This window comes from Amaranthus tricolor, chromosome 17 (genome assembly GCF_026212465.1).
Source record: "Amaranthus tricolor cultivar Red isolate AtriRed21 chromosome 17, ASM2621246v1, whole genome shotgun sequence".
Classification (NCBI taxonomy): Eukaryota; Viridiplantae; Streptophyta; class Magnoliopsida; order Caryophyllales; family Amaranthaceae; genus Amaranthus; species Amaranthus tricolor.
In genome coordinates, this window is record NC_080063.1 from 16,113,671 (window position 1) to 16,171,862 (window position 58,192).

At 33.0% G+C, this 58,192-nt stretch overlaps 5 protein-coding genes across 10 annotated transcripts; 2 read left to right on the forward strand and 3 right to left on the reverse strand.

Moving 5' to 3' along the window:
* Window positions 1–2,267: 2,267 nt before the first annotated feature.
* On the reverse strand, window positions 2,268–2,971 carry LOC130804051 (uncharacterized). Its single transcript, XM_057668355.1, has one exon. The coding sequence runs from the start codon at window positions 2,868–2,870 to the stop codon at window positions 2,484–2,486; it is 387 nt and encodes a 128-aa protein (XP_057524338.1). The 5' UTR covers window positions 2,871–2,971; the 3' UTR covers window positions 2,268–2,483.
* A 12,053-nt stretch (window positions 2,972–15,024) lies between these two features.
* LOC130804054 (hydroxyproline O-arabinosyltransferase 1-like) lies at window positions 15,025–19,128 on the forward strand. The gene is made up of 8 exons (XM_057668360.1): window positions 15,025–15,515; window positions 16,913–16,980; window positions 17,114–17,315; window positions 17,406–17,503; window positions 17,595–17,664; window positions 18,075–18,146; window positions 18,259–18,372; window positions 18,777–19,128. The coding sequence occupies exons 1-8, from the start codon at window positions 15,126–15,128 to the stop codon at window positions 18,834–18,836; spliced, it is 1,074 nt and encodes a 357-aa protein (XP_057524343.1). The 5' UTR covers window positions 15,025–15,125; the 3' UTR covers window positions 18,837–19,128.
* Window positions 19,129–19,431: 303 nt separating this feature from the next.
* LOC130804052 (uncharacterized) lies at window positions 19,432–36,477 on the reverse strand. Of its 5 annotated transcripts, none has more exons than XM_057668357.1 (21): window positions 36,270–36,477; window positions 35,786–36,048; window positions 34,289–34,967; window positions 34,113–34,201; window positions 33,867–33,965; window positions 32,393–33,014; window positions 31,239–32,300; window positions 31,009–31,114; window positions 28,515–30,415; window positions 28,137–28,260; window positions 27,882–28,005; window positions 27,708–27,791; window positions 24,894–25,035; window positions 24,564–24,793; window positions 24,200–24,295; window positions 23,164–23,334; window positions 22,907–23,086; window positions 21,498–21,611; window positions 21,107–21,289; window positions 20,163–20,207; window positions 19,432–19,922 (listed from the first exon to the last, which is right to left on the reverse strand). In XM_057668357.1, the coding sequence occupies exons 2-21, from the start codon at window positions 35,888–35,890 to the stop codon at window positions 19,788–19,790; spliced, it is 6,291 nt and encodes a 2,096-aa protein (XP_057524340.1). In that variant the 5' UTR covers window positions 35,891–36,048; window positions 36,270–36,477; the 3' UTR covers window positions 19,432–19,787. The 5 variants fall into 5 exon arrangements, 4 of the variants coding, with proteins under 4 accessions (XP_057524340.1, XP_057524339.1, XP_057524342.1 ...); XM_057668356.1 differs by having other exon boundaries at window positions 31,239–32,303; XM_057668359.1 differs by lacking the exons at window positions 34,113–34,201; window positions 34,289–34,967; window positions 35,786–36,048; window positions 36,270–36,477 and having other exon boundaries at window positions 31,239–32,303; window positions 32,393–32,875; window positions 33,867–33,964.
* Window positions 36,478–38,961: 2,484 nt separating this feature from the next.
* On the reverse strand, window positions 38,962–41,169 carry LOC130804055 (40S ribosomal protein S11). The gene is made up of 6 exons (XM_057668361.1): window positions 41,018–41,169; window positions 40,890–40,930; window positions 40,713–40,813; window positions 39,539–39,683; window positions 39,367–39,456; window positions 38,962–39,251 (listed from the first exon to the last, which is right to left on the reverse strand). The coding sequence occupies exons 1-6, from the start codon at window positions 41,027–41,029 to the stop codon at window positions 39,161–39,163; spliced, it is 480 nt and encodes a 159-aa protein (XP_057524344.1). The 5' UTR covers window positions 41,030–41,169; the 3' UTR covers window positions 38,962–39,160.
* A 9,324-nt stretch (window positions 41,170–50,493) lies between these two features.
* Window positions 50,494–55,248, forward strand: LOC130804056 (uncharacterized). 2 transcript variants are annotated; one of them, XM_057668364.1, is made up of 3 exons: window positions 50,494–51,541; window positions 51,925–52,037; window positions 52,124–55,248. In XM_057668364.1, exon 1 carries the CDS (start codon window positions 50,878–50,880, stop codon window positions 51,517–51,519), a length of 642 nt encoding a protein of 213 aa, XP_057524347.1. In that variant the 5' UTR covers window positions 50,494–50,877; the 3' UTR covers window positions 51,520–51,541; window positions 51,925–52,037; window positions 52,124–55,248. The 2 variants fall into 2 exon arrangements, with proteins under 2 accessions (XP_057524347.1, XP_057524346.1); XM_057668363.1 differs by having other exon boundaries at window positions 50,602–51,718; window positions 52,124–55,210.
* The last annotated feature ends 2,944 nt before the right edge of the window (window positions 55,249–58,192 follow it).

Consider the following 58,192-nt stretch of genomic DNA (forward strand, 5'->3'; position numbering starts at 1 on the left):
ATAATTCTAATCAATAATCGTGATTTGTAAATCATCATAAAAAGACAAAAAAAATAATAATAAAATAAATAAAATTAAAAATGATAAATTAAAATCACAAAACTCCCGTTCTATTAAATCCTACCACATAAAAATAATTTATTAATTTGTTAATGTTATAATAATTTGTTAATTTGTCTTGGCAATTTTTATAGAATAGATAAAAATATAAAATATTTGTAATTGAGTTATGATGGGTGTGAGTATAGTAGAGGGCTACTCTAATTAGTCATGTTTAAAGCGAGTCAAAGTCTTCTCGAGTTTATAAACAAATCCAATGGCAGTGCTTTTGCGATCTATTCCTACAACTACGTGACTGTGTGTCAGTGTTCATTTTTTATGGTTAAAATCAGTTATAAAATGGTTAACTTTTCCTTTCACATGTGAACATATGACTTTTATATGACTGTTGATTGCTTGCACTGCGGACGGTTATTCATAAAGTTAATAAATTATTATTATATGATAAGATTTAATAGAATGAAAGTTTTGTTATTTAAATTTATCTTTTTTAATTTTATTTATTTTATTATTATCTTTATTTTCACGGTAATTGATTAAAAATTTTTCATTTGTAACAATTTGGAAATTACTTACTACTACGTGCTCCTTTTTGGAACCGGTCCACACCATGAATTAATGGGACATTTTGTGGAGCAATTGTACTCTTTCTCTTTCATTTTAAATATGCTATTTATTTTTTGTATGTTTATCAATATATTAATTTAATACCTATTACTTATTAGTGACAAATCTGTATAATTAAAAATTATAAAAACTAGATATTAATAAATTTTATGTTGAAAAGAATCAAATAAGATTTGATATGACTATGTTTTAACGTATGGATTAAAAATAAAATATAAATTAAGAATGATTAATAAATAGTAACTCAAAAGCAAATGAGACCTTTGAAAAGAAACAAAGAGAATAGATGGGTGGGGTCATTAATTTTATATGAAGCAAATTAAGTAGAATATATAAAGTAGTTTATAGTGAGATATTACAGATGAGATCGAATTTACAATCTAAGTTGGACGAACTAAGATAGCAATCGCTCAAAAGGATGAATGGAGAATTATATTTGACATTCACATACTTCCTCTATTCTTAGTGGGTTACATTAGAGTTTTGTACAAAGAATTGAGAATGAAAATTTTTGTGAGGAAAAACTATTGCAACCTCATTCATGAAAAAAAATACATTAGAAATATGAATGTAAAATAGATATTTATGTAATTAATGTTTGTCAAAAATAATAATATAACTAGTCATTTAAAACAGTTAAATAAGCAAAGTGTAACAAATATATTGAAATGAAATAAATATAAGGCCAAATATTTAATAAATTAGCAAATAATGTATTTTCAATGATGCTTCTAAGCAAGATTTTAATCTTCATGATAAATATGAAAATATTCTTTATTATTGATTTATAATTAAATATAATATCAATTTGGTTTATTTGAAATAACTAATTGTAATAATTAAAAATTAAAATATTTCGTACATTTTCACAAAGAAGTTTATTTATATTGTACTTATACTTATATTGAGGATATAGACACTTGATAACAATTGGTTTATTGAGTAAACATCCAAATTAGTATAACCAATTTCTGTTGAATGCTGTCTTAATCGTTAGTAATTATTTCTGATTTCATTCTATAGATTGAGAAAATAAAATTTATCTTTTAATTTGCACTTCTTTTTATTTTAGTTTGTTCCATTTATTTTGCACTCTTTTTTTTTTTTTGGCAAAGACCTCACTTTCTTTAAATCTCGTCCACAAACTTATTTTTATTTCTCCAACTTAACCACTCATTTTTATAATCCACTTGCTTTTTATTTTATTCTCCAACTCAATTTCAATTTTGGAGTATTTACTTTATTAATGACATAAACTCCAACTACAAGATTTAAAATGGCTGGATGGGATTTTGAAGGGGCGTCAAAAGTACTACTATCAACCAAGTACCAAGTTCTAATCAAGATGACTCATACCTTATTGACAACTTGACAACCTTAAACATAATGTCAATTATTGGATTTTTGAAATAAATTATTTTAAGTATTCAATAGCATTAATGCAACGTTAGTACAACTTAATTAGCTTCTATTGTGATTCAAGTTTCCAATTGAAGGAATAATTTTACTCCTAAAAATCAACGCTACATAATGAGCAAGAATTATTGAGAAGGAAATGAATTGCAAAATAAGAGATCAAATTAAACTTAATTCAAATCCAAACTTGGCTTGGATATACGCACAATTGAAATTATATACACATTAGTAATAGTACTTCAAATATAATTTACAAATGTTCACCTTAATAGTTTCATTGCTTCTATATATTCCTAAAAATCTATTTCATATCAATCGAGATGAAAAACTCTCAAATGAAATCTACATTTTCGCAAAAAACAACGATTCAATTGAATTCGTCAACTCCGATCAGAAACGACGCCGTTTTTCGATTCTTTCACGGGCGAAGGAGGAAGCCTAGAGGAGAAATTCCGAATAGGATATTCATCAAGATGCGAGTCATCATCTTCAAAATTAAGAGCGTAACTCAGCGGGTCATACCTAAACTCAACCGAGTTAGATCGACGATTTCTTCCATGTTTTCCAGAAAAAATATTAGCGCAAAGATCCTTAACATCAGGAAGTTCAGATTTCAGCCAAGACAATAAACTCTGATTCTTTTCCGAATGTTCTAGTTTCATCTTATCATCATCTTCCTCAGAATCTGAGAAACTACAGCAAGAAGCACAAAGTAATTTCAACTTGTTCTTCAAAGACAGTGATGAATATTTCTTGTCGAACTTCATTGATGAGAGAAAAACAGAATAAGAAAAGCAATTTGCTTTGAATCAAGGAATGAGTAGACAGGAAAGTGTATGATTATGTGTCGGTGAAGAGTGAGTTTGGAGAGGAGATATATATAGAAATTAGGGTAAAGAGAAAAAGTATAGGGAAGATAAGGTTTTTAGCGTTATGTGCGGGGCCACACATTTTTTTTATGATTGCCAGTTGGATGTTATAGTGGAGTGTGTGTGAGGATGACGTGGAGTAGGAGAGAGAATAAAATATACCGTGGGAATTGCGCGGCGTTTGGTTCGATTCGCGTGACTTCACTTGCGCCCGTTGTTTGTGCCTACTAGTTGTTTTACCAACTCGTCACAACAAATATTTTTTTTGAAAGACGTATCTTAAGTCCAACTTATTTAAAATTAATATTTATATTGTATTTTAAATGTCTATTTATATTATCATAATACTTATTTATCGTATTTTTAATGCCTATTTTTAATATTTTTAATGTCATACTTACATAATTCTTAATAGGAGTACCTACTTATAATATTTTAAAAAATAAATAATAGGTCGGCCTAATTGGGGATGATCTCTCAAAAAGACGGTCTCTCACAAGAATTTGTGATTTATATTTAAGATGATGTTTAGTAAATGTTTGTTGCCTTTTTAATTTATTTGTTTGATCATTTGAAAATATTAATTATTTTGTTAGCTTTAACTAGTTAAATCAGTGGATTTAGCAAACTTAAATACTGATGCTGGTTATTTATTAAAGGAAAATAAGTCAATAAGTCAAAACCAAACTATTTTTTTTGAACTTTTGCTTACTAGTGTGGAAAATTATTGTCCTTCTCTTGTTGAGTAAAATTTTAAATATTTTTTATATTTTCTATATTAAAAAATAAGTGTAACTTTTGTTTTTTTATGTAGTCCAATATATTAATTCAATTCTTAATATTTCTAATTACTTATAATAAAAAATTATAAAAATTTGATATTAATAATTTTTGCAGTAAGACGAATAAAAAATAATCTCACTTGACTATATTTTAACTTAAAGATTAAAAATTAATTACAAATTATATATTATAATGTTGCTACTAATATGGAACAGATAAAGTTAAAAAAAATCATTTTATATGAACATCAAATGTATAAATATATAAATAGAATGTATAATCGCTCCAATACAAACTAACAACATACTTCCTCCGTTCCATAATTGTTGCTACATTTGCATGGGCATCGGGAATTAAGAAAAGTGATTGACCTACAATGTAGCTGATTGTTTACTTTATAGAGTATAGTATTTTATTATTGTTAATTGAAAAAGAATAAGGAAAAATAGGTTGTTAGGTTACTTTATAGAGTATAGTATATATTTTATTATAGAGTATAGAGTAGGATAAAAATAGGGGTAGATAGAACTTTAAATGATTGTTTTATTACTAAAAACGGAAATGTAGCAAGTAATATGAAATTGTCAAAAATAGAAAATGTAGCAAGTATTATGGAACGGAGGAAGTATATAACAAATAATAGAAACTCAAAATTGGATTACTAAGAACCAATCGAATACCAATATGATTACTCATAGACCTTTTTCAAACAACTTTATCAAAAAACATATATAATAATGTTATAATTAATTGGTAGCGTTTAAAGGCAATTAGAACATCCCTTTCATTAGGGTTTAGCTTCATGTCTTCTCTTAATAGCCGGCCAAATTCAATGCTTTAAAAAAATATTAAATTAGGCTTATTATTTTATTACCATTGTATCAAGGTCCACGAGAAATCATCTCTTCTATACTATATATACTATGATTAAATAATACTTATACTCTGAAATGCTTACTGCATTAAGATATTTGATACTTTTAATCATTTAATCTTATTTTATGTATTATGTGTTAGATTATTAAATATATCTTGTGGAGTCTTAACCACTAACTAAGGCTTTTGGTTGAATTACTTCCTTAACATGGTATCAGAGTCAACGTGCCAGAGGTTACAGATTCGACTGTTAACCACTCCTTACTTAAAAGTGGAATATACAAGAGGGCATGTTTTGCATTCACATTTCTAGCTCAAAGGGCGCTCGTGTGAGGGGACATGTTAAAGTATATAACATATTTTGAAACCTTAATCATCATCTTAAACTTTTTTGTTATTGGTTCCTTGAGATTACGATCAATGTTTAAGAAAAAATATAGTCAAATGCGATCTTGTATGAATTTTCTGATCGCATACTTTCATAATATTATCATAATTCTAGATATAATTAATCAAAATAATGTATTAAGTTGCATAAAAGTCATAAAATGTAATAAGTATAATAGAACGAAAAAAGCATCTAGCTACTTATACAACTACTCGATATCATTAAAACTAGTTTGAAAATTTAAATAAATGAAGCAGGTTATTTGGTTGATGACACTTTGAATAAGCTTAAAAATAGTATACTAATGAAGTTTAGAACATGCAAGAGTGTTCCTATGCACTTAGCAAGTACATGAATATGGTATCTTAGTGTTAAAGGGTAGTTAAAAAATAAGTATTGTACAAATCAATGTCATTATTAGTTTGATTATAGTTAAATATTTGAAGTTACCACTTGGTTCTTTGCATTAATTCAAATTTCTAAGGTGTACACAAAGCACACAACCATTTTCATTTGAGAAGATTGTGGCATCTCGGTTCATGAATTGTTGTTCTATTTGGTAACAATCTTCTTGGATGATATACATACATACACACACATATATATATATATATATATATATATATATATATATATATATATATATATATATATATATATATATATATATATATTATATAATATATATATATATATATATATATATATATATATATATATATATATATATATATATTACTATGAAAATATTTAATGCGATTTCAAATACTAAAACTTCCGGTTTTGGTTGAAATGGTCATTTAATATGTTATCTAGTGGCAGACTTCGGCTTCATCCGACCTGGTCTCCACCCCACTAAGATCATTCTTTTTTATTAAAATTTTGAAAAATTATCAAATGACACCCCTAAGTTTTTACATTTTATTAACAATACCCTTAAGTTATTTCGATTATCAATGGTAGCCTCGTGTTATTGAGCATTTTACAACTGTAACCTTTTCTAAATGTTTTCGTCTAAAATCATCCAAAACTTTTAACTTTTTTTTCTTTTATTTTTCAAGTTAAAAAATCAAAAAAATAAAAGAAAAAGAAAAAAAGTTAATAGTTTTGGACGATTTTGGACTGAAAAAATAGAAAAGGTTACGGTTGTAAGACGCTCAATTACACGAGGGTACCATTGATAATCGAAAAAACTTAGAAATACCATTAATAAAGGGTAAAAAATTAGGAGTACCATTGATAATTTTCCCAAAATTTTTAATTGTCCCTCAAAATTAAGTACTTCATGTTTAAATTATTTGATTTTAGATTAAGTAATTAACCTTCCTTATAATTAAAAATTTTCAAGGTCCGCCTTTAATAATATCAACCTACAATCGATCCTTCTCAGTATCATCATTTACGCTAACTGTTGTACTCCTACTCTTTGACCAACTTAAACAACTTATTCAAAAGTTTTATGTGATAGTAATAGAGATCAAAAGATCAATTTATACTTTATTCTTCGTAAATAGTTAAATTTAAAAAAATGTGCTCACTATTTATGTATGGTAACTAGCCTAACCATTTAATCCTCAATATAATGGTCTATTTTATTTTTTGTAAAACAAGCAAATTCTTAAAATAATCAAATGCTAAACTCTTAATTAATTAGGCAAATTAAAAGTCATTCAGAGAAAAGTCAAAAAATAAATAGTATAATACAAAAATCTTCAATTATTACAAAAAAATTAAATTTTGTTTCAATTAGAGTAAATATATTTTTTTTCAAATAAGATTCTAAAATTAATTCGCATCTAGTCTTTTATTTTTCTGAGTCTATTTAAAAATTACATTGTTAAAGGGTATGAATATGTATAGCAATTTTGTTGATCTCCAATATGTTACATCCAAAAGATTTAGGTAAGATGAGGATTATGAAATGAATAAAAGCCAAGTGCAGTTGTATTTTTAGCCGCTTTTAGTCGTTAGAATAGATATCTGTACAAGTATACCTACAATATTGTATTATTTTCTTTACTTAAAGTATATTAGTCATCCAACTTTTGAGGTCGGCTCCAAATCGAATCAGATAAACCCAAAGTGATGCAAATAACAACTCACCAAATTAAAGCAAATACAACAAAAGTCGACCAATTTTACTTTATAAAAGTGTGGAAAAATCGTCAAAAGCTTAGGCTTCCTTAAAATCCCAAAATATTTTATATCTATTCAGTATCAGTCTTATAAGGGATCAATTCAAAAAATTAATAAAAATATTTTTTAATATTTAATAATTAGGAGCCAATAATTATATATATTTAGTAATATTAGAGGCCCATGATTAATGTTTCATCTTAGACATCTCAAGTCTCAGGATCGACCTTATATATATTCTAATACGTCCCCTTAATATAAGAGTCATTTGGTTAAAATATGGATGCATTATGCACTTTCCTCATATCTGACGCTAAATATTCCACCGAAAATAAAAATTGTGAAATTCAAATTCTTAACATTTTGTCATGTTAGGTCTTTCATATATGTCAATGGAAAAGGAAATCAACCAATAGATTAAACTTTTAATTGATTCATTATCATTATCATACCCAATGTCCCGCTCGAAAATAGAGTTTGGGTGAGGAAAGGTGACGGACAATTCATACCCATACTCCGTTCTTTTGATTGATTGACCGGTTTAATTGATTTATTACAATACGAATACATTACAATTTACAAACCCTTTACAATAGAAGAGAAGGTCACCTTTGGCATTTTACAGAACATCCAATTTATACATCTTTTTGGACCATTGTTGAAAATGACTGATTTGAAATATACTACTTAGTGGGATTATCCATAACCATATCTATTATGTTGGGCGTGTAAAGTTATATGTGTGAGTGTATGACCTATAAATATTATATATACATGCATAATGACATCATCATCAAATGTGAAGCCAACATATTTTGCATACATGATGCATAAAGAAGATAACGAAAGCTGTGGCCTGTGGGTCGTCATACTTATTAGCTTGAGTTTGACTATGGTAGTGCTTTTTACATTTCTCACCATTAAAATGATCAATTCTATAGGATCTTAGATTAAAGGGCCTTAATTATTAGTTATTACACTTTCTTTGTTTAATTTAATTAATGGTTTAGGTTTCAAAATTATGAAAAAATATAAAATAAATAGACCTTTAACAATAGTATGTAATTTTTAGATACGGCAAAACCTACTACTTGACTTAAACCTAATCTGAAATTATTGGGTTTGTATTGTGATTTTTGATTCAATTAATTAAATCGACCAACCCGACGTAGTCTGTTTACTAAATAGGTTAGGTTAAGGTTAAAATTTTAAACATGAAAGCAACCTATATAACGTATTTAATTAAATGAGTTAATTCTGAGTTAATCAATAAGTATAACCCGAATTTAATTCCTTTAATATCTTCCTATTTTCCATAAAAAATACAAACAAACAACTTATAGACGAAGAATTTAAAACTGGGGTCTTAAAATTAAGATGTAGTCAATGTTAAAACCTACAGTAAAAAAAAAATTATAAACGGATTAAGTGGATCGAAATCAGGTCGACCTGATTTATTGCAGATCAGGTTAGGATTGAAATTTTCGACCCAATTAAACAAACAGTTAGATTTGAATTCAGGAGTTTCTAACGTGTTTATACATGACTCTAACTCGAACACAACCTAACCTAATCTGTTTGCAGGGTCGGAGGAGCTCCATGAAATGCTGTCTCAAGGCCCCGATTTATAGGGCTTTATTTTTTTTTTTCCAAAAAATATAAGAGGAATACCAAGTATTCAAGAGCATTGAGAATAGAAAAACTAACAGATATTTCCTGATATACCACTGAGTTTCTTCGAAATTCACCATATACCACATGAAATGTTATAATTCACCATATACCATTGAGTTTACGTCCGTTAGCACAGAATACCATTAATGACAACTGCCGTCAACACTTCCTTCCTCTAGGGTTCTCTCCATTGAATTCTCCATTTTCCTCTCTCTCTCTCCTCATCGAGAACTCTCCTCATTTGGATTCAGAACCTTCCTTCTTTCTTCTCCTTTTTCCTCTTTTTTGTCTCCCTCCCTTTCTTTAACATCCTAGCATCATCAGACTCCAAACAAGTATTCCCTGATTCCTTAAGGTAGAATTAATCAAATTCAACACTCTTTTATCCTTCACAACCTTCTCTAAACAATACATCACTGATCCTATATATAGGACTAATTTACATGATCAAAGCAAGGAAGAATCATATGTTTAGGCAACTAACATAACGGTCACATTGCCTCGTGGTTTACACGTGCCTATTAAAAATCAAAATAGAAATCAGAATACAGCAGCTCTTCTGTTAGTGTTCTTCTGTTGAATGCTCGACCTTCACCTCGATTTTTCGTGCAATTTCAGTTATTTTGAGGAGGGTTCTTGGGCCATGACAGCAAGGCCCATGTGGAGAGATTCCAATTCTACCCTCGATTTCCTCCCCTGACCTCCGGTCACTTCTGCACTGCTCCGTCAAGGTGGCCTGGTCATCGATATTGAACAAGTTCTTTTACATGGCTGATACAGAAGCTAGTATAAAGGCTGCTGACTACACGACCTTGCACACGGATTTCAGAGCGTTGTGTGAGTTATTAATAGGGTTCTTGGCCCTTAATGGCTAGGTCCATGTGCCAAGATTTCATTTCTACTATAGCTCAAGTTCTGGATGCACCGGTTTGGCCTCCACGTGTCGTGCAAGGTGGGCTATTCGCTGATTGTGCTGTTGTGTTGTTCTGATGTCAGAATTTGTTCTGTATGTTGGTTTCTGTGGGGATGCTCTTGCTTGTGATGTTTATTATTTATTACATGGTTTACATCTTCATAGATATCTTCAAGTGCTGAATTGTGCTTAGAAGGTGCACATGACTTGGAAGATGCATATGCACATGGTTCAATTACAATATGCTACACGTCCATTCTTCCACTTACGCAAAGCTACCAAGATCTGAACCAATATGGTTCAATCACTAAACCCTTATCAACATTCACCAATATCTCACTCAAATCACCTCTTATATACCAAAGATATCCGGCAAAATTACTTCTAATTTTCCTAATAACAGTATGAGCATCTCTACCAAGGCAAAAAGCATGAGACTTTGAAGAAAATCTAGACTTAAAAATGGGTTCAAGAATCAACAATAACACCTCTTGAACAACATGGTTTTGAAAAGGTGGCTTATTAGAATTCAAAATCTTCTTCAATCTATTCTTAGAGGTAAATTCATTGATGGGTTTTTCAGTAGGACTACGAATATACAAATCAGTTTTCATGTCCCATTTAAATTGACCTTTTACTACAGCATTACGAAGAGCAAGAAGATCATCCAATACCTGAGAGTGAATGGCGTTACGAGAAGGGAAGAGCCAGTAAAATTTAAAGCTTGAATTTAATTTTCTTGATGATAAATTCAGAAATTAAAAAGAAATTAGTACCTTCTCGATGAGGAGAGAGAGAGGGAAATGGAGGAATTCAATGGAGAGAACCCTAGAGGAAGGAAGTGTTGACGGCACACTGACGGCAATTGTCATTAATGGTATTCTTTGCTAACGGACGTAAACTCAATGGTATATGGTGAATTAAAACATTTCATGTGGTATATGGTGAATTTCGAAGAAACTCAGTGGTATATCATGAAATATCCGAAAAACTAATCATTACAGTTGATTTAACGGAATGATGACAATTATTATTTTTCATTAACTGATGGACATACTTAAAATGAAGCACTGAATATTAGAAAAATATTGGTTTCATGTAATTATAAAATTTAGAATTATTTTAATATATTAATAAAAAAATTTACAAATATTAAAATATAATAAAATATATTTTAAATTTTTAGGGACCTATAATTTATATTTTAGTTATAGCCTTTAAAATGTCTAGACTACTGTCTATTTGACAGACATAATATTTTTGTTCCAACTCATGCGGGGTGAGTCATGAGTGGATGAGATGGCATTAATGTCTTTGAAATTGTTTTGAAATATACTTCTTTCGTTTCATAATACCCGTTATATTTTTTATTTTTTGCAATTTTATATTACTTGCTACATTTTCGTTTTTAGTAATAAAACAATCATTTAAAGTTCTATCTACCCCTATTTTTATCCTACTTTATACTTTATAATAAAATACTAAACTATACTCTAAATAACCTAACAACCTATTTTTCCTTTTTCTTTTTCACTTAACAATAATAAAATACTATACTCTATAAAGTAAACAATCAGCTACAGTGTAGGTCAATCACTTTTAAACAATCAGCTACCGTATAGGTCAATCACTTTTCTTAATCCCCGTGCCCATGCAAATGTAGCAACAATATCAGAACGCATAATTACTACTATACTATTAGTGTATCGGCATAATTATGTTGAATTTATAATGAAGGGATAGAGTAGGGTTGCCACTATTAGTTGATGAAGTTGAATAAGGTAAGGAATATAGGACGGAATAAAAAGAAAGAGAATAATAATAAAAGTTTTTTATTTATTTAGAAAAATTTAGTTGGAAAAGAGGTAGAGAAATATTTTTTTTTATTTCAAATATTTTCTTGTAGTGAGATTTAATTATTAAATAAATAAGTTAAATCGTTTTAATCCCTTTTAAAACTAGTATCTAAGAAAAAGATGATAAACATCCCCTTTCAATATCTCATCGTTCTTTTAAATTTCTTCGATTAAATTCAAATACCATCTGATTGTCATGCACTATAATAGCCTTACATATCTAAAAAAATTTGTAAAAAAAAAAATTACGCCTTTTTTATAATCAATGTCAAAATCAAATCCGAAAAAATTTATTTTCCAAACTAAGCGTTCAAGGAAATCGCTGTCAAGGGCAATGATTGTGGGTCGTATTGGGTTGGAGATTGGGTTTAAAGGGAAGCTGAAAATCACTATTACGGATAGGCGGATAGCAGTTTTCAGCTTCCAAAAACTAATTCTTGCCTTAACCATCAAAAGAACTTTAAAATTGCTATCAAGGACAACGTTTTCAATTTAAGTAAAATCGACGTCCTTAGCCGCATTTTTTAGCTTTCCTTGAAACCCAACCTCCATTCCAATAGAACCCAAAATTGTTGTCTTGACAGGCTGACAGTAATTTTCCAAAACGCTTAATTTGAGAAATGATTTTTTCCAAAGCTTAGTTTGAATTTTTTTTTATAACACAAATTCTTATGAGAGATGATCTCTTTGAGAGACCCTCTCTAAATTGGCCGGCCCAATTTATATTTTTTGAAACATTGTAAGTAAGTATTAAGAATGTGTAAGTAGACATTTAAGTTATTAAAAGTAGGCATTAAGAATACGGTTAGTAAGCATTAAGGATGATGTAAATTGACATTAAAGATATGGTAAGTAGGTATTAATATTTAATGGTTTAGACTTGAGATACGTCTCTCAATAGACTAATTGTGACAACAAAATTACTTATTTCAAATTTTCACGTCTACTAAATCAAAGTGATATCAAAAACCCGAAACCTTATAGTAAACCTTTCCTACAAGCCCAAAAAGCTCAATAACTAATCCCTTATCAAAGCCCAAATACTAAAACGCCTAGTTGCTACATCCTAAAAACTAACTAGTCATTACAATTGTACCATTAATTTCTCTGTGTATGTTCTCTTCCTTTTCCTCCTAAATTCTTATTTAAACATGGCATTTATCGAGTAAAAGATGCTTATGCAATGGCTATGAGTTTGGAGGATAACCCGACATGTTCTTCGGACCCGGATCGTCCACCGAAGGTTTCTAATTGCCTGGCAAGGCTGGAAAGCACGAAACCAAGCCACTTTTGAGAATTATAAAATTTCCATTGAAGTATGTGAGAAGACAGCATTGGATTGGCTTATGGAATATAAGCAGGCCATCACTCTCTTCGACAATAATGGTGCAAAAGGAACCCAGCCCCAACAAAAATGGATGCCTCCCCCTCCTAAAATGATCAAGATTAATGTTGATAGAGTCACAAACCAAAGCCAAGACTGCCAGGGGCTTGGTTTTGTTGCCCGAGATGAGAAAGGCTCGGTGTTAGTGGCAGGTTCAAGGACTGAATGGAAAGACCATAATCCGGAGAACGTTGAAGCAAGAGCAATGTTTTGGGCTGCACAAACAGCAAAATACCACGGATGGAGACATGTCATGTTTGAGGGAGATGCAAAATTGGTTGTTGAGGCCTTAAATTCTGGTCAGAGGCACAAGTGATTATTGAAAGTATTTTGGCTTTATGTACTTCTCTTGAGACCTGTAGTTTTAATTTCTACTATCGTAAATGTAATGCCGTGGCCCATAGGCTTGCTAAATGGGCTTCGACAGTTGTGTGTGACGAGGTGTGGTGCAATGTCGGGCCGCAATGGATCGAAGAAGATGTTGTTTGTGCTGATTTAATATAATTATAACCCACCTTTCTTTTCAAAAAAAAAAAAATTAAAAATATAGTGTTGGACTAATTATCTATCCCGGGTAATGGAGAACAAATAATAATCCTTTTACTTATTCATTTGTTAAACTTTATTTGATGTAGAAAAGTGTGCAAAATACTTTCTTATCCTTGAGATTTACTTCTAACTTAAAGTTTGCCCCATTTAAAAACAACTATCACATAAAATGATTAAAGGGGTCTTTGTACATGCTCATTTCTCGGATGGTTCTTAAGAGAAAATGTGAAACAAATAAGCAAAGTTAATCAAACAAATAAAAAAATTGAGATTCGGGTAAATTTAATTTAAAATATAAGCGTCTTTATGTACGAGACTAAGGTTAGGTTAGTTCGCAGTTACTAATAGCGAACAAAAAAATTAGTCAAAATTGTTTAACTGCGAATAAAAGGGAGACAATGTCATCCTGTTAAAAGATTACAAAAAAATGAAAATTATGTTTGTTCACTGCGAACAAACATCTTTTTAATTTTTTTTGTTCCTTCTAATGTTATGACATTGTCTCTCTTTTGTTCGCAGTTATCAATTGCAAACAAATAATTTTGACTTTTTTTGACCAATTTTTTTGTTCGTTGTTAGTAACTGCGAACAAACCTAACCTTAGGCTCGGATATAAAGATATTTATTTTGGAATTAAGTTTACCCAAATCTCATTTTTTTTATTTTTTTTGTTAATTTTACTTATTTTTTTCACATTTTCGTTCTTAAGAGATCCCTGGCCTATATGTGCACCTCAAGCCTGTGCTTAATTTCCTCATAGTACTTTCTTTAGAATGCTTTAATACATGAATTCTATGTGGTGCTTACAGTGGTCAGCTATAAGGCCCAAACTATTTTAGCTACCTTGTCTAATCCCACAGGCCCACAATGAACCTATGCTTAGGATTTTGATGTTTTGTTTTATACTACTCCCTCCATCCCGACATTTGCAGCATTTTTTCATTCTATTCCGTTTCATTCAATTTACTTATCATTTTTATATTTTGATTATCATTTATCATTTTTTTTTAATCTTAATCATATATTTTAACTTTTTTTTAATTCCATTCACACAAATTCTTCTATCTCTTTATTCATTATCACTTTTTTAAACCCTATTTCTCTTTAATGTTAATCTAATGAGAAGTACTTTGTTTCCCTCATAAATCACAATCATCTACCAAGGATTCCCTCACAAAGTTATTTAAGAGGAGTCACTCATGTGCTAGCTGGGGTATATATTATCGGGGCAAATTGTATAGTAAATTGTATTTGCAGATCAAATATTATGTCGTGCCAATTTTACTAAATGTTGATGGTAGCATGACCCATTACCATATCACGCTTCGTAATAAATAGTATCATGCCAAGTCATGACCGTATTTATCCATGCTTGTGTTGTCCACATGTCGACCCGCCTATATCCATGTCTATTTTTTTATTTTATTTTTTTAAAAGATGTCATGTCTAATTAGGTTCAACTAGAAAAAAAAAAAAAAGGAAATAGTAATATTAGTCCTCTTAGAAAGCAATGCACATGTCTTCCTCTCTTAGTTTCCCCTCCCCTCAAAATCCACATACTCCAGAGTAAAAGGGGGAAGCAAAGAAGATAGGCATGGGATATGGACTCTTCTGTAAAACCCTATTAATTTCATTCTCAGCAGCTTTAATCACTTACAACATAATCATTTCCTCAAATGCTCCGTTTCCATCTTCCACTTCTTTCGATAGTTCAGTTGACCCAGTAATCAAACTTCCTAGTGATCGCAAATTTAAGTTGGGTTCTGCTCAAAAAAGACTTTTTCACACTGCTGTCACTGCTTCAGATAATGTGTATAGTACTTGGCAATGCAGAGTTATGTATTATTGGTTCAAGAAGTATCAAAATCAACCCAATTCTGAGATGGGTGGGTTTACCCGGATTTTGCATTCGGGCGTACCAGATAAACATATGGATGAGATCCCTACTTTCGTTGTTCAACCTCTTCCTGCTGGCAAAGATCAGGTGATTGGTTAATTGATGCTTGTTTTTGATGATCTTGTTCTTTTATAATCCTTTACTATGTCCAGATTTGATCTTGTTTAGGATAATGGTATTATATTTATGGATTTGCACAATTTTTACTCTATGTTTATGGTTGATTGTTGATGGGTTTTGTTTTGATTTAAGTTTTATTAGTCTAAGGGTTTAATCTATAATTATTGCATACTTATAATTGAAATGCTTATTGTAATGCCAATTACCCGATCACCAAATGTAGAGGGAGATTTTGATCACTTTGTAGCTCATACTATGGCATATACATAACACGTTAAAGGGAAGTAGAGGGAAATAATGTATGTGCAATGGGGTATGAGCAATTGAGTTTTTGGTCATTGGATGAAGCAAGAAGGATTGGGGGTGTCACGGCCAGCCAGGAGGAGCATCTAGTAGGCAGGATCAGACCGAGCTCGTTCAATCAAGCACCTGGCTCGTTTGAACAGGCTGTCCAGGAGCCTACTGTCGCGCTTTTGTTTTGTTGATTTCTTTGTAGACATGTAAGGCCATTTTGTTAGGGTTATCTATTGATTTGGTGGACTATATAAATGCCCTAAAAACGTATTAGATGTGTGTGGAGGCTATTACATAGAGAGAAAATAGGGTTAGTGAACCTCGAGTGTGTTTTTCATGTAATAGAGTGCGATTTCCGTTAAAGGTGAAAACTTTGAGCTTGAGTGTGTGATTTCAGACCTCAGAAAACATTAAGCAGAACATTTGTTATTCCTTTTGCTGAAGCTATTACTATATCCTATGTAACTAAAAATCTTAGATGTTGGGTACTATTATATTCTCCGTCTTAAATGTTCGGCACATTTCCATTATTTCACTTTATCAAGGGGATTATTGTTATGATGTAGCTAGTAAGGTGTAGGAGGAAGTTTGTTAAAGGCTAAGTAGGGTAAAATTTAGCAAATATAGAAACGAGGCAAACAGTTAGGCACATCCAAAAACTTGAAATGGGGCATACATATTGGGGCAAATATGCATGATTTGTTTATGTATGCCATAATGCCAATTAGTTGTGGTTACAAACTACATCACGAAAGCATATGTCCCCTGGGCAAGGATTGCCTGTAAGAAGTTAGTTTGAACAGAGGAACCCAAATTTTGTCATGCAACTATACTGATTGATGATAGGAATAAATAAGTTTTCCTTATTTCATGTTGTACCAAAGCTAAATTAGTTATATATATACATACATATATATATATATATATATATATATATATATATATATATATGAGATAAATATTTTGCTCAATTCATAAAGTAATTGTACTCTAGTTTTACTTCAACAACATAGTTTGGTGTCCCATCAATTCCTTCTGTTGTTATTCATATCCTCATTGTGAACTTGTAGGGTTACATAGTTCTCAACAGACCTTGGGCGTTTGAGCAATGGCTTCAACAAGCGGACATTAAAGAAGAGTATGACACCTAAAACTCATGAAATAAATAGATCTTTTACTATTTCTCCTCAAATTCTTTTCTTTTCTCCCCTCCAAACGTTTGGGTAAGAATGGATGTTAGCTTTCTTAAGAGAATTCTTACTGTAATGCAGTTACATACTAATGGCGGAGCCCGATCACATCATTGTGAAGCCTATACCTAATTTATCCCGTGATGGACACGGAGCTGCTTTTCCATTCTTTTATATTGAACCTAAGAAGTATGAATCCGTTCTTCGAAAGTTTTTCCCGGAGAGTAAGGGACCAATAACAGAAATTGACCCCATTGGTAATTCTCCTGTCATTGTTGCAAAGGTATCTTGTCCACTCTAGAGCTTCCTTTGTTTCTTTTGCATAGCATTATTCATCTTCATTTCTGTTACTGGCTCCTTCCACCTCTTATAGGAGTCCCTTCGGAAGATTGCTCCCACATGGAAGAATGTTTCATTGGAAATGAAGCAGGATCCTGAAACTGACAAGGCTTTTGGTTGGGTTCTTGAGATGTAAGCTTTCTCTCAGTAAGCTGCTTAATTGTTTAGTATATGACACATATGTTCGAGCCTTTAACCTTCGCTCCCTGTTATCCATCTGCAGGTATGCCTATGCTGTGGCGTCTGCGCTGCACGGTGTGAAAAACATCTTGTATAAGGATTTCATGATTCAGGTTTAGTCTATTGCTTTAACCACTTTTGTACCCAGATGCCGAACTGGGTTTCTTATGATAAAAGACTATGTTTTCCCCCACAACACCGACTGCTTTGAAAAATATTGTACCTGTTACTATATTGTTATATAAAAATAGCCTGATAAGATTGCATACATTTGGTCCCAGAGCTTACCTTCTATATAGTTATTAGTGCAATGTTTATGTTGCGATTGTTACATACGAAGCATTCATAACTTCAATAGTTTAACTGTAAGATTTTCTCTAATCAATTGTACAAGTGCTTGCCATTTTTTGTACTGTATTTGGTGAGACAAAATCTTGCAGCCGTCTTATTTATGAATGATGAAAATGAGAATGTATTCCGCTGAAATCTTTACAGTTATCTTTTCTGTTGTGATGTAAACCAGCCTCCATGGGACACGGAAGTGGGTGCAAAGTATATCATTCATTACACTTATGGATGTGACTATGATATGAAGGTATAGAATCCCCCTTCTAATCACCTAAATGATGCCCCTTGGACTATGTCCTGTCTTGTACCCATGCCTGTTTTCATCTGTTAAAGGCATTTTTGGGTTGTTTTTGATGCAGGGTAAACTAACATATGGAAAGATTGGAGAATGGCGATTTGACAAGAGATCCTATACCAAAATTCCTCCTCCAAAAAACTTGACTCTGCCACCACCTGGTGTTCCTGAAAGTGTGGTATGGCTTTCTCAACTTGCATTTATGTCTATTTTGAGTTGTCTCACTTTGCACCATTTTCTCTCGGTAATGTTCACCCACAAATTCATTCACTCGTTGGATCTCGTTCACATATTTCTTAACTCCACTTGATATACCTATTACAAATGAATATTTACCCCTCTTAGAAAGAGGTCCAAATTAAATGGGACAGAAGGAGTATGTATTATGTGAACAAGTCTACCAACTTCATCTCGACAAAGTAACGAGCCATGACAAGTAACCGATAGTCATTGGCTTGAGCATTCTCAATTTGTAGTGTCCTTTTTTCTATAAGATTTGTAATCCATTGGTAAACTTCAAAATACTAAACTATAGTTTAAGATGCTGGTAGTGTTCTTAAGGTATTGCTTTTACAATGTCAGGTGACGCTTGTAAAAATGGTGAATGAGGCAACAGCAACAATACCTCACTGGGACTCATAACGAGGCTTTGTGGAGTCCGATGCTCAGCAAGGAGGAATCATTTGATGCGATGCTACTCGACATACATTCCAGAATTACACAATCAGACATCCTTGATGCTATAGAATTGTTAGTCTTGTAGTTGTTTTCAATCGTTTCGATCCCCAACCCGTTCATTTATGTTGTTTTAGCTACACAATTTCGAATCACACGTGATAATCCATAGATTTGTAAAAAAAAAAAAAAAAAACTGGACATCCTCCGAAAGTTTGTCTAAATAGTGTTTGTATACCAAAAAAAAGATATTCGTGCAGGCCGGTTGTGTATCCTCCAGTTCCCCTAATTCCTCATGCAGGCTGGATTGTTCTTTGATTAACTTGAAATTAGATGATAGTACCAAGAGTGTAGAAGAGGTAAACTTGCTCCCCAATTTAATGAAAAACTAACGAATTTATCTGAATTTTTAAGTAGGATGTAAGTCTATCGGATTGAAACTCCATTCTTAAACATGTATTTTTCACATTTTTGTCGGAGATATTTCTAATTACCATCTTATACAACTATTTCGAGTAATAATGGACATAAATGTATTTTATAAAGGGAAAAAACATCTTAAAATTGAGGGCGGGCGCATGAACGTACTTTTGAATGCATTTTAATATTGTGTACCAAAAGGGTCGTTAAGGATTTCAGTGGTACTGGTATATGGGCGAGTTTGAGCTGCATCGAGGTTATGATGGAACAAATTCTAGTCGGTTCAACAAAATATGGAAAATTTACAATGTTAATAGGAGGATGCATCATCCTAGTATTCATATCATCATCACCATGAAATTGAGCTTGTACAACAGATGAGATGTTGATAACGAAGAATACATATCGTTCATATCATCATCACCATGAAATTGAGCTTGTACAACAGATGAGATGTTGATAACGAAGAATACATATCGCTACAATGCATTTGTTCGCCTAATTTAAATAGCGCCTGCAGTTTTTCGAATTGCAAAAACAGGGAATTTTCTTCCCTTCATCCTCGTGATTAAAATGATAATCATACGTTATCTCCTCCCCCGGGTTAATATCTCTTTGAGCAAAAAACACAACCTGCAAGTTCCAATGTTAAACGATTCAGAATATCTCCTGGTTACCATCAACTATCGTTAGCAAATTAGAGGCCGTGTAACTGTGATTCAATAGCCATTTTAGTTACATAGAAGTGAATGTCCTTTGATTTTGTCGACATGATTCGATTATAAGGAATGTTTTTCAAATTTTTACTCATTGTTACAAATTCGACAAGGTAAACGATACAAAGAAAATAGACGAGAAAGCCAAATTCATTACCTTCTTCTCACCCCGGACAGTTAACACCTTGGCAACGCAGTTTGGCTGCTCACAAAAAATGGTATGAACGGAGTTAGTCAGCATAAAAGTCTATAAACGTAAGATAACAAAGGATCAGTAAAGGCTCCAACTTGATCGCTAGACAGGAACGAGCAACGCCAAAAAAAAAACAAAAAAAAAGAGTAGGAAAAAGACGAGAGGGAAAAAATATAATAAAAACTCGAGTTGAACCAAATGCACTAGAATGTATGTCAAAGGTTCCCAACCTTGAAAATTTTGCAGCATCATACAGGTCCAATCCCAACAACTGCTTTTTAGCAATGGATGATTTGAACTATGAAAACCGATTGAGATTGAGAAGCTTTACGACGCTCATTTAAAAAGTGAACTACAACCACAACGCTAATGGTAAAGAAGGGATCGTAATATATTGTTTTGTTAATTTTTGAGCACGTGTATTGTTTTCTATACTCCGATGGGAAATGTATTAGGTTAGTAACGATTATACTTTATATGTCCCTGTCTAATACAAATCTATAACTGAGAAAATCAAATTCCAACGATCATCCACATATATATTTTCTTATCCCATTCATTCCTATCTACTATGTGCTCCTACGGATTTCAGTTCTTAACGGCATTCTTCAATTCTGTTATCCTGGCCATCTTCAGCCTACCTCTTTGTTTTATAAAATCCTCGTAGTTAGTCGAAAATTCCAAACTTTCACTTTTTTCTAGCTGAAGATTATGACCAAACCAACGCAATCAATTTTGTCTCATGTTATGGGATTAGATAATGTATTAATATGCTATCTCGTTACGTTTAGGTGATATTTATCACAAATTCCTCAAAGTTGTAGTCAAATAACAATCACAAAAAATGAGGAAAGAAACCTAAAATTCACATTGGAGGCAAGCAATTGAACCAGCAAACAAACGTTTACCTGGCATGAATGGTTGACGAACCGAGCTATCCCACCTTTGCAGGTTGCATCAATAATCTGCTCCTTATCTATCCTAAAAAAGTAGCATGCACTTTTATACTGAAGTTTTTTCCCAGACAGATACTCAGCCTCTCTTTTATCAGCAACACGGGGTCCCACTATCTCACCGATATACTCGACAACCTGAAGTTTACGTGTAACAGAATAGCATCATTAGAAGATATCAAACCCAACTACAACAGGATTTGTTGGTTAGACCGAGACATAGTTCAGCAGATAGAGGCCGAAAATCTAAAATTATATATCTTAAGCACTTGAACAGGAAATATGTGCAAGAGATTTGGCAAAAGAAAACGGAGACGTTTTAGTTAATTGACAATGAGGTTCCTACCATTGCACCGTGCTGAATAAACTGAGATGTGTATAGACCAAGAGCATGAATTCCAGATTTATAGACTACCAAATGTTTCCATCCCTTTGCTTGTTTGAATCGAGTATATTCTTTCTGCAACAATATTACGGATGTAGATAGTTAGTTATCATTTTAATAATGAAATGAAAAGTGCAGGAAATTATCTTCACTGACATGCACAACCCTTTAACCAAGAAAAACAATAGTCAACAATAAGCTGACATATTGTGGGTATTAGCTTTTAAGATAATGGCCAAAGCCTCAAAGTTGAGCATATATCCCCCACTAGAGGGTTCAAACACAAAGAGATCTTAACATGTTCAACAAATAAAGCTCAAATGTTAAATGCCGATTGACCGAACTTCATTTGATAGCTTGTACAAAGGGAAGGAAAAAAATGCTAAGCACATTGTCTCAGCACATGGTACACCACAGTCCATAGCTCCTTCACTGTCCTTGAATGTCAGCCTACCTCATCAGCAATCACCACCTAACGACCCCTAACAGATTCAGAAGCTGGCCAATTGAAAAGGAATCCTAGGACATCATGAAGGCTTACGATGAAATTGAGAAACTGACGAAGGACGGTACCTCTTAACAGCATGCTTATGCTATGGACTGGAAACTCAGAGTTGAGATTCAGGGGAAGAGGAAAAGAACAAGTAAAAAACGAAAAGAAGCTTCTCAATTTATGAGATATCTTGCTCTCTCCTTGATTCTTTTAATATTTAAAAAATATTTTCTTTTTACTTTCTTGACAAACTTCCACCAAACTAAATTCAAAATTCCAAAACTTCCTCACAACTGAATTATCTCTATTCCCCACTAATAGACTCCTCACTACCATCTGTAAAAATACTGCTACTAACAGCACTACAAGGCTACAACCCCTCTTATGTGGCGGATTCATTGCAGCTTGCTTGGAAAATTCAACCTGATATCTTTCGCTCTCGGTTTGGGAATATATGAGTTGAGGAAATTATTGCAGCATCAAAAGACACACATTAGCAGCCCACTTACCAAAAGCATTCTACATAGCACAGGTCAAATCAGTCCATTTGTTTCTTTGTACTTTAAAGGTAAGATTCATTGTATCATAATGCAGAAGCATTATGTCTTTGCACACAAATTTTTAAAGTGTGTTCGTGAATGCGCAGTTACAAACACGTCAAATTTTTTCATAGGTTTGATGGATTTCAAATTTTAATTCATCAAAACTGTAAAAGACAAAAGAAGTAGAATGCACCTACCTATCAGTATATGACCTCATGGTCATATAGAATGTTGATGTGCGCATGAAAATAAAACCATTGCCTAAGCCAACAAAAGAAAAATAGAAAAGAACAAGTCATCTAGCTACATGCATTTCATATCACTTATGTCCATACCCGGTAATCATGGTCTACATCTGTAACTGAAGATTTAGGCTGCCTAATCATCCTCAGCTTGTGTCGATTGATGTAAGACCAAGCATCTAATTGCACCTGAGTGACAAAGCATCCACTCTTACCACTACGTTGATACGAAGAATAATGCCCTCTTATTCCCCATTGCTTTACTTGATAATCCTAGTAGAGAGGAGATAATGTCATGAGATAATTTGGATGTTATCATTGCAATGGGCTTGAAGCATTAACTGTTTTACCTTTTCTCTAGCACAAGTTGGCTCGTCTTCCCTCTCAATATTGGAATTGGACTTGTTGGTATCAGCATCATTCTTAGAGTGACAAGCTATGGAATTAGCATGAAGCATACATCTTCCATAGAAACCAACCTTGTCACTCTCAACTCCTTCAACCTCGCTTTGCAGAAGACCCTGTAAGCAGCGATGAAATTTCAGATCTCAGAATATCATTAAAACAAGTTTATGATATTTTCATTCCAATAAAATCATGTGCACTTCTTATTTATGTGAAATTGCTAATGATGTTTGCTAGCAATGGTCAATAACAAATTGCTTTTGTTTTTTACAAGGGTGCATACATTCGATCCCCGTAAATGCCACCTTTGTGGGAGAGCCTCTTAATGACGTCAAAATACTTGAATGTTGTAGCAAGACAAAGTTAACCGGCAAAAAAAATAGCAGTCAATAATTCTACACATGAGACACAAGCCAAACACCTGACCGTCCTGTAAAAGAAAACTTGGAGACGATTCTCTCGTCTGTCTCTTTACGGTTCCCACATCTTTGTTCTATTCCAATTGCCCGCTTATTGTCACTGTGTATATCACTTAAAAACAGAAATACAATGCTTTAAAAACAGAAATACAATGTTGACAATCTTTCACATTAGAGAGAGCTTCTCAAGATAAATTCAACAAAGATTGATGCAGAGCTTAACAGTCACGATAAAATAAGGATATTTGGCAGATCATCAGGCAATTAGATCATGACTTGCAAGCATCTGTTAGCCTATCCCCAATTAAGTTAAGTGAGAAAATATTTGAACAACACTGAGGGATATATTAAAATGGGAATTGCTTCTCAAGTTTGATACAAGTAAAACGGATGTTCAAATTTGTGCTCCTAGGACAATTCAAAAAATTAAGAAAACACTATTTGGTTTTTTTTCATGTTAAGTTGTGAATTGTTAGAAAAAGGCGCAAGATCTCAACATGATAAAATGCAACAAAGCAAAGTGAATAATCGTTTTTTGCATTATTCATTGTACAGTTCTTACCTTCTGATGAGCGCACCAAGGATGAAAATGTGTATAACACGTCTCAACCCTACACTGTATGCATGAACCACCAGCTCGTTTGCATATATAGCAACCCTGGGAAGAAATAACTAGCATGTGAAACCCCGATGGGTGAAAACAATTTGCCACATACCATAAAAAGTACTATGTACCATCATACATATTGAAGCATGATAATTGACTAAAAAGATTCTGGACTAAAAGAAAAAAGGTAGGAAAAGATATAGAAAGCAAAGCTGAGGGACAGTTCACAATTCCGTCCAGTATCTACAGATTCTCTATTTGCTTTATATACTCAGATACTCCATATGAAATTCCATTTACAGAATGACAATGTTCATACCATGTGTTCTTTCAAGTGGGAAAGACCAGAAACATCAAAGGCACTCATAGTATCCACATTAGGACATCTTGTTCCTGGAGTCCATAAGCCACACACCATATGAACCCACTGCTTAACAGTTGGATCAAACAATCCTGATATTATGCTGTTATGCACCACTGGTTTTATCGAAGGACGGAGCTGATGTGTTGCACTTTCCAAATTGTTCTGAAGCTCCATCTTTGCTGGAACTGCCAAGGAACTGAAATTAATGCTCAACAAACTAAAAAGTTCAAGTCATTGGCTAGCATTGTTGCTTAAAACACTGACATAGTGGGGAAACACACATACCATACAAGGCTTCAGCAGAACCCATGTTCATAATATGAGGTTCTGTCCTAATATCCCATGCTTTCAATAGACCTTTCACCATGTGGCGGCTGCCAAATGCTCGAGTCATGGCCCCACCTCCATAACCACAGAGGACACAAGCCTATAGAAGACAATGTAGCACTATAAGTTGTTGAAAACTTAAGAGTAACAAGATAAAGCAACAGACAGAATAAGTAATACCCCCCCACACACAAAAAAAAGTATACTGCACACCCATTACCCTTATGTATTCTAAGTAAGAGTAGAAGTACAAGAAGAATGCCCGGTAAGTTAAGCTCAAATTAAAGCAAACCAAGAGAATGTCATGCTAATTAATTCAATCATTCAACATCCTTTGCCACCACCTTCCCTTCTTAAATGTACAATAGAGTCAAAGGGCGTTCGGTAAAAGGGTGGTTGGAGTGAACAAGCTAATTTAAGGCATTTTAGAGTTTTGGGTGGTCAAACATCTGAACAAGGTATTAGGGGTTTTTAGTGAAGTAGAGGCTTGACAAGCTAATTAAAGCTGCAAATCCAAAAAGCATCAAATAAATACTTCTTCAAAGAGTTGGTTTGGTTTAGTGAGCATCCTATGAACTAATCCCAAATCCCCATAAAACTACACGTCTTACCATTATTACATAAAACAATCCACGCCCTTACTCATCATTCAAAACAAGTACGCTTTCAGCTTTTTGTCAAATTTATTAGCCACTTTTATGTATATAGCTAACAAACTTATCTGGTCAAATCAGATGCCTTTTATTTACCTAACAAGGCCACAAATAAGATCCTTTTAGCAGATAGCACTAAGTAAGAGCTAGCTGTTCTTTTCAGTTAAGAATCCCTGAAGACCTCACCACAGAAAAACCAAGAAAAACATCCCATGTAATTCACTAATTTAATAATCATTGCTACAGGAATAAGAATTTCACTGCTTCTAAAACATAGTGCCAAATCTTGTCCGCATCACCATATTGCAACCGTATTGTAAGATTTTTGAGCTTATTGCAGCCGTAATATAGGCCAACACAACCGCAAAACCATTGGAATTGACCGCTAAAATCGTTTGCAACCATTACCAAGACAGTGCCCACCTTCAAGATTTTGCAATGTTTTGAGAAGGTTTGATAGACACCTCTAGATCACACAAATAAATTAATTAAAGGTATCTTTATGAAGACTAATTATTTAATTTTGGGACGTAAAAGTAAATGTCATGATATGTGAAAATAAAGGACAATTTCTCAAATACAATGCGGCAGCATCAAGTACCTGCTTTATGTCCTTTTTTCTTCGCGGTAGTTTAAGTTGAATTAAGAGATTCTACTAAGGATGAAGGAGCTACAGTTAAATGAGCAGGACAAACCACAATAACAAGTGATGCTAAATGAGTGGGACGGAGGGAGTAAGTTGGAACTTTGGAGACAAAGAATTGGAATCTTAAGGTTTTAAAATGAGTTCAAGTAGAATTGTGTAGTTGAATGCCAATTCAATACTCAAAGGAAGATAAAATGAGACTAGAGTGACATTAGATGTTAAGGATTAACCTAAAATGATTACAAGTACCCTGTGTCAATCTTTTAAAAGAATGGAGATACAGACCAGACGTGCAATTCAAGATGCCTTCGAAACTCAATGGAGAGTTCTATACAAGAATTAGACCACAGTTAGATAGTTACATGAGCCATTATATTAGGCATTAAGAATATCATAACAAGAAGATGAGAGCTGTAAATGTTTATTTTGAGATTTATGTCTGGCCATATACAACTAAAGGTTAATTTTGGAGTTGATGTATAGAAGTAACTTGGAATTCCAAACATTGTGGATAAGATCATCAATTACAGACCATGGAAACATATTTCGCTAGTTAGTTCGCTTTTTGAATTCACAATTTGCTCAAAATGGTTCAATAATAGCCTAAAACCCATCATAATTCGCTTTTTTTGATTCGCGATTTGTGAGGAGATTAATGAATCATGTGACACTGCTACAAACTGCCCTGGGTGGCGTTGACAAGAAGATAAATGTTCAGAAACAGGTAACTAATAATAAGTTATCCAATATAGCGAACGGGGCGACCCTGTAGCCTTGTACCAACCAAGCCGGTTATATGCTTCAAGAATCTCACCAAAAAATTGATTAAAAAAAAGGCATCCAGGTGCACAAAACATCCGAACAAGAGCCCCGAGATGGGTACTAACTCCTAGTTGTAATGGAGGAAAACCTCACCCTACATGAAAAGATTGATAGTTGATACACAAAATAAACCTCTCATAAAATGCCCATCACGACAAAGAAAAGGGGGATTGTTGAACATAACACTAAATAGATATGATTGGAAGAAGACATTGTTTTGGTTCATGTAGCCGAACCTGTATTTTGAGATTAAGGCCTTAGCATTTTTGTTGTGGCATCAAACTCATAGTTCCTGCACCCAATTCCATCTTTTAGAAGCTTGTAGTTCCTTTGACAGTCCCAAAACTATCCAAGTCTCACGTCCCACTAATTACATTTACTGAATATCATACTTATCTTTTTTCAAAGTATCATTTCTTAATAACTATCTCCTAGTCCTATCGAAGAATTAACTATCTCCTAGTAAAAATGCACCGCAATTGGCCCAAAGAGTGGCAACAAAAAAAAACAAATGAAGTAAATATTTCAAATAACAGAGCTATTTGATTAAACAGACGTGATCAATGCTAACTCGGCAATCATGATGCAAATCAGAATTAAGATTTACACTAAACATAATAATGGAAAAGGTATATTTAAGTAAAAACTTACAACATCCTTAGAATTCGTTCTGCATGGTCTGCAAAACCAATCCCCTTTTGGCACTCTAGAAATCCCATAGCAAGCCTGATGGATCTGTGAATGCATGTAATAGATAAAATTACTTAAATCCCCTCCAAAGGAAACAAAAACAGTAGTTGCAGTGATTCAAAAGCTGCTACATACTCGAATTGAACAATGTCCACACTCCAATAAACAATTGGCATCATCTCTATTTGAAACTCCACACACGCAGCATAATTCAGCTGCTTTTGACACAACAGAACTATAGTGAAGCTTTCTAGAAGACCTGAAATGAAGAAACAAAATGCGGATCTATCAGAAAAAAGGGCAGGACAGTATCTGCATTTAAACTGGAAAAGCATGCTTATCATTTAGCAAACTCCCAAATTCAAAACTCCATGAGATGCATCTCCTGACCTTCTGTTAGAAGCTTCAATTCCAGCATTATCATCTTGATGGACCATTTCCAATTCACATGCTGCTGATGGTGCAAACATTACATTCAGTGAACGACTGGTATCAGCAGATATGAATTTATTTCCTGCAGATATGAATTGATTTTAGTTAAATCAATGGCCATACCAACAAAAATAGCATAAGTAAACCCGAAAGATGAGTGCTTTTCATCTTAAGAAAACTCATATCATAAGCTATAGGTTCAACCAAGTGTAAGACAAGGGCTATCAAAAGTGATTTCACCACAACAAGTCCAAAGAAATTTAGATAAAAGCTAAGATTTAAGTCAAATTTAGTTTTAGTCTTTGAGAGAAGACACCCTAAATCTTAAAGATTTACCTCTCATTGATAACTCATAAAGGCTGCGCATACGAATTTCCTTGGTCTTTGATTGTGGACGACAGGCTGAACTACTAAGGTTTCTTTTGCTTTCATTGATTCCAATTTCTTCCGTCCCAAAAGTATCATCAATATGTGTACTATCCTGGTGCGTTTGGTGAGTCCCCTGACATGACAGAATGTTATAAGATTGGCTACCCTCAGCTTGATGTAAACTGTGCGACACATCAAGGCCTTTTCTACAATCACTAAAATGGTTTTTATTCTTCTTCCTGGTTGAACGCGTTCGAGACTTTTTATCAAACTTGGCAGATTTTTTGGAAGCTTTTAGAACCTGACTCAGAGGAACTATCTTAGGTGGCTTTAATTGGTCAATATCTAATTCCTGGTCACATATAATACCATACTTTCCGCAAGCTATAGGCTTTGCTTTTTGGAAGCCCTTCGAACTGCACTTCAAAATTCCATCATAAATTGAAGTGTGCATCCAATATCCCTTACCAGCAGTACCCTTCATCTGTTTCCCAGCCGCTTCAGCAAACTTCGCCTGTTTTAACTTTTTGACAGTAGAAATTTCTGGAATGTGAATGGCATCATCATATCCCTTCAACGAATCCCAACTTCTAGGTTCACCCTCCACGATGTCATATATGCCATTTAAATCTCTTTTACGAGAAAGCTTTTTGACCGAAAATTTGGATTTCTTCCTTTGTTTGAGACTGTAAGAATTCGAATTGACATTCAGCATTTTAGATAAATAAAAAGTAGGTTGAAGAGGAATTTGAAAGTCTTCAGAAGTAGCAGCATGGTGATCGGCGGCACTAGCAGCACAAACTCGAGATTCATAGGGTAACAGAGAAATATCTGAGACGGTACATGAGGCTCCCAGCATTTTCCATTTTGTTATACACTTTCTCTTTTTGAGCTTAGATCCATTCTCATTCTGAGTCATACTAAAGACTTCACCAGAACTACCTCCAGAAACAGTGAATTTTTGTAACTCCTTAGATTTTGACTGTGTTTGCTCAAGTTCTTCCATGGCAACATGACAAGCTACATTACCAAACATCGTCAAATTTTTTTCTTCAGAAGATCTAGTCTTACCATCACAAACATATTGTGAACTTCTAACACTATCGACTGCTTCAACAGATGAACAGCTTCTCAAGATAGCAGATCCTTGATCGGCTATTTGGCTGTTACCGTATAAAGTTTGACCCACATCAACAGTAGAAGAGTCAATTGTATTGATTTCATTAGATGCTTGAGTAACAGCTGGTGCAGAACATTTAGAGGAATTGTCCGATAATTCTTTTACTTTCAGCATCTCAGCTGCGCGGTTCGATTCGGGAGTGCCTTTAGCAGCAAAACCTATCACATTTGTTACAGATTTTCCCCTAGAATCAGAGGGAATGTCTGATAATTCTTTCCTTTTCAGCAACTCAGTTTCCTGGTTCACTTCAGAATTGCCTTTAACGGCAAGCCCAGTCATGTTAACTGCAGATTTTTCCCTAGCATCAAATAAATGAATCTGTGCATCTGAGCTTCTCATTTTGGAAACTGTATTAGCCTTGGAAGGAACATCTACCCACTGAGAACTTCTGCAGTCAGGTTTTAAAATCTGATTCTTCCCCTTTTGGTAGCTGTCTACAAAGGTCAAAACTTCACTAGAGACACAGCCATTAGCAAATCTAGAGCTACATTTAGGGGTTTCCACAACTTCAATGCTTGTTTGCTTCTTTAATCCATGCATAGTGCTATTATGATTGCAGTCCGGCTCTCTCTTCAAATATACTTTCGCGTCATTGCACATGAACTTGTCTGACATATGAGAACATGATCCTTTATAGCATCTTTCCACTGTTTTACAATCACATCTCATGTTTTCTTGTCTTTCAACACTGCCAAAGCAATAAAAGCCAAACCCAAAAAAACAAGGTCAAAGTGAATATAATAGACTAGTGATAAGTGAATGCTGGCATACATATAGCTAGACCATTCGTCATTAGTTCAAATGGCTGACAGAGACATAGCTACTAGCCTACTAGTAGGACCAATGTAACATAATATGCTAGCTAATTCGCTTTTTGAATTCGCAGCTCGCTCACCCAAGAATAGCCCAAAACTAACCATAATTCGTTTTTTTCGATTCGCAAGGAGATTAGCGAATCATGTGACAATGCGTAGGACAATGGCAATGCTCATATTTCCCCACCAAAGAAATTCAACTACTCACTCGGATGCAGCCATGCAGGTCAAAGGTTTTGCGCTCTTATAATTTTAGTTTGTTGCTTCGAGAAATAGCTTCAGCCTTCAAGGCTTTTAATTATTGCTTTATACATTTCAAACTTAAACTTAAGATACGACACAAGCCGTTTTGAAGTAAATAAATTTGCACTTGAAGAAGGTTTTCTTATTAAACTGCTATTTATAGAGCTTCCAAGTGGAGAAAAGCTAGTTCTAGCACACTGTAGCCCAAAAAATGAAAATTTACCTCGGTGAAGGCTGTTTCTGTGACCGTGAATTACATTGATCTTCATTTTTGCCAGCTAAATCGGAAAATAATTCAATCTCTTGAGTAACAGCATCCAAATGAGCACCTGCATAAATATAAAAGTACTTGAAAAACAACAAAATCCATGATAATTTACTATATGTCCAAATCAGATAAGATAAACGAGATGTCCTAGCCTTACGCAAAAATCCCGGTTTTGATATCCTCACCTTCTTTATGATCAGCATCAAGTAATGATGGTGAGACGATGTGCCCAACAGGAAATGGACGACCATGCCACTGTCCTTCAAAAGGCCCTTGATTGAGAAATATATCCTTTGCAGTCAAATCAGCTGTCTCGTACTTCTTGCTTAGTTGTTTTTTATTAGATGTTTGTGGACTAAATACAAGAGAAGAATCCATCGTCTTTCCCTTAACTGATCTGTCTATGTTCCTCAAAGCAAGAAGCCTCAAACTCTCGTCTGATATATGCTTTAAAGTTTCAACATCTTCTCTAAAAGAAGCAGAACCATGACCAAGAGCCTTGACTTCAGGCACTTGGGAGAATCCCGTGGAAGTTTCCTGCGCGGTAGGAGTTACTCTATAACTCGAGGATGAATTTTTCGTTTTATTGCATGAATGATCTCGTTCAACTTTGTTTGGCAAATCAAATGCATTTCTAATATGGTTTGAAGCACCAGAGACACCAGACAACCCGTTTGCCATCACAAGTGGATTAAATTTCACAGATGGCAATGCACTAGCACTAGGATTAAACGTTCCATTTCTGGTGTTACCATAAAGCCTATGGCCAGATTCACTTCCAATAATCGAATCCTGACAACCACTTGCAGCATCTGTGTTTCTGTTCTCATTATTTGGAAAAGCTGATTTATTGATGTCGAAAGGTCTGATTGAAGAATTTTCATTACAAGCGAAGTCTATTAATACAGACCTATCCACATGAGTTTGGCTATGAAGCACCCAGGGATGAATTGAATTGCTGTTCGGCATCCTAGAACCCACTTCCTTATTATATGAACTCCCTCCTGCTAAAGTATTAGAAGGGGGGAACTGCACTGAAATTGCAAATTTATTATCCAGCCCATTTTTCGAGTGTTTCCCAGGAGCCACACCATTTGTACACGTCATCATATTATTACGGGAATCTGCCTGAAATGAAGTTGATGCATGCAGAGGGCCTGTTTGGATTGGTTCTTTTGTTTTGCTGATAGCAGGTATAGAGTGACAAAAAATGTGCGGCTTACTTTGTTCAATGACCTTAGCATTTGCTGCTGCACGAAAAGACATCATCGTACGTAAATAAACAGCAATAGATTCAAAAATTAAATCGCATTGTAATCAAAAAGGTCTCTCCACTCACAGTTGTGAGTCAGCTTCTCCTGGACAGTAGTTTGAGGTTTGCCAGCTGATAGCACGGCAGATCCTGGACCCAAACTCCGCTGAGATGGCTGTCCAAGCTTCAACTCAATGCTAGAAGGAATCGTACTTCCATGCAGAATAGTGTCATCCTTCATGGTATTGTTCGCCCTGAAGTCAACACTCTGTAAGTTCTGAAAAGAAGTAAACGAATTCTCCTGTGCGAGATCTAAGTTGAAGGACTTTGCCTGAACATCATTCCCTGATCCTTCTTTGCCACTAGGCAATAAAGGCGGAACAATTCTAGAAGTAGGGCAAATGGGATTTACGGTCATACTGTTTAAGTTTGTTCTAGAGATTCCCATGCTGCAGTGGCCAAAACCACTTTTGGATTGAGCAACTTTTGACACCTGATTAGAACATTCCTGTCTTGGTCGAGGTGTTTTTGTGGACACATTGTTCCAAGGCTGTGTAGAATTTACTGATTCTGCAGATGAATTAAACAGACTAGACAAGTCAAAAACCTTCCTCCTGTCAGTAACAGTCATGCTGCTATTTGTGAACCCAGAAGTTGCTAACACTTCTTCCGGCCAGTCCCATCCTCTATGATCCCCTGGAGCCCTAATCTAAATCATCATAAAAAGTATCACCCCTCTCATCTCCAAATTCAAAATACATGCCAATTAATACACAGTTCAAAAGAGTCAATTCTATGAAATGCAAGCACTCAACTGACCCAAGTGTGCAAACAGTTATAACCACATAAAGCAGATGCTAGCATTGAAGGTGAATAGGAACATAATCTAGCATTGAAGCATTAAGCATGTATTAACGAACGACATCAATCTACAATATGAATCATTATGTAAACAAGGCCGCATCGCATCACATCAGCCGCATTGTAAGGGATTTTAAAAACAACGAACCGAGATTTCCCGCATTGTAAAGGTGTAAAAAAAACCATATTTTGTACCGTATCAAGGGATATCTTTTGGTTTTGACCGATATTAAAACGTTATGATAAATGAATCACTCCCGTCACCGCATCACAGTTTCGTTACAGTAATCGCAACTGTTACCTCATTTTTACTCTATGATCTGTATAGGGGGTTGGGGTGGGAATTAAAATGGAATTACGACATTAAAGATGTGCATTTCTATAACCATGTTAAATATATCCTCTCTACAAAAACAGAACGGGTCAAAAATGGACAAATAGGAAAAAACATCCTTGGGTGGCTGGACGAGAACGGTACCTAATAGGATAATCATATAATGCTTTGCGACTGAATTTATTAGCAATCCAAATAAGCATGAAAACCATAAAGCCATTCAATAATTGAGTGCAAAGACAACACAAATGAAACAAAACCACGTGGATGAAAGGTAGAGAGGAGAAATCATACACCTTGAAAGCTCCATAAGTTAATGCATCCCACTTAAGGAATAAAACTCAAAGAATTCAAAGAATATCTTACCCCGAACTTTTGGAGGTACACTTTACGCCATTGAGCAATACTCTCCCCACCATCCAGGCGTACCGTATATCCAGGATTAACATCAGATAACCCTGAATGCTGTTAAGTTCGATAGATTATAAAAGAAGTGTACATTCAGTCTGAGTCAGAGGTTTATAAAAGAAGAGACAAACAGGCAGGTAACAGTAGATGACATGAAAACTACAAAGTGATATTGGCATTTAACATTTAAGAGCTTAAGATTACCTCACAGAATTTAGCCACTGACATGTGCAAACCATGACATGAGCAGCGAATACCAAAAAGTCCTGTGCTGCTGAGGAGTAAATTTCCACCTTTTCAATCAATCATGCAAGCAAATTCAGAAAATCAATTAAAAATTGATAAATCAGGAGAATTAAAAAGTAATGAATCAAACCCACTTGCACCCAGGCAAAAGACACGAGGACATTCATTTACAGCTGAATTATGTTTCATATTGACAGACGGTATTTGCAAAGACGTATCCAGCGCAGTACTGCAGCTTGAAGGAGCACAAGCTACCACCTTTGGCAAATAAGTATTGCTCCCATTTTCAGTCCTGAGACCTGCAGGAGTAATGCTTGAAGCGCAAGCTACCCCCTTCGGCAAACAAGTGTTGATCCCATATTCAATCCTGGAACCAGCATGAGTGATGAGTCCCCTCAGAGCATCGAGTTCATCACTTGGACCAAGGCCACAATTACTACCATGCTTGGGGTTCAAACCAGGTCTAGATGGAAAATTAGGATACCCATCCACTCTAGTACCAGCATTAAAGCTTGCACTAGTGGGCACCAATGACCAATTTGGCATGGTGCCAGCATTGCACTGTGCAGAAGCATCTGGAATGCAAATGCCACCAGAAGAATGTGTGGGTAAATTTCTGTGGGAATCATGTTTTGATAAAGCAGGTGGAAGTGACAGTAGAGAGCGGAACAAACTTCCGGTTTCAGTTTGGTTTTGATTGCATGAACCAAAATTCAATGTATTGGAAGCAGGTGGTTGTTTCATTAGTGGAGACAGTGGTCCTTGTTCTCGTGCATCACGAGGAAGAATACTGTTACTTAGGTTCATATTCATCTACAGACAAAAGATAGCTCAAATCATTATAAATGTTCAATTTAGGCAGTTTTTATTGTATCAAAACCAGTACAGAAAACACTACATGAAAAGAACAAGAACATATATAGAACTCATTTGACAGCATAGTGCCATATAGCAAGTTAGCAACACAGTGAATGATTTTTATGCCATGATTCAAATAACTGGTTACGTAAAGGGAGTCCGCGCAACGGTAAGAAATCCATAGAGCAGCCATTATTTATTAAAACGGCCTCATTTTTATTCCATGCTGAATACAACTATATAGGCCTATGTTCCTAAATGGTATAGCCTCTTTGGGTTTAAATACATTTCATAACAAAGTACCCTCTTTGTTAAAATTCATAGTATATTTCTTATCTCCATCCCTCTCTTCCCATGTCCCCTCCTTCTCTTTCCCTATCTTGTCCCCACTATCTCCTCCTTACAACAAGGGAGAACAATTTGGATCAGGGTATACATTGAGATCATGACAATTAATCATCATGTTTCTCATTGAATGAGAACAACTCAATAGAGATACAAACCCTATATGCAAGACATCTCCCATACATTTTATGCCCAAAACACAGTCCATCAAATGCACTTTACATTGAACTAAACTAAGGTTAGTCAACCCCACATGAACAAACTCAAACATTGCACATTGTTCATAAAACTCAATACATAATAAACTCTCAACAAATAACAACCAATTAAAATTATGCCCATTTATAGCAACACTCCTATATAAGAACTATAAGTATCATTTATGAGTAAATTCCAATACACATAAAACATGCAATAAATAAATATACCTGATTCCTACCCTCTTGAAGCTGAATCTGCTCCAAAGTGGAAGTGACCCTTGAAGTTGAACATGGAAATTTCATATCACATTTCCTTTGCCACCCATTCTCCATACCTCCACACCCAACCCAGATACCCCCCACCCCACCCCAACCCACCCACACAAATAAGCAATTACTTATTACCCCAGATTTCTGATTACATGCACTAAACCCACCAACAATTTCTTCATCCAAGCTTCAAAATCAGCATCAATCCCAAATAACATACCCTGGAATTATAGATAATAGCACAAAAATAAATTTTCATCACTTTGTTCTAACAACCAAAGCAAAAAAATAACAGAACATAGATAATAAAAAAGAGGGAATAATTTCCAAAAAGAAAATGTTAGACTATTGCAATGCAACAAATGAAATTACCATTTAAAAAATAAAAGAAAAGGGAAAAGCAGAGAAAAGATAGTGAACCCAAACAGAGGGAAAAGATTACCTTATTTTTTTCTTAATTTTCGGAAAATTGTCATCAGCTAACAAGTCACAAGCTTGAATATACTTCAGAGTAGAGTACTGCAGGATGAGAGTGAGGAGAGAGAGAAAATGGGAAAACGGAGAAGAAAAGGTAAAAATGGGGGTCTTTTCTGGTGAATTTGATTCCTGACAAGCTGCTCCATTTCTGGAGAACACATTATTAGTCCAACGCACCATGTATCATTATTTTTTTAATCTAAATTTATTTATAAAATATAAATACACTTTAAACTTATTAGTGTCGTTTTGAAATATTTGCAATTGATTGCAATATGTTGTGATGAAAAATATTATTATCAATTATAAATATAATAGAACGGAGAAAGTAGACTATAGAAGGGTAAACTAAAGAGAGAGAGTTTTTTATTTTATTAATAAGGAAAGAAATATTAGTAGTATTATACAATTAAAATTACACTACAATTACAAAGTTATAGCAAAGACTCCTTTGTGTACGGCAATGAAAGACTTCTTGCTTATTAGATACACCAACGGTAGAGCACTGTGAAGATTTGGTTTGCGACACTTAAGCCTCTCACAAAACTTATAATGGATTGAAGGTGATCACAAACTTTGCTTTTGTGGTATCCCCTTCTCCAAGATATTTGGGTTTGATATTGAAAATTCGCAATGAGATATGATCATAATCAATCTCAATAATCACTTAATACAAATAGATTAAACTAAATGTATTTAATGAAGATAATTAAAATCAGAAACTTTATGAAGTGTTTATAAAGTTCTTCACAAGTTTAGTATTGGAGAAAGACAATTAGGATTTCTCTAATTCGAAGAATATGAAATTATGTTTTAACTTCTTATTAGAACTTTCATGCAATTTCCGTTTACAGAACAATGTTGCAAGTTATATGTCCAATAACTTCATCAATATAACTTTGTGAAGAATCATCATAACAACATATAACTTCAATATTTCTTTTCAAGAATTAATGTAATAAGGATTTTCATCACAAGTTATAGTAACAATACAAAGCTTCAATAAAACAAATCTTTGAATCGACAAAAAAATTGTCAAGAAACAGAATCATGTTCACACCTCAAAATCAACTTCACCTCATTAACTTTAATTTGTATTTTTTGTGTTCTAAAGCACTTTAGACTATTGAATTATGATTATGTCTCACTATACTTATAGTTCATAGGATATGTTCTGATAGGCTTTAAATGACAGTAAGAAAAACTCAAATGGCATAAAAATGGATGAAAGAGAAAGCTTGAGTTGCATACAAATTAAAGAGGAGGAAAATTGCATAAAAAATAAGGAGAGAAATGTTGAATTGCATAAATAAGAGAGGGAGAGATAAATATGGGTTAAGTTCGAGCAATAGTAAAGGTCATAACTGAATTTAGTATCTCATTTAAAAATTTGCTAACCGAAATCTGGTAAGATGACGACAATGCTTGCACTATTTAAAATGGCTGTAACTTGTAAATAATAAATTTTGCGGCTATAAATTATAAATAACATAAGTTTCAAGAAAGTTTTTAGTAAATGATTCTTGAAAATAATTTTTATTTTGTCCACCTAAGTTTGAACTTGGGAGGTGGACAACAAGAATCAAATTCAAAATCTTACTTGAAAAATAAAATATGTTTCGAAACAAACCTAATTCCTAGTATTTTTTTTCTTTACTCTTGGTTTAAAATTGTTATTATCAATCACGATTAGTTCCCTCATCTTCTTACTGGAGAGGTATCCTCTAAACTTATCCCGATTATAAAAGTAAGAGCGCAATTAACAAAATTAAAGAGGCTTTCCCGCTTATCCAAATCAAGTAAATTCTTGGATTTGATTATACTACATTTGACAAAAATGTGAAAAGCCTTGCACCCTTGCCGTTTAGCTCTGTACGCGGCGGAGGCGCTGGATTCTTTGTTGGTAAACTATAAATCGAATATGTGGAAGTATGGAACAAAGGGGTTTTGATTGTGCTCAAACCACAGTGGATGTATGAGTCATTGACAAGTCACAAGAATAAAATATGGACTATTCTCAAACAAAAAGGTTCAACCAACTTCTTATGTTAGGCTGAGAGGGTGCTGATTTTACCCCCGAAAAAGGGTTGACCCTTTACTTTTTGTCCTTATTTCAAAGGAGTATCATTTTTTTCGTTCAATTGAGATTTATTAACGCTTATTAACTTACTTATTAATTAACCCTTTATTACATTATAAACACAAAATAAATTCATATGCACGATATTTCATAGCTATAAAATTTTGTTGTAAAATTCACTCACAAAAATAGGCCTATGTTTCTAGTAAAAAAAACAACTCTACAAGCCACAACAGTAGGTGAAATAACTATTTAGACAAAGCAAACTATATAATTTAATTCTCTTATAAAAATTATGCCCCATTAAGAAATATATTTTTTTTATTCATAATATATAGCTTACAAAAATTAAATTCCCAAATCAACATACAACAAAATGATGCATAAAACCGCAGAGGTTCTCAACTTTTTATGAGTGAAATTGATGAGATTCTTATCGGTTTTATATGTATTATAAACTGCTGGCTATAAAATCACCAAGTACCTCAACAATTATTTTGATTGGTTTAAGAGCTACCAATATAGACACAAATTAACACATTGAAAACGCTGCACACTTTAGTCGAAGTAAAAGGTGTAAGCAGATAACCATGATTAGATGAATGTATTGATGAGATTTGCTAGCAATATCAAAATTAAGGATTCGAATTGACAAAAAGAACTCCCAAGGACCAAACATAGAAATACTCCTACAAGCATGTATGAAAATACATGAAAAGGTTTTAATTGACTGCTTTCATAACTTGCCAAAACTAGAATTCAAGCCAAACTCGGGTTTACATCCCAGTGAAAGCCTTCTTGCCACCAGCGGCTGACCCAGCTGGAATAACCTTCAATACATTAAATCTCACTGTTTTTGACAGGGGTCTGCACATAAGAAAATTTGGAGAAATCCATTCAATACCAACTTCCAGTGTAAAATAGTAGCAACGAATAAGATCATTTTTATTGAATTACAATGTTGAAATGATTTAGGACACACCTGCACTGGCCAATGATGACATGGTCGCCTTCTTTCACACGGAAACAAGGTGAAATGTGGGCAGAGATGTTGGAGTGCCTCTTCTCATACCTAAGAACACAATATTATTCTAATATTAGAAATAATGCATAAAAATATTAACTGAAGGATTAATAAAGTACTGAAGACCAACCTTTGGTACTTCTTGATATAGTGAAGGTAGTTGCGACGTACAATGATTGTTCTTTGCATCTTAGCACTGTGGCAAGTACCAGCAAGGATACGACCTCTGATAGAAACATTGCCGGTGAAGGGGCATTTCTTGTCGATGTAAGTTCCTAAATAAACATAGAAGAGTGTAGGTGAGCAATCTTAAAGAGTTAAACATGCATATTACATAGAAGTATATGATACAAGTATGAGAAAAAAATGAAGGCATCAGTTTGCCACACAATCTGAGAAACATAATTGGAAAAGAGAAATTTTTTTTTTTTTTTTTTCAAGATTTGCATCAAAAATGGTTTCTCATACAAAAAGTTAAAAATCAGCAGATTGTTATCTTGAAAATTCAAAATTTCCATCATCAAAAGATGATTACCTCATCCTTTAGTTCGCTCTATAATGGATAATAACACAGCAGGGAAACAAATTACATGCAATGAAAGAGTCTAATAATATCTATCAAACAAAAGTAATATAGACTTCCAAACCAGATGCAATTTTCTTATACTTGATTACTTTGATTTGAAGATGAAGTTATTGCAAAGGTCCCAAAAATTTTAAAGGTAGAGTGATGCTCCCACAAGGTAAACACGGGAAAATAGGGGAAGCCACTTGCACTTGAAAGTAACAATAAGGATATCAACTAAAGAAAAACCACTGAGCGTAAAGAACAGATATGAAATGCATGTAGTCATCTTGTTCCCATAGTTATAAAATGAACACAAACAAAACCAGAAGTCGCTAGGCAGAAGAATAGAATAATGGATCATTGAAGTTCAATCATAAATGAACATAATCTTCAAATGATATAGTAAAACTCACGATACTACAATAAAAAAAAATACTCAGAATATATGAATGCCCTTCCTCAATATCTCTGCCCCGTATATTGCACCATAATTCAACCTATTCTACAAACTAAACCAATTCAAAAAATTGATAGTGCATTCAAATCCTACCTCCAAATGATTTATCCATATGCTGAACTAATTCCAACTATCAAGTATTCAACCTCACTATACATTAAAAGAGGAAAAAACTTCAACCCGAAAATCTGTTTAGAGTTTAGACGATTAACCAAACGGAGCAATCCAAAGTAAACCGATTAACGGATCAAAATTCAGAAAACAAGGGAAATAAATTACCTTCAATGGCATCACGAGGAGTCTTGAATCCCAAACCAATGCTCTTCCAGAATCTATTTCCTCCTTTTCCAGGTCTCTTTCCTTTACCTGATTTCTTCGACCTACATTTTTATTCATTCATACTCAGAAAAATAACTTAAAACAAAAAAATTAGGGAGAAAATGAATGATCACTTACGAAAGGAACACTTTCGGCTGCTTCAAAAAGGCCTTCTCAGTCTATAAAATCGCAAACAAAACATCGTTAAGAATCGATCCAATTAAACCATGTCAAATAACGATGGAGTGAGAGAAGGAGATTGAAACCTGTTCCGCCATTGTTAGGGTTTGAAGAGGCTTCTTAGGCTCGGAAGAGAGATAGGCGTTTTTCGGCACACACAAACCCTAATGTAGATTGAATAGAGAAAGGCAGCGGTGAGAAAAGGGTTTTACTAATGTTAATCAACCCTAACCCTATTAATTCAGAAGAAAAAAGCCCACTCTTGTTCAGCCCAATATTGAAAACGTTTTTAGTTTGGGCTTTTACTAATGGAATCCGCCTGTTTATTTTAGGTTTGAGGCCTTTTAAGTTAGCGTCTATAGGTGATACAACTTTAAAATAATAAGTTCATATGTAAATAATTATAGTGGTTGGATTATTCAGTCTATGTATAAAGATTATTTCACGGTAAAACCGGCTCATATAAAAAATTTATTCACAAAAACTTGTATGCAACAGTTGCACGTGTGCAACCACTCATAAATAGGCTAAATAGCCCACAATCCAAGTTCTAAAAGGTCTAATCTAAGACTTAAAAAACCAATTTCAAGACTTAAGTCGATTTGATATTAGTTCTTAAATTAAGTACTATAATTTTATTTTAAAAAAATTCAATTTCAAGACTTAAAAGACCAAATCCAAAGCTTAAAAGACCAATTTCCAACGTTATCTTAAATTTGACCTTTTAAGTCTCAAATTTGAATTGAAAAAAAAAATTATATAAAAAACATATATTACAAGTTGGGCCTTTGTTGAGCTTAGTGATTGGAATTGGCAATTTAGTATTGAAATAGGTTTTTTACATTTTAGAATGGGCTATTTAAAGTTTGATTTTGAGTGATTTAAAAAAACTTATTGGGCCGGGCTTGTAACATCCGTTTTTTTATATATAAAAAAAATTCAGAAATTTTAAATAAATAAAATAAATAAATAAATAAATAAATAACTTCCTATTAACAAATAACTTCCCACTTCTCCCTTTAAATCTTATAACTAACCTCACTTACCTACTATAAATTAAACCAATTAGTATGTTTGGATTGGGTCATTTCATTTGAATTGATGGAATTGGCCCAATTCCATTGTTTGACTAAGCTGAAAAATTGAAATTGAAATTGGTCCAATTCCAACACAATTTCAACCCAAGTAAAAAACAAACTCTTCATTTCCAACCCATACCTTCCCTAATTTCAATTCCTATTCAGCCCAAATATTTTTTTTATATTAAATATATATTAAAATTGCTTATCTTGGGAAATATTTTAACACTTTAGCTATTATGTAAATTTTTCATTTTTTTTGCTTTTCATTTCATTTTTTTTTAAAAAAAAAAGTTCAAAATGGGCCAATTTAAGCATTTGGGTCGACCAGTCTAAAAAACTATAAATTTCCAGTGAATTGGACTTCATGATCACCAACAAGAATCAGCCATAAATCCCTTGGGAGTAAAAAAATTTGAAAAAAAAAAGATTATAACAACTTTATTCTAAAAATAAGCTCTGTGAAAACTTTATTCCCAAAATAAGCGTCCGTACATCCAAACCTAGGCTTGGTGTAATGTCACTGTTACTAACAGTGAAATAAAAAAATAAAAAAAAATTAGTAAAGTCTCAAGTCGCTGTTAGTAACAGCGACTTTAAGGTTGACTGGTCAACTCCTTAATCTCGTAGGTTGGAATGAGGAAGTAACTGAAATGACGAAGAAGAAACTTAAAACGCATTAAGTCGCTGTTAGTAACAGCGACTTGAGGCTTTACCAATTTTTTTAATTTTTTTTAAAATCTTTTTTTTTTTTAATTCGCTGTTAGTAACAGTGACATTACACCAAGCCTAGGTTTGGATGTACGGACGCTTATTTTGGAAATAAAGTTTTCACGAAGCTTGTTTTTGGAATAAAGTTGTTAAATAATCTTATTTTTTTCAAATTTTCTGGGAGTAATAAGGTTTTAGAGGAGTAATAGCCAGTTACCATTTACTCCACAAATTTTAGTGATAAACGGTCTCTCTGATAGCTGCATTAAATATATGGGCTAAATAACCCAACTAATACAAATTAAAGTGAAAATAAAAATGCGAACTTCTTGTTTTGAGGTCGCTTCTTTGAAAAACGGTCTCTTATAAGAATAGTTGTTTACACTGGTAAATCAACTACTTTTGCTTAACAGGTAGCAATGGGCCCGTTTGATCAACGGTAATAATTAGCACAGATTCTTGTGAGAGGCGGTTTCTTTGAGAGACCATCTCTAATTGGGCCAATCAATTATATATTTTTTAAAATATTGTAAATAGTCATTAGGAATAATGTAAGTAAACATTTAAGATATTAAAAGTAGGCATTAAGGATATAGTAAGTAAGCATTAAGAATAATGTAAGTAGACATTAACATTAATTTTTAATGGGCTGGGCTTAAAATATGTCTCTCAAAGAGACGGCCTCTCAAGAGACTAACTGAATAATTAGTGGCAATAGAAATAATTTTGTGGTGTAAATTTTCATGATATGTATCATGTCATTCCCATGATAATGAACGTTTAATCATTAAAAATTTAAATTTAATATTTTTGGTTGAATGTAATTACAAGGTTATCCAAACAATGCTATAGAATTTAAATTTGGGAATTCAATTCCAATATTTTCCAAACAACTATGTGGATTTAAAATATAAGAATTCAAATCTTTGATTTCCAAACGAGATTGAGGAATTGGAATTGGAATTTAAATCCATAATTTGAATTTCTTGAATTGAATTACAAAAATTCAAATGAAATTCGTGTTTCCAAACGCTACCTTAATTCATTCACATTATTACTCACACTTACTTTTTCTCCTGCAAACTATTTCCTCCATATCTCATTTGCTTAAAATTCAGTCAAGAAAACGCAAGATTTTGATATTAAAGACAGCGGATTCGTAGACAGAGAATATTAGGAGCGTACGTTGTCTAGGATCGCGTGACAAGGTAATTCTCAATGTCCATCTAATTAGGACTATCCCGTTAGGATTATGTGCTAAGTGATAATTAATATGTTTAAATAGGATGCATGATTTTATATGACATTATTTTATATGATGTTATGTTTTATATATTCTCAAATTATATTTACTATTATTTTTATCAAACTTGAATTTATAATTACTATTTTGATAAAATTTATATTATTATTTTGATAACGAAATTTGATACGATTTAGTTGAAAGAGAAATATTTATAATATTATTTTGATGAGAGTTGTATTATTATTTTAATAAAGATTTTACATGCGATTGAATTTGGGAGAAATATATTATGATATTAATATTGCAATTGAATATTCTTGAGATATATTTTTCTTGGGAAAACCTATGATCATAAAATAAAATGTAAAATGTATGTTTGATTATATGTTTGTGTGCACGCAACTAATTATTAAAATATATTAAATCACGTAAAGTGTAACACGAGGGAAATGAAGCTCTTATATTTGTTGTGATCCAAGTATAAGGGTGATGAACAGGTTGTCCTGTTTGGTTAGTATAGCTGCCGACATGTATTATTATTTCTGATACTTGATACAATGTTTGGTCTTCCTTCTATTTGTTGTGATCCAAGTAGAAGGGGTGTGCACACTAGGGTTCCCTAAGACTATTCTGCTGGCCTTGAATTATTTGGGGTGACGACCACTTGATGAAGTAGGTATAGGGGTAAAGCCTCGGCCTACTGGCGTTCTCGTTCCCTCACATTAAAAATTGATTATGTGTTTGTCATTATTAAATATCAAATTAATAAATTGGTTTATGTGATATTATATATATTGTTTTCACAAATTGTTTTTTTTAACTCAGCTATATATTATTTTCCAAAATTATTTTCAACTCAAATTATGTTTTATTTTCCTTAAACTATTTTCATACTTAATTGTTTTACGGGATGGAGTTGGAATTACTCAATTTCCTGATTTTGGGAGCTTTTCCCTTGTTTTTCTTGAATTCTTATGTTGCAGGTTATTGATTGCGTGGAAATCGTGGAGTGAGGATCACCTAGAAACATAGCTTTTATTAGAGTCGTATTTCAGTTTAAATTTTACCTTAAGTTGTTTAAATTTTATATGGACATAGATTGCGTTTCAGTCTTTTTTTATGTTGTAAGACCCTCTGATGGATTTAAAGTTATTAAGTTATTTCTTAGTCGTTAAGCCTTACATTTATTTTATTAGAAATAGATGCGGCGGTAACACTCCCATGAGTAGGTTTTGGTTCATGTTTTTCGTTAAAGGTGTTTTCAAAAGTTCGACCTATTTTGAGGGTGTTACAGGGCTGGTGGTGGTGGTCCCATACATGAGGCCGTTGCACAGGAGAATTGCTGAAATTTATTTTTAGATTTATGTCTGAAGAATAAAATGTGAGTCAAATCCAATTATAATTAAATTCAATTATAATCAGACCCCAACTATCATCAAATTCGATCAATCTGGGACCCCAACTATCATTTTAAGGCATGTTTGGTTTAATGTTGGTGTTAAATTGTTATTAGTAGTTTAAGTATTTATAGTTGTAGTTAGTTGTAGCTGTATAATAGTTGTATGATATTTAAATGTCTATTAGTTATACATGTAAATTAAAATTGTTTAGTAAAAATAAAAGTTATATTAGTTGTAAACTTAAACAACTAATTTTGAGTTTGGAATGTTGCCTACCAAGGTGTAGTAATGTTCTCAAAATATTTATATGCATTAATAAACATTACTTGCTTCAAAAAATAATAACGGTTTTTCAAAGTAATTTTTTAGCCTGATTAAACCACAAACAATTACTTATGTTGTTATGAGTACCAAACATGCAATTAATCTAATTGCTTTAAATTCACTTTTCTTTTTACATTTTCTAAGTTCTAAAATAAATTTTTATGTTGAAATGAGTTCAAATAAATCTAAAATGGGTTTGTGAGCAAGTATCAGGAATATAGGTACATTGTATCTACAGGGTCATTTGACCTCACTAGATTTTTTTTTTATTCTTCAAAAATTTCAGTGTATTTATAATGCATATTAAAAAAAAATAAAATAAGACTACCGTATTAATCCCACGACACATAAATAACTACGAAAATATTTAAAATTAGAAATATATTAATTTAATGATGTAATATCAATCAATTTGAATAAGTATAAAAAAAATATCCTTTTCCGGTGTGCTTAATTGCCATGTAGCAAGTAGTAACTCATAATTCGCCATTTTACATAATTTTGGTTTGTAATATAAGATCTTTTAATGATATTTATGAAAAGCACAAATCAAAATAAATAAATACTACTCCCTCCGATCTTATGATATAGTCCCATTTCCTTGGGCACGCATATTAAGGGTTGTGTGGGGTCCATGTAAAAGGTGGTAGTTGGGTATTTTTAAGTAAGTGGATTAATTGTTAATGATTTCCTCTTTTTAATTAATAAAGTACATAGAATGAATTTTGGAGGAAAAATTGGGTTTGACATTGTTTGAGCCGGTTTTGAATGTGCTTGACTTAGGGTTCTTTAGGTCAATACAATCTTTACAGCATCAAAAATCAGCATACAACTACGCACAATTACTTGAGGCAGTAACTACAGCATTTGACAATCTGACACCAAATGCACTGAAGAATGTATGGAGTATATGATAATTTTTCTCAATAAAATGACACTAATATTGTTTTTTATAATTATATGGTGATATTTACTCTCAAATTAAAATAATATCTGATTCTCTTATTATATTTTTTGTGTATTCAAAATAAATTATTTTACTGAAGAGAAATAAGTAATTAGAGTTAAGAGAGAGCATTTTAATAGGGTATTTGATAGACACTTTTAACTTTACTTGTATAATAATAATGGAAGTATACCATTTAAATTTGACGATTACTCTAAAATGGGGTCAAAATGATTGAGCTCTAATTATGAGATTAGTTTAATACATGTCTTTGACGTCCTTATCTATGGGCTGTAATGCAAACAAGAGAACATGTGAATGTGGCATTAAAACAATACTTGTCTTGCTTTAGATCACTGCTTTACTTTCAAATTCAAATCTCAGTTGTAGATCATTAAAAATAATTATATAAAACTATTTAAAGTGGTAAAAGCCAAATAATAATGATACATATATAACGTTTTTAATACGTATTTCAATTATATTTTAATGAATGTTGTTAGAGTAGCCTAACAAATGCAGAAGTGGGAGCCTAAAGGTGTACTATAAAACAAGGTTGTATGTAAATATTAATGTGATTTTAAGCAAGAAAATTAATGCAAACATTAACATTATAATTTAAGATGACTCACCATTAACGAGGCTACATCCACCATCCTAAGCTAGTGTATCATTATGTGTATAAAGGATATATGAGCTTTAAAGCTCAGTATAAAGTTGAAGGAATTACATCAATGAGATGAGTGTTTGTGTGAGCTATACATGAGTAGAAAATAAATGAGTGTGGCAAAGACAAAGCATGGTAGGCTCAAGCATATTGTTTGGCTCTACAAAACACTTCATACAAATATAGAACATATGTATAGACAAGGGGGAACTAGGGCATAAACTATAAAGCAACAACATGTGACGAAAAAGGGTCAATAGCATTTTGACTAGGCTGCTCCTTCGAGCAAGCTGGTTGCTCATCCGAGCAACTGGTTCCCAACTAGTTTCGTCCTTTGCACAACTCTTTCATGTGATCCCTTGGTCCCCTCTTTGCTCCCAAAGCTTGTTCCAACTGTTGTGTGTACTACATTGCCTTTGTGATCAAGGCGACAAGGTCAAACCCATTTAAAGCACTCCCTATACTAGTTCAATGCACACTAAGTGGTACTTGGTTTAACAGAGATAAAATATAATTAATTATATAGTAAACCAAGAGAAAAAAAGCTTGGGTGAAAATTAATTACAAAAAGTAATATTTACTTTAATTGAAATAAAATTTAATTTTTGAAAATTAGTAAAAAATACTAAATTTGGCATTAGAGGGATGTTTTCCAAATACCACTGTCTAAGCCAGTCAAAATTCACCACACTTATTTTAAAGTTAGAATCACTTTATAATTTATCGTGACATATTGTATAGTGTTAGATCGTATGAAGCCAACGCTTCCAAGTTCCATCTTTAAGAATGAAAGTTGGAAAGAAACCAAGTCAACTGTACTATGACATAGTAAAAGTAGTATTCAGTTCTCACCGTAAATCGCGGTTAAAACTTTAGACAAATCCAGAGGTTCTGCAATAATATAGAAGTATAAGCCATTTAAGATTCCTGACAATTGACAAATGTTTAGATAGTTATTCCCCCTTCCTACCTGGCTACCTATAATTTACTGCTCAGCCAATGTAATACTGATAACATGATGTTGTAAGACTGTCAATTAGTAGGAGTAATTAGTAATGTCAACATGTACCCACCCTTATTAGGGACGAGTATTTGGTAAAACTTGTGATATTATAGATTTGAATGAAAAAAATCAAAATAAAAATCTCAACCAAAATAATCGTTATTCACTCTCTTTCAAAATATTTTTAGAACTTTTCTTTTTTAGTTTTATTCTTTATTTTTATTTTCATTGAACAAATAAAATCTTGAACTTTTTTTAGAACAAAGTCTCATTCCTCCCACATACCAAACACTACTCCTCACATAGACGCTTAATTAGTAGGAGTGATAATTTTAAAGGTAATGTTATTTATACATAAAAATTGACATAATTCTATTTATTAATTGTACAAAGTCTTGAGAATCTTCAGTTATTTTAGTGGTTATAGCCTTTTTCATTCACCGGTTTATAGAAGTTTGATTTAAGATGTGTCTCATATATAGATTAAATAGTCTAATTAATAGAAATTATAAAAATCAAGTTAAAATCATCTCAATAAAAGACGATCGCTCAAAAGACTTGTTAATTAATTCAATCATCACATGTATTCATGTGGAGTATATTTTTTCTTGTATGCTAATGCAATGTATATGCATTACTTTTGGTCACATTCATAAACATAGGCAATAGCCAAATTTCACACCCATCTTCACATTCTTGGTATGAAATGGTGAAACTTAGCTGTCATCCCCTTATTTTGAGAGTTTGTCATAAATTGAAAACCATGTCCAACCAACTCCTTGTCTCTCTTAATTGGTAATCAATATAAATAAAAGTTCTTGCTTCTTTGCCATAATTTTCTTATTTCTCACTCCTTAGGACTGAGTACACAAGGAGCAATTCCATAAATTATATGAAGCACTTTTTTTCATTCATAATACTCATATTCTTACAAAAAAAAAATGTTACGAGTATTTTAAAATAGATGATTAATAAAATTGAATATGAAGTTGAAATGGAAAACATTTACTATAAATGTGTATGAATATGATTGATCTTGGTTGAAAGTTGCTTGGTGTAGAAGGAATTTTAGTTGAATATTCTTGATGATTCTCAGAGATAGGTTGACAATTGACTTTAATACGACTGAATTTAAAAAATGGGCATGAGCGATTCGAATAGAAAGATAAAATGTAATTCACGTACAAATTCAAAGGAGGTTCACTACTAAACCTGAGTGTCCTTAGGTTTTTTAGTCTACTAGAATGGTTAGTTGGTTAGTATGGTTACCAACCTCATTTGAAAAAAACATTCAATTTAAGGCCATTTAACTAATGGTAAAATTAAATGTCCAATCTAAAAGACTAATAACAAAGCCAACTCTGATATCATGTTAGAATTGATGGAACACTTCAATGTCTTTTACAATAACTTCTAGAATTGAATGCAATTAAATGATTGTTGAAGAAAAGAAATGGTCTATCATTCGTACAAGTGAATCAAATTTTGAAAAGAAAAGGATTTTCTATTGAAAATAAATTTGGAGAAAAAGTGGAAGACTTTTTTCACATTGTTGGAAAATGAAAATTAAAAGTATTCGGAAAAAATATTTTAAGCAAAAAAAAGAAGAAAATGAAAATTAGACAAGAATCACATAATTTTTTTTAGTGTTTTATTAAGTTTACATTATTTTAAATTATAATTATAACTTGAAAAATTTTCTTATAAATAATACAAAATAAATATAGAAAAAAAGCAAAAATTCACAAGACACCGCCTCATTAGTAGGGGATACTAATGGACTTGCCCAAATTCAATAATAAAAAAAATTTCAATCTTGACCTTAAAAATATCAATTACTTTTATGATATTAAAGTGATCAATTTCAATTAAAAGTAAACATTGAAAGAATCAATTTTAATAAAAAAATTTCAATTTTGACCTAGATTTGATCAATTTTGGCATTAAAGTGATCATTTTCTACTAGCATGTTGATAACATTAAATGGATCCATTAGAATACTTTATTTTTTAGTCTTTGATTTCGACGTTAAAGTAATCAATTCAAACTTTAAAGTAATTAAAAAAATAATCAATTACAACTTTTAAAAGGAACTAATTTTGATCTTAAGGATATCAAATTATAACCTTAAATTACTTGATTACTAATAAGAAATTATAATTGAACCAATAAAGCTATTATCTCACGGTAAGACGGTTTCTCGTAAGGCCTAGTATAATAAAAAATAAATAAATAAATAACAAAATAAAAAAAAAGACGTGGTGACCGATGTAGCAGGCCACGACCCAGAAGCACACCCGTTGAACAAGCTGCCATAAATCCCGTTGCTCATTCACATTTACACACGTCCTTTATCACAACTTATTACGTCTTTCTTTGTCCACCTCCAAATCCCCAAAATACCCTCAATAAACTCCCATATTTCCAACTCAATCCACCTCTTTCTTTCTATAAAAACAACCTTCCCATCTCTCACCACGCAGTTTGCCAAACCATTCCCTCTCCTGGGGGCCCCCTCAAATTTCCCAAAATACCCTTCCCTCCATTTGTCAACCTTCAACCTTCCATTGATGGCGACATCTTCAAAATCACGCTCAAATTCCCCGGTTCTCCCACTGAATTTTTCGTTCCCTCGCTCAATTTCACCTCCTCGACGTCAATTTTCTCAATCTTCATTTTCATCATCATCTTCATCGCAATTTTCCGATTCGTTTTCGTCTTCGTACATTTCTTCAAATTTCGCTTCATCGTCTTCGTCATCTCTATCATCCTCCATTTTCGACCGACCTTCATCACCTACAAGAGTTAATCTTTCTCCTACGAGTTCGGTGCCTTCATTTCGGATCTCGCTTAATCGTTCTCATTCACCTAATTCTCGCGTTTCGATCCGTGATCAAGTCGTTTCGAAACCTGCGAGTATTAAGAAAACATGTATGTGTTCTCCTACGAATCATCCTGGCTCATTCCGTTGCTCGATTCATCGAAACGGTAGAGCTAATAATAGAAATAATTCTCAGTCGATTTCGTGTTCACCGAGTCGGCTTAATCTCCGACGATCTGCGATGACGAACTCGCTCGTGAGAATTGGTACTGTTGAAGGTGATTGGGTGAAACGTGCGCTAACTGCTCTAATTCGTCCCTCGTCGCATCAACAACGAAGGAGATTTGATTTTCAGCATCGTCCTAGTCGTCTATCAATCATGTCATATTGATGTTTGATTCGGTTGTAAGAAGGTTTGTAGAACTTGAGTTTTTCCGCCTTTTTCGGCGAGTTTTCCTGCTGAAATTCGCAGAGATCTGATGTGGATGTGGAGAGAAGAGGACATAATTCTGGAGATAGTAGTATTTTGATTTGATTCGCTGATGACCAATTGGACATTGTAGCTTGTAAATATTCAGTGGACCTAAAAAGTTTCAATAATCAAATCTAATTAATCAATATTAAGAATTAATTAGGTTTAATGCTGGTGGTATTTCAATGTTTTAAGATTCAAATCAATTTAGAGGATGTTTTTTTTTAGTTTTTTTTTTTGTTTTGATTGAATGAATTTAAATCGATTTTCGTTTAGTGGTGTTTTTCTTGATCGAAGCGTATTAAGTGTGTGTTTTTTGCGCAGTCGTTGGCGTTGGACGTTTCCTTTACTGTAACGTCGTCGTTGCACATTCTGTACTACACATCGTCGTTGATATGGTATCGCCGTCACATATTATTCATTGACTCCATTTTCAGGTATTTTTCAATTCTATATATTTATTTTTGTTTGACTTTTACAGAAATTAATTTAATTATCATTTACTTCTTCTATATGTTTGCAGCCTGCAGGTCACAAAAATATTAAGGCAGAAGAAATGTAGTTGGGCCTAATCAAAAGTAAATGATCACATAAGTATTAATTAATTGATTAATATATACGACTAGCATTTCTGGAAGGATTGAACATGTGGAACGCAATAAGAATACCTTTGCGAGGAGGGTTAACTGAGGAAATGTTTGGCGCACAGAACATTGCCAAATTCTCTCTTTAAGGAAATTACGCGTTAAGAAGGGGAAATCACGGATTCTTTGAATCATTACAGAATTATGCCAATTTAGTCACCTAAGAAATTTTGAGTTACTGTTCGAGTCGGCGAAAAGTTAACATAAACGAAATAAGAAGAATCTTAGGGTAAAAATTGATTAATCTTAATGTCGTTGATAGGATGTGCTATAACGAAAGTTTGAATTGAGCTAGGTTAACATATTCCACACTTCCATGAAAAAAGACTCAGAGAAATTTCTAATTTTTCAATTATAACCATGAAAAAAGACTAAAGAGAAATTTTTAATTTTCAATTATATTCACATGGTTAAGAAAAAGAATAATCAGCTTTATTTATATAAAATTAATTGGAAGAAAAAACTAACTTTCTTAAAAATAACCTAACTTAAAAATAACCTAATTCTAAAAGTAACCTAATAACCTTTCTTAATAATTGGAAGTTATTAGAAAAACTCCAAATTTAACTATTATTTTCTACACTTTCTCTCAAGTTAAGTGGTAGGTTTTGAATACTCAACTTGCAAAGTGTCTCTTCAAATTAGGGCTGGCAAAAGCTGACCCGACCTGCCAACCTGATCTGAAACCGACCCGAAATTAGCGGGTTTGGGTTTAGATTTTTGACCCAATTAATTAAATGGGTCAACCCGATCTGATCTGTTTATTAAATGGGTTAGGTTCAGGTTGAATTTTTAAACCCGAAAAAAACCTGTTTAACCCATTTATTAAATGGGTCATTCAGGTCAGGTCGACCCATATTAACCCACTTGGGAGTTGGGCCTGCGATATTAACCCATTCCTTTTCGCTCTGCTCCATTCAAAATCATAAACCCTAAAAATATTTCGTGGTTTTGCTTCGCCTTCCTCAGTTCCTCATTCATTCCAGCGCCTTCTTCATTCCTCTTCTCTCAGTTCTCTGTGCGAGTGTGCGCCTTCCTCATTCCTCTTCTCTCAGTTCTCTGTGCGCCTTCCTCATTCCTCTTCACTGTGCGCCTTCCACTTCGTCTTCGAGTCTTCGACCTTCAGGCCTTCCTCTTCTCTGTTCTCATTCTTTTATTTTTATTGTTCGATTTTTCTGATTTTTTTTTGTTCGATTTTTTCTGATTTTAATGTTCATTGCTGTTAGTCCTGATACTGCTATTTTCATTGTTCTTAATGCTCGATTTTTTCGATTTTGTTTGTGTTCCATTCTACCAAATCCTGTTACTGCTATGTATATTGAGTTCTTTGTGTATTTTCCTTTGGAGTTTGCTTTTGTATTTCCTTTTGTTGTTCTTGGGAGTAATCATGTCAATTGATGTTGTTAAATTGATGATGAATCAATTGATGATGTTGTTAAATCAATTGATGATGAATCTGAAATTGGGTTAAGTGATGATCCATGAAGATATCATTGCACAATGAGTCTGATTTGAGTAAAAATGTGAATAAAATATTTGGGTCAAATGGGTCAAATGACCTGAAATATATGGGTTTAATGACCTGAAAAAAAAAGCAGGTTAAATGGGTCATTAGCAGGTTGACTCGACCTGCCACAGATTAGGTCGGGGTTTCAATTTTTGACCCATTTAATTAAATGGGTCAGGTTCAGGTCAAGGGTCTATTGACCCATTTATATATGACCCAAACCTGAAAATGACCCAACCCGACCTGTTTGACACCCCTACTTCAAATACTTCTGTTCTTACTGCTTTCGTAAGAATGTTCGCAATCTTGCTCTTGGATGTGACGGATGGAAGACTAATAACTTTCTTTTCAAGCTTCTCTTTTATGAAGTGACGATCTACTTCCACATACTTTGTACGATCATGTTGAACCGGGTTTTCTAAAATCTTAATTGCAGCTTCATTATCACAGTAAAGCTTACACGATTTAGTTTGAGAAAAACCAAATTCATTTAACAACTTCTGAAGCCATAAAATTTCAGTCATCCCTTTGGTAATACCTCTGAATTCTGTTTCAGCACTAAACAAAGCTACAACCTTTTGCTTTTTACTTTTCCATCACCAGGTTACCTTCAGCAAAAGTAAAATATCCAGAGGTTGACTTTCTTCCATCTCTATCTCTTACCCAATCGACCATTAGTATAGGCTAATAAATCAAGATTACCATTCCTTTTAAACAAAATACCTCGACCACACGTTCCTTTGAGATATCTAACTATCCTCATGACAGCTTCGAGATGATCAGTTTGAGGAAGATGCATAAATTTGGTTAAATTAGATTGTAACTTGACAACTCGTACTTTATTTTTTTACTCATTATTTTAGTTTTGTCATTTTTCATTCCACACCATTATTTTGTCATTTTCAGTCCACATATTTAGTTAATAAAAATTTTCGGGTGACATTTCTGTCATAGCCTTCAAATTGATTAATTGAGCATTTTTTATAAGAAAAATATTTTTTATGAAAACAAGTGAAATATAGATTCTTCTAGAATTTTTTTGATTAATTGGAAAAAATGTTGGATTGATCCAAATTGATTTGAATATGACACACATGATCTGAAATTGATCAGACCTAAAACAAATTCAATTAAAATTAACCAAATCGAAAATACTCCGCTATCAAAACCCATCCGGCAAATTGTCAAACATAGTTACGAGGTGATGATAACATAGGCTTTTAGTTACTATTAGACCAAACCCTTCTTTTCCGATATCATAACAAAGACTAAGATTTTTGAGCCGGTCCATAGAGTGCCTATAAGAACTGCCTTTGATGTCCAAGTCATTAAAAATCATGAAAAGAGGGTATAAATTGTCATTATTTAGTGCAAATCAACCTTTAATTAGAGATGATTAGGACTTATTTATTACTTGCGGCCTTTTGTAAATATATCAGGGTTGTATCCATAGTGGAATATTGATGAGAAATTAACAAGTCTAGTATCATAAATTGTCTCAATTACCCTTTACTTTTTACTACAATTTTAATTTCTAATTTTGTTTGGTAACACAAATCAAGTAGGATCATTTTTTTTATGAGTTGTTAGCTTTTCATCAGCGGAGAGGTTTGACATTAATTGGATTGTTTATTTTGTTGCTCTAAGTGAGTAAGCACTTTTCTTTAGCGAGTAAAGTAATTGATACTTGTTTTCTTATTTGTGTATAGTATTGTGAAATCACTGTTTACCGATATGCTTGTCATTCAATATAATTATAACCGAAACTGTGTGATTTTTAATTTTGGTTGAAATATAAATTTTAATTGTTTTGATTAATGTTCTATAAGATTTTGAATATACTATAAATTATATTAATTCAACACATTTTATTCAAATGATAAAACACATTATATTATGATTCTAAAAGCGATCTATATAAATTTTAATTTTAAAAACAATCTATTTAGTTAGGAAGTACTACTTTTATAATAGGACTATAGGAGTATACTCATTCTTGTAATGTTATTGTAGTTTTGTAGCCCTACTTTGTTGTAGTGGCCGTTTGGCCATTCAAGTCCCCACAAAGGCAAATTGAAGTGGTAACATTTCTTTAGACGCAAGAAATGTTCAACTCATAAGAAGATTTTCATGATAATATAAAGGGTGATTTTCAACTTAGACTTTAAGTCAAAGGCTGCTCGACTTACTCCTATTTTATATTATACCCCATTATTAAGACAACAAAAATAAAATTATTAATAATATAAATAAAATTAAAAATTATATGATTGAATTTGCATATTGTAAAGACAACAAATAATTTCATTAATTGTATCATGAAAGCAAAAGTATAATTTTGTGTGCCATTGTATATAGCTTGAGTTTTTGCTATATTATACTCACTAATTGTTTCAAATTGATAATGCGATTTATTTACTAAACATAATTAATCAAATCAAATTAAAATTGATTATCATAGTGTTGCGGCATTTTACTATTGAAAAACCTAATTCCTTCTTCAAACTCTATTCTCTATAAAAATCACTAAAATTTACACTAAAACTTTCTTCATCTCAAAGTCGAGGAACAAAGAATAATTTACAACGCAAATAACAAATTGAGAGAATTGCTAAACGAATCTTCGTCAATTCTTGATTTAAAAAATTTGAAACTAGGTCAAGTGACACGTAACGTATGTGTGACTTTGTATTTACTATTTTTTAAAGAATTTTTTGAATAACTTTTTTGCGAGAAATTAATTTACAATAATAAATATTAATTTTTTTATTTTGCTGTTAATTTTTAATTTTTTTCGTTATTAATTAATAAGACATTATAATTTATATTAATTAATAAAGTTACTTATGTTGTTATTTGGTTAATTATGTAATTTATGTTAATTAATAAAGTCATCATAAAGGCAAGAGTTTGTAATTTAGGAGTTTATTGTCTGAGAAAATCTCCAGACCAATGCTTCTTAGAGGTGTCTCTCATGAAAGGATTGCTATGAGATTAGCCCGGCGTGCTAGGCAGGAGCAAGCAATTAGGCACTTAAAGTCAGGTGACGAGGAGGAAAGACGTAGTTAATTGGCCGTGGTCAAGTGACAAAAGACATAGTGAGTAGCAGGGGTTTGTGGGACAACCTATAGATGAAATGATTGCTCGGGGACTTAGGGTTGATTTGTTTGCACAGACTGGGCCTAGTACTTCTGGTGGTTCTGACACTCCACTTGAGACCCAGTCGATGATATAGCTCCCTCCCCCCGGGCTAGGAGACGTAGACTGACAACCTACAGGAATTGGGTAAATATTTGGCCTAACTCTTGGAAAATAACTTTTGTTTCTTAAAAGTAGTTATGCAAAAATTGATTCTAAAAAATACTTTTAAGAAATATATTTGTTTGATCTTATATATCTAAATGAGTTTGAAAAATGGAAACAAGAGTGTTTGATTATGTCCTTTTTTACTTTTAATAATTTTTATTTTTTTTGGGTGATATGATATGAATTATGATGAAAAATATTATAGTTAAGAATGTGAACAAATTAAAAATATTCAATATTATAAAATTTTCTTAAATACATGTAACACCCCGAGATTTTAATGACGTAATTATTTAATATTTTAATAGTTTTTAAAGATTTTACAATTATATTTAATTATTTCTGAATTAGTTATAATAAATTTCTTGCATACATGAATTTAAATGTTAACTTATATATATATATATATATATATATATATATATATATATATATATATATATATATATTAAAAATATAGTTACGATTTCTTAAATAAAGAGGTTCGAATCAAAATGATTATTTTATTAAAATGTGTGAGCCCACGAAGGTGAGTCTCTTAGTTGGGTCTCGCAAGAAAATGAATCGAGATAAAAATAAATAAATAAAACTAATAATAAATAAACATAATAATAATAATAATAATAATAATAATAATAATAATAATAATAGTAATAACAAGTATAAAAACTCGTGAAAACCCTAAATGCTCAAGAAGCCGTCACTCTCATCCCCTCTCTTCTCTTCTCTCTTTCTCTCACTCCCTCCTCCCTCCTCCCTCCCTGTGAGCAGCCGACAGCCTCCACGAGCAGCAATAGTAGGCGCGCCTCCCTTCACGAGCAGCAGCCGACAGCACCAACCCGTTTCCCCTCCCACGAGCAGCAGCCATGACCTTCTCCTACCCCCACACGCCAGCAGCAGCCTCTGTGCACACCCCAGCCGTGCAAACCACCATCACAAGTCCCTTGCTTTCGCTCCCCTTCTCTAACTCTATAATTGTGAGCCATTTGTTCTTTGATTTCTAAGTATTTCTTTGATATATTGATGTTTACTTGATTATTGAGTTACCATTTTGAATAGTTGAAATGAGTATTGGTTAAAAATGTCATATTTATCATGTCTAAGGCTCGATTTGGAGATGAAATTACTTATGGTG

What these genes read in the sequence shown, in the direction of transcription:
- LOC130804056 (XM_057668364.1), top strand. Translation starts at nt 50,878, where the DNA reads ATGGCGACATCTTCAAAATCACGCTCAAATTCCCCGGTTCTCCCACTG.
- LOC130804052 (XM_057668356.1), bottom strand. Translation starts at nt 35,890, where the DNA reads ATGGAGAATGGGTGGCAAAGGAAATGTGATATGAAATTTCCATGTTCA. An exon ending in ATGTAGACCATGATTACCGG is followed by an intron (nt 21,612 to 22,906) that starts GTATGGACATAA and finishes ATATTGTTGCAG; the next exon opens with AAAGAATATACTCGATTCAA. An exon ending in TCGTCAACCATTCATGCCAG is followed by an intron (nt 20,208 to 21,106) that starts GTAAACGTTTGT and finishes TTTTGTGAGCAG; the next exon opens with CCAAACTGCGTTGCCAAGGT.
- LOC130804051 (XM_057668355.1), bottom strand. Translation starts at nt 2,870, where the DNA reads ATGAAGTTCGACAAGAAATATTCATCACTGTCTTTGAAGAACAAGTTG.
- LOC130804054 (XM_057668360.1), top strand. Translation starts at nt 15,126, where the DNA reads ATGGGATATGGACTCTTCTGTAAAACCCTATTAATTTCATTCTCAGCA. An exon ending in CTCCTGTCATTGTTGCAAAG is followed by an intron (nt 17,316 to 17,405) that starts GTATCTTGTCCA and finishes CACCTCTTATAG; the next exon opens with GAGTCCCTTCGGAAGATTGC. An exon ending in CTGGTGTTCCTGAAAGTGTG is followed by an intron (nt 18,373 to 18,776) that starts GTATGGCTTTCT and finishes TTACAATGTCAG; the next exon opens with GTGACGCTTGTAAAAATGGT.
- LOC130804055 (XM_057668361.1), bottom strand. An exon ending in TCCTCGTGATGCCATTGAAG is followed by an intron (nt 39,684 to 40,712) that starts GTAATTTATTTC and finishes ATGTTTATTTAG; the next exon opens with GAACTTACATCGACAAGAAA. An exon ending in TATATCAAGAAGTACCAAAG is followed by an intron (nt 39,457 to 39,538) that starts GTTGGTCTTCAG and finishes TTGTGTTCTTAG; the next exon opens with GTATGAGAAGAGGCACTCCA.